This window comes from Oncorhynchus masou, chromosome 11, assembly GCF_036934945.1.
Source record: "Oncorhynchus masou masou isolate Uvic2021 chromosome 11, UVic_Omas_1.1, whole genome shotgun sequence".
In the NCBI taxonomy this organism is placed as follows: domain Eukaryota; kingdom Metazoa; phylum Chordata; class Actinopteri; order Salmoniformes; family Salmonidae; genus Oncorhynchus; species Oncorhynchus masou.
In genome coordinates this window covers 13,475,185-13,545,300 of record NC_088222.1, presented here as the reverse complement: position 1 = coordinate 13,545,300, position 70,116 = coordinate 13,475,185, and the positions used below count along the sequence as shown (strand labels likewise).

Here is a 70,116-nt window from a genome sequence, read left to right as displayed (position 1 = left end):
CTGGCATGTCATTAATGTTTCTGGCATGTCATTAATGTTTCTGGCATGTCATTAATGTTTCTGGCATGTCATTAATGTTTCTGGTATGTCATTAATGTTTCTGGCATGTCATTAATGTTTCTGGCATGTCATTAATGTTTCTGGCATGTCATTAATGTTTCTGGCATGTCATTAATGTTTCTGGCATGTCATTAATGTTTCTGGCATGTCATTAATGTTTCTGGCATGTCATTAATGGCATGTCATTAATGTTTCTGGCATGTCATTAATGTTTCTGGCATGTCATTAATATTTCCTGATGACTCCTGTCCCATTTACATCATATGAGCATGTTTTTTCTGCACTTGTCATACACACAATTAAAAATACCCATAATGCACTCTCACCTGTGTGTGTGAACTATTGTACTTCAGGCACATGTGTTATGATGTAAAACACTGACTGTGCTGTTCTCTTGATCGTTACATAGATGTTTTGAAAGGCGCGGCCATTCCAAATACTGACTGATCTTTTTTTTTCTCCTTCCTGACAAACGTTGTTGTCATGGTAACATATTTGACAGACTTTGTTGACATGGTAACGTAACATGCTTGAGCCTCTGCTGTTCCCATAGGATTCAGGTTTAACCAGTGTGAATGAATGTGCTTTGGTCTGAAAGCGATCCAGAACGTTCTCAGGGCAGAATGGAGGCCCCCCAGACCTAGCCTGGTCCCAGATCTGTCTGTGCCTTCTTCTTGCCAACGCCTTTGGTCATTACCAGCCAAACAATGCCCATAGGATTTGACACGACAGCACAAATAGATGTGGGACCAGGCTACCTCAGACCCCCCCAGTGACTGTATGATGGACTGTGTGTTGTTCTGTATGTCAGATGTGTGATCGATTTGGACAGAGTTTTGAAAAGTCATTGAGAACATTCTACTCCAAAACCATGAAGAAAGTTTATTCACATAGTCATTGTAGGCTCCTCCTTACGATTTCACTCACTTTAATTCATCTTCATAGAATGTCCTCTAAAAATGTATTGTTTCTGAAATGCTTTAGTGAAATAAATGTCCTGCTTAGAGGAATCTGGCAACTTCCTTTGAACTAAATACATTGTGATCAAATAATTCCTGGAAACCTTTAATCTGCCGGCTCCTAAGCAGTGGTCACGTTGCTGTCACAGTGGTCACGTTGCTGTCACAGTGGTCACGTTACTGTCACAGTGGTCACGTTACTGTCACAGTGGTCACGTTGCTGTCACAGTGGTCACGTTACTGTCACAGTGGTCACGTTGCTGTCACAGTGGTCACGTTACTGTCACAGTGGTCACGTTGCTGTCACAGTGGTCACGTTGCTGTCACAGTGGTCACGTTGCTGTCACAGTGGTCACGTTACTGTCACAGTGGTCACGTTACTGTCACAGTGGTCACGTTGCTGTCACAGCGGTCACGTTACTGTCACAGCGGTCACGTTACTGTCACAGTGGTCACGTTACTGTCACAGTGGTCACGTTACTGTCACAGTGGTCACGTTACTGTCACAGTGGTCACGTTACTGTCACAGTGGTCATGTCACTGTCACAGTGGTCACAGTGGTCACGTTGTTGTCTCAGTGGTCACAGTGGTCACGTCACTGTCACAGTGGTCACGTTGTCTCAGTGGTCACAGTGGTCACGTCACTGTCACAGTGGTCACGTTACTGTCACAGTGGTCACGTTACTGTCACAGTGGTCACGTTGCTGTCACAATGGTCACAGTGGTCACGTTACTGTCACAGTGGTCACGTTACTGTCACAGTGGTCACGTTGCTGTCACAGTGGTCACGTTGCTGTCACAGTGGTCACGTTACTGTCACAGTGGTCATGTTACTGTCACAGTGGTCATGTTACTGTCACAGTGGTCACGTTACTGTCACAGTGGTCACGTTACTGTCACAGTGGTCACGTTACTGTCACAGTGGTCACGTTGCTGTCACAGTGGTCACGTTGCTGTCACAGTGGTCACGTTACTGTCACAGTGGTCACGTTACTGTCACAGTGGTCACGTTACTGTCACAGTGGTCACAGTGGTCACTGTCACAGTACTGTCACAGTGGTCACGTTGGTCACTGTCACAGTGGTCACTGTCACAGTGGTCACGTTACTGTCACAGTGGTCACGTTACTGTCACAGTGGTCACAGTGGTCACGTTGTTGTCTCAGTGGTCACAGTGGTCACGTCACTGTCACAGTGGTCACAGTGGTCACGTTGTCTCAGTGGTCACAGTGGTCACGTCACTGTCACAGTGGTCACGTTACTGTCACAGTGGTCACGTTACTGTCACAGTGGTCACGTTACTGTCACAGTGGTCACGTTACTGTCACAGTGGTCACGTTACTGTCACAGTGGTCACGTTGCTGTCAAAGTGGTCACGTTACTGTCACAGTGGTCATGTTACTGTCACAGTGGTCATGTTACTGTCACAGTGGTCACGTTACTGTCACAGTGGTCACGTTACTGTCACAGTGGTCACGTTACTGTCACAGTGGTCACGTTGCTGTCACAGTGGTCACGTTGCTGTCAGTGGTCACGTTACTGTCACAGTGGTCACGTTACTGTCACAGTGGTCACAGTGGTCACGTTACTGTCACAGTGGTCACGTTACTGTCACAGTGGTCACGTTACTGTCACAGTGGTCACGTTACTGTCACAGTGGTCACGTTACTGTCACAGTGGTCACGTTACTGTCACAGTGGTCACGTTACTGTCACAGTGGTCACGTTACTGTCACAGTGGTCACGTTACCGTCACAGTGGTCACGTTGCTGTCACAGTGGTCAAGTTAATGTCACAGTGGTCACGTTGTTGTCACAGTGGTCACGTTACTGTCACAGTGATCACAGTGGTCACGTTGCTGTCACAGTGGTCACGCTGCTCTCACATTGGTCACGTTACTGTCACAGTGGTCATGTTACTGTCACAGTGGTCACGTTACTCCTCACAGTGGTCACGTTACTGTCACAGTGGTCACGTTGCTGTCACAGTGGTCACATCACTGTCACAGTGGTCACGTTGTTGTCACAGTGGTCACGTTGCTGTCACAGTGGTCACGTCACTGTCACAGTGGTCACAGTGGCCACGTTGTTGTCTCAGTGGTCACGTTGTTGTCACAGTGGTCACGTTACTGTCACAGTGGTCACAGTGGTCACGTTACTGTCACAGTGGTCACGTTGTTGTCACAGTGGTCACGTTGTTGTCACAGTGGTCACGTTACTGTCACAGTGGTCACAGTGGTCACGTTACTGTCACAGTGGTCACGTTACTGTCACAGTGGTCAAGTTGTTGTCACAGTGGTCACGTTACTGTCACAGTGGTCACGTTGTTGTCACAGTGGTCACGTTACTGTCACAGTGGTCACAGTGGTCACGTTGCTGTCACAGTGGTCACGTTACTGTCACAGTGGTCACGTTGTTGTCACAGTGGTCACGTTACTGTCACAGTGGTCACAGTGGTCACGTTGCTGTCACAGTGGTCACGTTGTTGTCACAGTGGTCACGTTACTGTCACAGTGGTCACAGTGGTCACGTTGCTGTCACAGTGGTCACGTTGCTGTCACAGTGGTCACGTTACTGTCACAGTGGTCACGTTACTGTCACGGTGGTCACGTTACTGTCACGGTGGTCACGTTGCTGTCACAGTGGTCACGTTACTGTCACGGTGGTCACAGTGGTCACGTTGTTGTCTCAGTGGTCATGTTACTGTCACAGTGGTCACGTTACTGTCACAGTGGTCACAGTGGTCACGTTGTTGTCTCAGTGGTCATGTTACTGTCACAGTGGTCACGTTACTGTCACAGTGGTCACAGTGGTCACGTTGCTGTCACAGTGGTCACGTTACTGTCACAGTGGTCACGTTACTGTCACAGTGGTCACGTTACTGTCACAGTGGTCACGTTACTGTCACAGTGGTCACAGTGGTCACGTTGCTGTCACAGTGGTCACGTTGCTGTCACAGTGGTCACGTTACTGTCACAGTGGTCACGTTGCTGTCACAGTGGTCACGTTACTGTCACAGTGGTCACGTTGCTGTCACATTGGTCACGTTACTGTTACAGTGGTCACGTTACTGTCACAGTGGTCACGTTACTGTCACAGTGGTCACGTTGTTGTCACAGTGGTCACGTTACTGTCACAGTGGTCACGTTGTTGTCACAGTGGTCACGTTACTGTCGACACAAAAGCTCTATGGCTGATGATCATGATGATTAGTTATTTTCAGTTATTTTATCATCAATGTCTCCTGATTGGTTTCTAATCAAATATGTATTAGGCTGACTCTCAGATCTATGCAATCACATTAATTAATGAATTATTGAACTAATTAATGGTTTAGTCCCATAGGAAACAAACACCCTGAGGATGTGAGCTGTGTGTGAGTGCCAGCCAGACGGTGCATCCCAGGTTATATTAATTAAGCGCCAAACAAAGGAAAACAGGCTGAAACAGGGAGGGATTATCTGAACTTGTTCAATTGTTTTTGTCTTCTGTTGCAAAATGTTTTGCTACTGTGTGCTCCAGTCAGCCAGTGAGTATAAATGATGAGTCCAATGACCAATTGCCCCTTCTGTCCAGAAGAGGGCACTGTTGCTCAGTCAGCAAAACAATCCAGATTAACTATTGAATTGAATTTTGTGATTTTGTGTGGTTTTTTTGCGATTTTGAATAAAGCCTACTGGTTTAGGAACAATGATGATGTGCTATATGTAATGATGTTTGTCTCACCTTATGTTGTACAGATTACACGTCTGGGTTTTCCCTGTTGTAAATAGTCAATCTGATATGATGAACCTGTAAAGAAACAGGACAAAATACTCCCATGTTTGTGACACCCACATTTTTTAAATGTACTGTACATAATGGTTCACTTGTTTTTCAAATAAATAAAGCTTTTGTCCGTGCTTTGTAGACCTATGGCTTGATTCTATTGACTCTATTCGCTACTCTATGTTCAAGGTAGAAATCGCTAGATGGCAGTACTGTCTCACTAATAATGTTGAACGAGAGTTGCATCATGAGCTTTAAACATCACCCCTGTCTTCATCCTTGTCTAGCTACTCGCGTACACAGTGTTTCAGCTAGCTTCATGGGTACCTTTCAGCACAGTTCAAAGGTGTTGCATACTAGTAGGATAGAACTACTGGACATCAAAGAAGATGCGATGAGTTGCCATTTTGAAATCAAAGCCTTTCGACCTGTGAAATGTCTGTCAATACTGCCGTCCCTGTGTGTCTGTCTGCACGTACGTCCGTGTGTGTGTTGGCCTGTCATTGAGCTACCGAGCATGTGCACTGAAGCTCGGGCTGGGCATTAGATAACAAGGGTCTCACGTGACTCTATATGGTCAGTGCGGGGCGGAGACGAGATGGTGGTGGAGACAAGGGGAAAAGAACAGGCAGAGCAGTGTGCGTTTGTGTTAAGAGTCAGGACTCAGTCCATGTTAACAGTCAGGACTCAGTCCATGTTCATAGTCAGGACTCAGCCCATGTTAACAGTCAGGACTCAGCCCATGTTAAGGACTCAGTCCATGTTAACAGTCAGGACTCAGCCCATGTTAAGAGTCAGGACTCAGGCCATGTTAAGAGTCAGGACTCAGCCCATGTTAAGGACTCAGTCCATGTTAACAGTCAGGACTCAGCCCATGTTAACTGTCAGGACTCAGTCCATGTTAACAGTCAGGACTCAGCCCATGATAACAGTCAGGACTCAACCCATGCTGTCTCACCCCCCTCCCCCTCCCTACGCCAAGAAGACAATGGTACGGCCAGGCTGTCTCACCCCCCTCCCCCTCCCTACGCCAAGAAGACAATGGTACGGCCAGGCTGTCTCACCCCCTCCCCTCCCTACGCCAAGAAGACAATGGTACGGCCAGGCTGTCTCACCCCTCCTCCCCTCCCTACGCCTAGAAGACAATGGTACGGCTAGGCTGTCTCACCCCCTCCCCTCCCTACGCCAAGAAGACAATGGTACGGCCAGGCTGTCTCCCCCCCGTGTCACTACGCCTAGAAGACAATGGTACGGCCAGGCTGTCTCACCCCCAGTCCCCCATCCCTACGCCAAGAAGACAATGGTACGGCCAGGCTGTCTCACCCCCCCCTCCCCTCCCTACGCCAAGAAGACAATGGTACGGCCAGGCTGTCTCACCCCCTCCCCCTCCCTACGCCAAGAAGACAATGGTACGGCCAGGCTGTCTCACCCCCTCCCCTCCCCCTACGCCTAGAAGACAATGGTACGGCTGTCTCACCCCCCTCCTCCCCTCCCTACGCCAGGCTGTCTCACCCCCTCCTCCCCTCCCTACGCCAAGAAGACAATGGTACGGCCAGGATGTCTCACCCCCTCCCCTCCCTACGCCAAGAAGACAATGGTACGGCCAGGCTGTCTCACCCCCTCCCCTCCCTACGCCAAGAAGACAATGGTACGGCCAGGCTGTCTCACCCCCTCCCCTCCCTACGCCAAGAAGACAATGGTACAGCCAGGCTGTCTCACCCCCTCCCCTCCCTACACCAAGAAGACAATGGTACGGCCAGGCTGTCTCACCCCCCTCCCCCTCCCTACGCCAAGAAGACAATGGTACGGCCAGGCTGTCTCACCCCCCTCCCCCTCCCTACGCCAAGAAGACAATGGTACAGCCAGGCTGTCTCACCCTCCCCCTTCCCCTCCCTACGCCTAGAAGACAATGGTACGGCCCGGCTGTCTCACCCCCCTACCCCTCCCTACGCCAAGAAGACAATGGTACGGCCCGGCTGTCTCTCACCCCATTACTCAGAGTCATAGGCGTGGGATGTAGAGAAACAACGTCAAACAAAAGATTTATTGTGATGAAATGATCTCCAATTGAAAAAGGCCACGATGAGGACATCCCAGTGTGTGTTGATGCTGAGGAAGAGAGGAAAGGAGTTGATGTACTTTCATATTAGTTTCATAACTTACGCAGCAGTAACTATGGGGTGTGTGAATGACAATAAGCCACACAGAGGGCTTTCTCTCTGCTATCCCCGTCTGTCTCCATGATCCATGTAACAGGCTCATTCTTCTATTTCTTTATATGCTGCTCACTGAAACAGACCATGGCTCTCTCATCCTCACCAATTCACTACTAATCTAATCCTCTCTGCCTCTTTTCACTGGAAATCTATTGTGTTCTCCGTTGTTGGTTATCCATGTGTGACATAGCTGCATGTTCATGGCAGTATATCACAGGATTTATCACATCTGATTGATCACATAGCAGCACCAATTGTATTGTGTTGTGTGGGGTTCAATGCAGCACCAATTGTATTGTGTTGGTATGGGGTTCAACGCAGCAACTATTCTATTGTGTTGGTTCAATGCAGCACCAATTGTATTGTGTTGGTGTGGGGTTCAATGCAGCACCAATTGTATTGTGTTGGTGTGAGGTTCAATGCAGCACCAATTGTATTGTGTTGGTGTGGGGTTCAATGCAGCACCAATTGTGTTGTGTTGGTGTGGGTTCAATGCAGCACCAATTGTATTGTGTTGGTGTGGGGTTCAATGCAGCACCAATTGTATTGTGTTGGTGTGGGGTTCAATGCAGCACCAATTGTATTGTGTTGGTGTGAGGTTCAATGCAGCACCAATTAGAGGTCGACCGATTATGATTTGTCAACACCGATACCGATTATTGGAGGACCAAAAAAAGCAGATACTGATTAATCGGCCGATTTTTATATATATATATATTTGTAATAATGACAATTACAATAATACTGAATGAACAATGAACTTTTATTTTAACTTAATATAATACATAAATAAAATACATTTAGTCTCAAATAAATAATGAAACATTTTCAATTTGGTTTAAATAATGCAAGAGACAGTGTTGGAGATAGGCTTGAAGTCATAAACAGCGCTGTGCTTCAAGCATTGCTAAGAGCTGCTGGCAAACGTAGTAAAGTGCTGTTTGAATGAATGCTTACGAGCCTGCTGCTGCGTACCACCGCTCAGTCAGACTGCTCTATCAAATATCAAATATATACTTAATTATAATAAACTAAATACACAGAAATACGAGCCTTTGGTCATTAATATGGTCAAATACGGAAACTATCATTTTGAAAACAAAACGCTTAATCTGTAATCTTAATGTAATCTAATTTGACGTGGAGGTGAAAGCAGCCCCCCCCCCCCCCCCGCACCTCTGGTTCAGAGAGGTTGTGTTAAATACGGTTGAATGCATTCAGTACTAAAACTGACTAGGTATCCCCCTTTCCTTTCCCCTTCGCTTCCCTAATCCATTATGACCCCAGATCAGCTCTATGAATATAGACCCCGGTTGGTTATGCGCTGGTCTGGGATCAGAGAGAGCGTGTTATGGTGGCCCGACAGCAGAGGAAGAACTCAGACAAGCTTAGCGTTAATGTGAAGTGACATCACACTGATGGGTTAATACTAATATGTTAATATTTGGCTATCTGAATTTTTAAGGGGTTCCTTGTAGCCACCCCTCTTCTCACAGCCACGCCACACACACATGGTCTGAAGCATCGCTTTCCGGTAGAAAATGACTGTGCCACACGGAAGGCTGCTGAGGGTAGAATGGCTCATAATAATGGCTGGAACAGAGCCAATGGAACGGCATCAAACACCTGCAAACCAGGCGTTTGATGTGTTTGATACCATTCCACTGATTCCACTCCAGTCATTACCATGAGTCCGTCCTCCACATTCGAGGTGCCACCAACCTCCTGTGCTGTGCCACTGTCATATTGTTGAAACTGTGGAATGAAAGACTACTGGCTATTACTGCTGTAAATCAAGTGTATTACATAAGGAGTTCCACCATTTTAGAATTGGAAGCAATGAGTTGTGCGGAGGGTTGCGGACAGTTTTGCCTCCTACAAAAACCCAATTTAACCCCTGCCCTGCCTGTGTAATGAAAAGTCCCTAGGGGATTCTGCTGCTTGTCTAGCACTAGAGGATTTCTTGTCCACTCCCCTGGACATCAGTCTGTCTGTGGTCTCCTTTCCCCTGGACATCAGTCTGTCTGTGGTCTCCTTTCCCCTGGACATCAGTCTGTCTGTGGTCTCCACTCCCCTGGACATCAGTCTGTCTGTGGTCTCCACTCCCCTGGACATCAGTCTGTCTGTGGTCTCCTTTCCCCTGGACATCAGTCTGTCTGTGGTCTCCACTCCCCTGGACATCAGTCTGTCTGTGGTCTCCACTCCCCTGGACATCAGTCTGTCTGTGGTCTCCTTTCCCCTGGACATCAGTCTGTCTGTGGTCTCCTTTCCCCTGGACATCAGTCTGTCTGTGGTCTCCTTTCCCCTGGACATCAGTCTGTCTGTGGTCTCCTTTCCCCTGGACATCAGTCTGTCTGTGGTCTCCTTTTCCCTAGACATCAGTCTGTCTGTGGTCTCCTTTCCCCTGGACATCAGTCTGTCTGTGGTCTCCTTTCCCCTCATTTTCTGACCCCTTCAGCATCCACCTCACCATCCTCTACTCCTGTATTTCCTCATTACCACATGAATGGCGTCTAGAAATGGCTACTGAAGCCTTGTACACCAACAGAAGGCAGGAGATTTGCAATTCAATCTCCACCCAAATCGAGACAGGCCTGTCACCAATATGACAGAGGACAGGGGAGGGGGGAGGCTGTGCCTGCATCACAGCATCACCACACACACAAACACACACATACTCATGCATGCATACACACACACTACTGCAACCACCAATCTCACTTTTACAAAACATCATGTATGAGTTTTCCTATTTTGTTGCATATGGTGTTATGAGACTGTTATAGTCAAACCTTTTTGAAATAGTAGGCAGTTAGAAACACCCTCAAACTTTCAGTGACTTTTCTAAAATTAAATATTTTGTTATGTTACAGCTTTATTATAAAATTGATTGAACAAAAATGTTCCTCATCAATCTACACACAATAGCCCAGAATCACAAAGTGAAAACAGGTTTTTTGAAATTTCTGCAAATTAAAAACAGAAATACCTTATTTACATAAGTATTCAGACCCTTCGCTATGCGACTTGAAATTGAGCTCAGGTGCATCGTGTTTCCATTGATCATCCTTGAGATGTTTCTACACCTTATTTGGAGTCCACCTGTGGTAAATTCAATTGATTGGACATGATTTGGAAAAGCACACACCTGTCTATATAAGGTCCCAGAGTTGACAGTGCATGTCAGAGCAAAATCCCAGCCATGAGGTTGAAGGAATTGTCTGTAGAGCTCCGAGATAGGATTGTGTCGAGGCAGAGATCTGGGGAAGGCTACCAAAAATGTTTCTGCAACATTGAAGATCCTCAAGAATACAGTGGCCTCCATCAAATATAAATGGAAGAAGTTTGGAACCACCAAGACTCTTCCTAGATCTGGCCATCCAGCCAAACTGAGAAATGGGGGAGAAGGGCCTTGGACAGCGATTTGTCAAAGAACACGATGGTCTCTCTGACAGAGCTCCAGAGTTCCTCTGTGGAGATGGGAGAACCTTCCAGAAGGTGACCTTAACTGGGACATGCTTAACACCCCGGCCATGCTACAATCTAAGCTTGATGCCCTCAATCTCACACAAATTATCAAAGAACCTACCAGGTACAACCCTAAATCCGTAAACACGGGCACCCTCATAGATATCATCCTGACCAACCTGCCCTCTAAATACACCTCTGCTGTCTTCAACCAGGATCTCAGCGATCACTGCCTCATTGCTTGCGTCCATAATCAAACGATCACCCCTCATCACTGTTAAACGCTCCCTAAAATGTGCATCCTGTGGCAGAAATTTGTATCCTGTAGCAGTCATTCCCAACACTTTTGGACACTGTAAAGTCCATGGAGAGTAAGAGCACCTCCTCCCAGCTGCCCACTGCACTGAGGCAAAGAAACACTGTCACCACCGATAAATATGTGATAATCGAGAATTTCAATAAGCATTTTACTATGGCTGGTCATGCTTTCCACCTGGCTACCCCGGCCAACAGCTCTGCACAACTCAATGGAGGGAAGTGGGGGTATATTCGATCTCCTGTGAATTCTCAGAATGCCGCCGAACCTTCGACCCCTCTTTCTCCGCCTCCTCTTCACGCAGATCACAGGGATTGGGCCTGTTGCCGAGGAAGCAGCGTATCCTTCGCGTAGGGCTCGTCAGAGTCATGAAAGGAAAAAGAGGACTCTGCCAGTCCGTGGTGAGTAATCGCAGTCCTAATGTCTAGAAGTTATTTTCGGTCATAAGAGACAGTAGGGCAAAACATTATGTACAAAATAAGTAAAAAAATAAGTTACAAACAACGCAAATAAGCGAAAAAATAAACACAATCGGCTGGGGGCACATAAAACGTCTGCTATATTCTCCGGTGCCCTCTGCAGACAAAAGCCACTGTATTGGAATGGAATAGGCTTTACTAGTTATATTTCTATCTTCAACATGCAGTTCCTGACATTTGTTGAAGGCAGCCAATCCAATAGTTTCAGGAAAAAATGTCACTTCCTGAGATCTGTATTGACATTTTTTTTGTAGTTGCTTTCTCAGATCTGTATTTAAATAGTTTTAGAAAGTAGTCACTTTCTGAGATCTGTTTTCAAATAGTTTTAAGTCTGTTTTCAAATACACTACATGTCCAAAAGTATGTGGACACCACTTCAAATTACTGGATTCAGCTATGTCAGCCAGAAGATATTTGGAACCACCAAGACTCTTCTTAGAGCTGGCTGCCTGACCAAACTGAGCAATCACTTGGAGTATGCCAAAAGGAACCCAATGGACTCTGAAACCAAGGTTGAACTCTTTGTCCTGAATGCCAAGCGTCACATCTGGAAGAGGCCTGGCACCATCCCTACAGTGAAGTGGTGGCAGCATCATGGTGTGGGGATGTTCATCAGGGCAGGGACTGGGATAATAGGTAGGATAGAGGGAAAGATGAATGGAGAAAAGTACAGAGAGAGATCCTTGATAAAAACCTGCTCCAGAGCACTCAGGACCTCAGACTGGGGCATAGATTCAGCTTCCAAACGGACAACAATCCTAAGCACACAGCCAAGACAAAGCATGAGTGGCTTCGGGACAAGTCTCTGAATGTCCTTGAGTGACCCAGCCAGAGCCCGGACTTGTCATTGTGGGTTATTGTGTGTAGATTGATGAGAGGGGAAAAATGATTTAATAAATTTTAGAAGAAGGCTGTCATGTAACAAAATGTCTGAGTACTTTCCAAAGTCACTGTACTTTTGGCCATGTAGTTTAGTCACCTCCAAAGTAAGCTATTTAAAAAAAATCTCACTTGAGTTATGAGGATGTCCCTGATGAACTTGCAATCACAAAAGGGCTCCCAGAAAGTTTGAAAACCCCTCATGGGACAGGGATGAATGCTTTGAGAGAGAGACACACTCAGACAGATAGACTGGGCTCTTAGCCAGCTCAGCACCAGAGCATCATTCTCCAGGCAATGTGAGCTCTCTTTGTATGGACCCGTTCTGCACCTGCAGTAGACACACTCTATCTTTGCCTCCATCCCCATCTGATCTGTCCTCTTTTACTCTCCACCCTCTTTCTCCCAGTCATCTTTGTACTTTGGAATGAGATGTTTGACTCTTGGCCAGGTCATGTAGTTGTCTTCACCTCCAAAGTAATATATATATATATATATATATATATATATATATATATATATATATATATATATATATATGGGAGTTGGTCACCCCTTTGCTGCTATAACAAATCAAATCAAATGTTATTGGTCACATACACATGGTTAGCAGATGTTAATGCGAGTGTTGCTAAATGCTTGTGCTTCTAGTTCCAACCTTGCAGTAATATCTAACAAGTAGTCTAACAATTTCACAACAACTACCTTATACACACAAGTGTAAAAGAAGGAATAAGAATATGTACATATAGATATATGGATGAGAGATGGCCGGACGGCATAGACAAGGTGCAGTAGATGGTATAGAGTACAGCATATGAGATGAGTAATATAGGGTATGTAAACATTATATAAAGTGGCATTGCTTAAAGTGACTCGTGATACATTTATTACATCCAATTTTTTATTATTAAAGCGGCTAGAGTTGAGTCAGTATGTTGGCAGCAGCCACTCAATGTTAGTGGTGGCTGTTTAACAGTCTGATGGCCTTGAGATAGAAGCTGTTTTTCAGTCTCTCGGTCCCAGCTTTGATGCATCTGTACTGACCTCACCTTCTGGATGATAGCGGGGTGAACAGGCAGTGGCTCGGCTGGTTGTTGTCCTTGATGATCTTTTCGGGCTTCCTGTGACATCGGGTGGTGTAGGTGTCCTGGAGGCAGGTAGTTTGCCCCAGTTGATGCGTTATGCAGACCTCACCACCCTCTGGAGAGCCTTACGGTTGTGGGTGGAGCTGTTGCCATACCAGGCTGTGATGCAGCCCGACAGGATTCTCTCGATTGTGCATCTGTAAAAGTTTGTGAGTGTTTTTCATGACAAGCCAAATTTCTTCAGCCTCCTGAGGTTGAAGAAGCGCTGATGCGCCTTCTTCACCATGCTGTCTGTGTGGGTGGACCGTTTCAGTTTGTCCGTGTTGTGTACGCCAAGGAACTTAAAAATTTCCACCTTCTCCACTACTGTCCCGTCGATGTGGATAGGGGGGTGCTCCCTCTGCTGTTTCCTGAAGTCCATGATCATCTCCTTTTTTTGTTGACATTGAGTGTGAGATTATTTTCCTGACACCACACTCCGAGGGCCCTCACCTCCTCCCTGTAGGTCGTCTCATCGTTGTTGGTAATCAAGCCTGCCACTGTTGTGTCGTCTGCAAACTTGATGATTGAGTTGGAGGCGTGCATGACCACGTAGTCGTGGGTAAACAGGGAGTACAGGAGAGGGCTGAGAACGCACCCTTGTGGGGTCCCAAGTGTTGAGGATCAGTAGTGTGGAGATGTTGTTTCCTATCAGAAAGTCCAGGACCCAGTTGCACAGGGTGGGGTCGAGACCCAGGGTTAATGACGAGTTTGGAGGGTACTATGGTGTTAAATGCTGAGCTGTAATCGATGAACAGCATTCTTACATAGGTATTCTTGTTCTGATGGGTAAGGGCAGTGTGCAGTGTGATTATGATTGCGTCGTCTGTGGACCTATTCGGTCGGTAAGCAAATTGGAGTGGTCTAGAGTGTCAGATAGGGTGGAGGTGATATGATCCTTGACTAGTCTCTCAAAGCACTTCATGATGATTGAATTGAGTGCTACGGGGTGATAGTCGTTTAGCTCAGTTACTATAGCTTTCTTGGGAACAGGAACAATGGTGGCCCTCTTGAAGCATGTGGGAACAGCAGACTGGGATAGGGATTGATTGAATATGTCCATAAACACACCAGCCAGCTGGTCTGCGCATGCTCTGAGGACGCGGCTGGGGATGCCATCTGGTCCAGCAGCCTTGCGATGGTTAACACGTCTAAATGTTTTACTCACGTTGGCGAAAGAGAGCCCGCGGGTTTTGGTAGCGGGTTGTGTCAGTGGCACTGTCTTGACCTCAAAGCGAGCAAAGAAGTTGTTAAGTTTGTCTGGAAGCAAGACATCAGTGTCCACGACGGGGCTGGATTTCTTTTTCTAATCTGTGATTGACTGTAGACCCTGCCACATACCTCTCGTGTCTGAGCCGTTGAATTGCGACTCTACTTTGTCTCTATACTGACACTTGTTTGAGGGAATAGCTACACTGTTTGTATTCGGTCAAATTTCCGGTCGCCATGCCATGATTAAAAGCAATGGTTCGTACTTTCAGTTTTGCGTGAATGCTGCCATCAATCCACGGGTTTCTGATTGTGGAAGTTTTTAATTGTCACCGTGGGTACAACATCACCAATGCACTTGCTAATAAACTCCCTCACCGAATCAGTGTATACAGTGGGGAGAACAAGTATTTGATACACTGCCAATTTTGCAAGTTTTCCTACTTTTCCTACTCCGGTACCGCTTGCCATGCGGTAGTAGAGAGAACAGTGTATGACTGGGGTGGCTGGGGTCTTGACCATTTTTAGGGCCGTCCTCTGACACCGCCTGGTGTAGAGGTCCTGGATGGCAGGCAGTTTAGCCCCAGTGATGTACTGGGCCGTAAGCACTACCCTCTGTAGTGCCTTGAGGTCGGAGGCCGAGCAATTGCCATACCAGGCAGTGATGCAACCAGTCAGGATGCTCTCGATGTTGCAGCTGTAGAACCTTTTAAGGATCTCAGGACCCATGCCAAATCGTTTTAGTTTCCTGAGGGGGAGTAGGCTTTGTTGTGCCCTCTTCACGACTGTCTTGGTGTGTTTGGACCATAATAGTTTGTTGTTGACGTGGACACCAAGGAACTTGAAGCTCTCAACCTGCTCCACTACAGCCCCGTCTACGAGAATGGAGGCGTGCTCGGTCCTCCTTTTCCTGTAGTCCACAATCATCTCCTTGGTTACGTTGAGGGATAGGTTGTTATTCTGGCACCACCCAGCCAAGTCTCTGACCTCCTCCCGATAGGCTGTCTCGTTGTTGTCGGTGATCAGGCCTACCACTGCAAACTTAATGATGGTGTTGGAGTCGTGGGTGAATAGGGAGTACAGGAAGGGACTGAGCACGCACACCTGGGGAGCTCCAGTGTTGAGGATCAGCGTGGCAGATGTGTTGCTACCTACCCTCACCACCTGGGGGCAACCCACCAGGAAGTCCAGGATCCACTCCCTATTCTCTAGTGTCTCCCCTCTCTCTCTATTCTCCAGTCTCCCCTCTCCCTCTCTCTATTCCCCAGTCTCCCCTCTCCCTCTCTCTATTCTCCAGAGTCTCCCCTCTCCCTCTCTCTATTCTCCAATGTCTCGCCTCTCTCTCTCTCTCTCTCTCCATATTCTCCAGTGTCTCCCCTCTCCCCCTCTCCATATTCTCCAGTGTCTCCTCTCTCCCCATCTCCATATTCTCCAGTGTCTCCCCTCTCCCCCTCTCCATATTCTCCAGTGTCTCCCCTCTCCCCATCTCCATATTCTCCAGTTTCTCCCCCTCTCCATATTCTCCAGTGTCTCCCCTCTCTCTCTATTCTCCAGTCTCCCTCTCTCTCTCTCTCTATTCTCCAGTGTCTCCCTCTCTCTCTCTCTCTCTATTCTCCAGTGTCTCCCTCTCTCTCTCTCTCTCTATTCTCCAGTGTCTCCCCTCTCCCCCTCTCCATATTCTCCAGTGTCTCCCCTCTCCATATTCTCCAGTGTCTCCCTGTGACGTAGAAGTCCGTCACTGGCCGCGGGCAGCATTTGGTTCTTTAACGCACACACATATTCATCACTCCTCCCTGCGCCATTATAAGATAAGTTAACAATGTGGGTCGACACACAAATTAACTTCTGTCTTGGTGCATGCATTTCACACTTGTCAATGTTCATATTTGAGAGATACAATAATTATTATACTTATCAATGTTGTGGATGAGCGCATTGTTTGTTTGTCCTGTTCCTCTCTCTCCATCTCTGTAGCTTCCGGGTATGCTGGAAAAGGACCCGAGCTAAGGGAATTGGGTTGGCTTTATAGTGCCTGTCCCAAATGGCTCATTAATGCATATGGGCATATTGAAAGATTTTGTCAGTAGTGATGTAATGTTGTAAATGTTATGTTGTGATATTGTTTAAAACCGTGTTGCAATGTATATCCTTTAGTATGTTTAGTTCATGGAAAATGTAGGTTTGTATTGTTAATTGATTAATTAATTAGGGTTAATTGTTCTGAGGGGAGGGGCTAGCCCTACAAAAGGAGCCTCTCCTCCAGTCTCTAAAGAGGCAGTTTGGATTGAGCTGTGGATGGGGCAGCATTGTTTTTTAAGCTGTCCCATAAGGTAGACGTTGATGGCAGTACTGTTGTTTTTTGTTCCGGAATCACTTGTAAATAAACACCTTTGCACAGAAGAACTTTTGCGGTTCCGCCATCTTTTTATTTTGATAGAGGTTAGGTTATCCAGTTTAGCCTTCTGGCCTACTCTACGTGACACTCCCCTCTCCCCCTCTCCACATTCTCCAGTGTCTCCCCTCTCTCCATCTCCATATTCTCCAGTGTCTCCCCTCTCCCCCTCTCCATATTCTCCAGTGTCTCCCCTCTCCCCATCTCCATATTCTCCAGTGTCTCCCCTCTCCCCATCTCCATATTCTCCAGTGTCTCCCCTCTCCCCATCTACATATTCTCCAGTGTCTCCCCATCTCCATATTCTCCAGTGTCTCCCCTCTCCCCATCTCCATATTCTCCAGAGTCTCCCCTCTCCCCATCTACATATTCTCCAGTGTCTCCCCTCTCCCCATCTCCATATTCTCCAGTGTCTCCCCTCTCCCCCTCTCCATATTCTCCAGTGTCTCCCCTCTCCCCCTCTCGCTATTCTCCAGTTTCTCCCCTCTCCCCATCTCCCTATTCTCTAGTTTCTCCCCTCTCCCCATCTCCCTATTCTCCAGTGTCTCCCCTCTCCCCATCTCCCTATTCTCCAGTGTCTCCCTCTCTCTCCATCTCCCCTATTCTCTCCAGTTTCTCCCCCCATCTCCCCATCTCCCTATTCTCCAGTGTCTCCCCTCTCCCCATCTCCCTATTCTCCAGTGTCTCCCCTCTCCCCATCTCCATATTCTCCAGTGTCTCCCCTCTCCCCATCTCCAGTGTCTCCCCTCTCCCCATCTCCATATTCTCCAGTGTCTCCCCTCTCCCCATCTCCAGTGTCTCCCCTCTCCCCATCTCCATATTCTCCAGTGTCTCCCCTCTCCCCATCTCTCTATTCTCCAGTGTCTCCCCTCTCCCCATCTCCCTATTCTCTAGTTTCTCCCCTCTCCCCATCTCAAATCAAATCAAATCAAATGTATTTATATAGCCCTTCGTACATCAGCTGATATCTCAAAGTGCTGTACAGAAACCCAGCCTAAAACCCCAAACAGCAAGCAATGCAGGTGTAGAAGCACGGTGGTTAGGAAAAACTCCCTAGAAAGGCCAAAACCTAGGAAGAAACCTAGAGAGGAACCAGGCTATGTGGGGTGGCCAGTCCTCTTCTGGCTGTGCCGGGTAGAGATTATAACAGAACATGGCCAAGATGTTCAAATGTTCATAAATGACCAGCATGGTCGAATAAAAATAAGGCAGAACAGTTGAAACTGGAGCAGCAGCACGGCCAGGTGGACTGGGGACAGCAAGGAGTCATCATGTCAGGTAGTCCTGGGGCATGGTCCTAGGGCTCAGGTCCTCCGAGAGAGAGAAAGAAAGAGAGATTAGAGAGAGAGATATTGGAGAACCAGTACACTTAGATTCACACAGGACACCGAACATGGACAAGATGTACTCCAGATATAACAAACTGACCCCAGCCCCCTGACACATAAACTACTGCAGCATAAATACTGGAGGCTGAGACAGGAGAGGAAAGGAGACACTGTGGCCCCATCCGAGGACATCCCCGGACAGGGCCAAACAGGAAGGATATAACCCCACCCACTTTGCCAAAGCACAGCCCCACACCACTAGAGGGATAATTTCAACCACCAACTTACAATCCTGAGACAAGGCTGAGTTTTGCCCACAAAGATCTCCGCCATGGCACAACCCAAGGTGGGGCGCCAACCCAGACAGGATGACCACATCAGTGAATCAACCCACATCAGTGAATCAACCCACTCAGGTGACGCACCCCTTCCAGGGACGGCATGAGAGAGCCCCAGTAAGCCAGTGACTCAGCCCCTGTAATAGGGTTAGAGGCAGAGAATCCCAGTGGATATCTCCATATTCTCCAGTGTCTCCCCTCTCCCCATCTTCATATTCTCCAGTGTCTCCCCTCTCCCCCTCTCTCTCTTCTTCCCCTGTTCTTCACCATGTCTCCTATTCTTCATTATTCTTCAGCGTGTCTAGTCTTCACAACCTATTCTGTTGCTCTGGGTTTAACTCACCACCAGGCGCTCTAATGCCAGATTAAGTTAATCTGATACCATCCTAGTTGCACATTTTATTTATCAATTCAATATAACACTGCAGTGACTCTGTGCCTACATATGTAATTACTATTGAACAACTATGTGATTGAATGTCCTTTACTTCCTGGGGGAGAGGCGGTGCTACTGTTTGATGGTGTGAAGGAGCATCGTGTCACCCTTCAAGACCAATCAGAGCCCTGTAAGTGCATCCTGTTTATCAACAATATTTTTCAAAACAGATCTAGTGTCAATGAATATTTATTCTCATTTACTCTTTAATAAATAAAAAGAGACACTATTGAAGGCCAAGGGTAGGCCCTGAGTATGCTGTACTGACTGATTCTGTTCGGTTCTGTTGAAAACAGACCACCAACTGAACTCAGTTTAAATTCAGTTCGTGATGGTTTAGAACAGGCTACATCCAGTGAGGGATGGGAGATGTAGTAGTTCTGCCAACCTCTGATCTCTTTTCTCTTCATCTTCCATGTCATGAAACAAAACCAAACTGTCACGTGCATAGAGGACTTTGTTAGTTTAATATATCTCCTCCCTTTCTTCCAAATGCCAGTGATAAGGGAGAAGGGGGTGTGTGTTACCGCTCTTATGACCCCTACCCAGAGGCAGCCAGTATCCAGACCTACCCAGAGGCAGCCAGTATCCAGACCTACCCAGCCAGTATCCAGACCTACCCAGAGGCAGCCAGTATCCAGACCAACCCAGAGGCAGCCAGTATCCAGACCAACCCAGAGGCAGCCAGTATCCAGACCTACCCAACCAGTATCCAGACCTACCCAGAGGCAGCCAGTATCCAGACCTACCCAGAGGCAGCCAGAATCCAGACCTACCCAGAGGCAGCCAGAATCCAGACCTACCCGGAGGCAGCCAGTATCCAGACTCACCTAGTTAACAATCTGATGTTGCACATTAAATGAGGCAGCCAGTATCCATACCTACCCAGAGGCAGCCAGTATCCAGACCAACCCAGAGGCATCCAGTATCCAGACCTACCCAGAGGCAGCCAGTATCCATACCTACCCAGAGACAGCCAGTTTCCAGACCTACCCAGAGGCAGCCAGTATCCAGACCTACCCAGAGGCATCCAGTATCCAGCTCTACCCAGAGGCAGCCAGTACCCAGACCTACCCAGAGGCAGCCAGTATCCAGACCTATCCAACCAGTATCCAGACCTACCCAGAGGCAGCCAGTATCCAGATCTACCCAGAGGCAGCCAGAATCCAGACCTACCCAGAGGCAGCCAGAATCCAGACCTACCCGGAGGCAGCCAGTATCCAGACTCACCTAGAGGCAGCCAGTATCCAGATCTACCCAGAGGCAGCCAGTATCCAGACCAACCCAGAGGCAGCCAGTATCCAGACCAACCCAGAGGCAGCCAGTATCCAGACCTACCCAGAGGCAGCCAGTATCCATACCTACCCAGAGACAGCCAGTTTCCAGACCTACCCAGAGGCAGCCAGTATCCAGACCTACCCAGAGGCATCCAGTATCCAGCTCTACCCAGAGGCAGCCAGTACCCAGACCTACCCAGAGGCAGCCAGTATCCAGACCTACCCAGCCAGTATCCAGACTCACCTAGAGGCAGCCAGTATCCAGACCTACCCAGAGGCAGCCAGTATCCAGACCTACCCAGAGGCAGCCAGTATCCAGACCTACCCAGAGGCAGCCAGTATCCATACCTACCCAGAGACAGCCAGTTTCCAGACCTACCCAGAGGCAGCCAGTATCCAGACCTACCCAGAGGCATCTGGTATCCAGACCTACCCAGAGGCATCTGGTATCCAGACCTACCCAGAGGCATCCAGTATCCAGCTCTACCCAGAGGAATCCAGTATCCAGCTCTACCCAGAGGCATCCAGTATCCAGCTCTACCCAGAGGCAGACTGTATCCAGACCTACCCAGCCAGTATCCAGCTCTACCCAGAGGCATCCAGTATCCAGCTCTACCCAGAGGCAGACTGTATCCAGACCTACCCAGCCAGTATCCAGACCTACCCAGAGGCAGCCAGTATCCAGACCTACCCAGAGGCAGCCAGTATCCAGACCTACCCAGAGGCATCTGGTATCCAGACCAACCCAGAGTCATCCAGTATCCAGCTCTACCCAGAGACAGCCAGTATCCAGACCTACCCAGCCAGTATCCAGACCTACCCAGAGGCAGCCAGTATCCAGACCTACCCAGAGGCATCCAGTATTCAGACCTACCCAGAGGCAGTCTCACTCCCTACGTCCCTCCTTCCCCTACTCCCTACAGCCCTCCTTGCCTCACTCCCTACAGCCATCCTTGCCTGTCTGGTTGCCTTGGCCCCTCAACTTGGCCCACACCTCCCCATGTCCTTCTCCGATGCAAATCGGGCATAAAACAGCCCGCTCACCCACCCTCCTCTCCCCTCTCTCCTTCCAGTCTTTCCTCAGTAACAATGGCATTGGAGCCCAGTCTTTCCTTTATTCCCTCTCTCCTTCTGTCCCTCCCTCCTTCCCTCTCCAGCAACACCAACATCTGTGAGTCTTCCCGGGCCTCGGCCCATTCTCCCCCTAACTGCTCCATTATTAGGCTTCATTCACTTGTAAATGCAGCCAGTGATACTTTTGATGGGCCTTTCATCCACAATGCAGAGTCAGAGGAGAGGAGAGGTAGGGGCAGCTGTGGAGGAGAAGGAAGGGGGCTGGGGTAGGAGGAGGGAAAGGGGCGAGGAGGGGGACAATGTAGGGACAATTGTGAAAAGGGGTTACAAGTCTTTTTTGTGAAATCATTTTGGGCTGTAGGTGGGACAGACCAGTCGTCCTATTTCCTCTCCTCAATCCTTCTTTCCTCTCCTCTATCCTCCTTTCCTCTCCTCTATCTTTCTTTCCTCGCCTCTATCCCTCTATCCGTTCCTCTATTCCTCTTTCCTCTGTTCCTGGGCTCTGTACCTGAGCTCTGTTACAGGGCTCTGTTCCTGGTCTCTCTACCTGGGCTGTGTTCCTGGGCTCTGTACCTGGGCTCGGAACCGGGGCTCTGAACCTGAGCTCTGTTCCGGGGCTCTGTTCCTGGGCTCTGATCCTGGGATCTGTACCTGGGCTCTGTTCCTGGGCTCTGTTCTTGGGCTCTAAACCTAGGCTCTGAACCTGGGCTCTGAACCTGGGCTCTGTTCCTGGGCTCTGTTCCTGGGATCTGTACCTGGGCTCTGTTCCTGGGCTCTGTTCCTGGGCTCTGTTCTTGGGCTCTGAACCTGCGCTCTGTTCCTGGGCTCTGTTCCTGGGCTCTGTTCTTGGGCTCTGAACCTGCGCTCTGTACCTGGGCTCTGTTCTGGGGATCTGTTCCGGGGATCTGTTCCGGGGTTCCTCTGTTGGGCTCTCTTCCTGGGCTCTGTTCCTGGGCTCTGAACCTGTCTGAACCTTGGGGCTCTCTGTTCCGAATCTGTTCCCGGGCTCTGTTCCTTGGCTCTGAACCTGTTCCTGGGCTCTGTTCCTGGGCTCTCTTCCTGGGCTCTGTTCCTGGGCTCTGTTCTTGGGCTCTGAACCTGGGCTCTGTTCCTGGGCTCTGTTCTTGGGATCTGAACCTGGGCTCTGTTCCTGGGCTCTGTTCCTGGGATCTGTTCCCGGGGCTCTGAACCTTGGCTCTGAACCTGTTCCTGGGCTCTGTTCCTTGGCTCTGTCCCGGGGCTCTCTTCCAGGGCTCTGTACCTGAGCTCTGTTATAGGGCTCTGTTCTTGGGCTCTGTTCCTGGGCTCTGTTACAGGGCTCTGTTCTTGGGCTCTGTTCCTGGGCTCTGTTCCTGGGCTCTGTTCCTGGGGCTCTGTTCCTGGGCTCTGTACCTGGGCTCTGAACCTGGGCTCTGAACCTGGGCTCTGTTCCTGGGCTCTGTTCTTGGGCTCTGTTCTTGGGCTCTGAACCTGGGCTCTGAACTTGGGCTCTGAACCTGGGCTCTGAACCTGGGCTCTGTTCCTGGGCTCTGTTCCTGGGATCTGTTCCTGGGCTCTGTTCCTGGGCTCTGTTCTTGGGCTTTGTACCTGGGCTCTGAACCTGGGCTCTGAACCTGGGCTCTGAACCTGGGCTCTGTTCCTGGGCTCTGTTCCTGGGCTCTGTTCCTGGGCTCTGTTCCGGGGCTCTGTTCCTGGGCTCTGTTCCGGGGCTCTGTAACTGAGCTCTGTTACAGGGCTCTGTTCCTGGGCTCTCTACCTGGGCTGTGTTCCTGGGCTCTGTACCTGGGCTCGGAACCGGGGCTCTGAACCTGAGCTCTGTTCCGGGGCTCTGTTCCTGGGCTCTGATCCTGGGATCTGTACCTGGGCTCTGTTCCTGGGCTCTGTTCTTGGGCTCTGTACCTGGGCTCTGAACCTGGGCTCTGTTCCTGGGCTCTGTTCCTGGGATCTGTTCCTGGGCTCTGTTCCTGGGCTCTGTTCTTGGCTTTGTACTGAACCTGGGCTCTGAACCTGGGCTCTGTTCTGTTCCTGGGCTCTGTTCCTGGGCTCTGTTCCTGGGCTCTGTTCCGGGGCTCTGTTCCTGGGCTCTGTTCCGGGGCTCTGTACCTGAGCTATGTTACAGGGCTGGGCTCTGTTAACCTGTTCCTGGGCTCTGTAAATGGGCTCTGTTCCTGGGCTCTGTTCCTGGGCTCTGTTCCGGCTCTGTTCTGGGGCTCTGTACTGGTGCTCTGTTCCTGGGCTCTGAACCTGGTCTCTGTTCCTGGGCTATGTACCTGGGCTCGGAACCGGGCTCTGAACCTGGGCTCTGTTCCTGGGCTCTGTAAATGGGCCTGTTCCTGGGCTCTGTTCCTGGGCTCTGTACCTGGGCTCTGTAACTGAACTCTGGGGGCTCTGTTCCTCTGTTCCTGGGCTCTGTTCCTGGGCTCTGTAACTGAACTGGGCTCTTGGGCTCTGTTCCTGGGCTCTGTTCCTGGGCTCTGAACCTGGGCTCTGAACCTGGGCTCTGAACCTGGGCTCTGAACCTGGGCTCTGAACCTGGGCTCTGTTCCTGGGCTCTGTTCCGGGGCTCTGTACCTGGGCTCGGAACCGGGGCTCTGAACCTGAGCTCTGTTCCGGGGCTCTGTTCCTGGGCTCTAAACCTAGGCTCTGAACCTGGGCTCTGTTCCTGGGCTCTGTTCCTGGGATCTGTACCTGGGCTCTGTTCCTGGGCTCTGTTCTTGGGCTCTGAACCTGCGCTTTGTTCCTGGGCTCTGTTCCTGGGCTCTGTTCTTGGGCTCTGTTCTTGGGCTCTGAACCTGCGCTCTGTTCCTGGGCTCTGTTCCTGGGCTCTGTTCTTGGGCTCTGAACCTGCGCTCTGTTCCTGGGCTCTGTTCCTGGGCTCTGTTCTTGGGCTCTGAACCTGCGCTCTGTACCTGGGCTCTGTTCTGGGGATCTGTTCCGGGGATCTGTTCCCGGGGCTCTGTTCCTTGGCTCTGAACCTGGGCTCTCTTCCTGGGCTCTGTTCCTGGGCTCTGAACCTGGGCTCTGAACCTGCGCTCTGTACCTGGGCTCTGTTCTGGGGATCTGTTCCGGGGATCTGTTCCCGGGGCTCTGTTCCTTGGCTCTGAACCTGTTCCTGGGCTCTGTTCCTTGGCTCTGAACCTGGGCTCTCTTCCTGGGCTCTGTTCCTGGGCTCTGATCCTGGGATCTGTACCTGGGCTCGGTTCCTGGGCTCTGTTCTTGGGATCTGAACCTGAGCTCTGTTCCTGGGCTCTGTTCCTGGGATCTGTTCCCGGGGCTCTGAACCTTGGCTCTGAACCTGTTCCTGGGCTCTGTTCCTTGGCTCTGTCCCGGGGCTCTCTTCCAGGGCTCTGTACCTGAGCTCTGTTATAGGGCTCTGTTCTTGGGCTCGGTTCCTGGGCTCTTTTCCGGGGATCTGTTCTGGGGCTCTGTTCCTGGGCTCTGAACCTGGGCTCTGAACCTGGGCTCTGAACCTGGGCTCTGTTCCTGGGCTCTGTTCTGGGCTCTGTTCTTGGGCTTTGAACCTGGGCTCTGAACCTGGGCTCTGAACCTGGGCTCTGAACCTGGGCTCTGTTCCGGGGCTCTGTTCCGGGGATCTGTTCCTGGGCTCTGTTCCTGGGCTCTGTTCTTGGGCTTTGTACCTGGGCTCTGAACCTGGGCTCTGAACCTGGGCTCTGAACCTGGGCTCTGTTCCTGGGCTCTGTTCCTGGGCTCTGTTCCTGGGCTCTGTTCCGGGGCTCTGTTCCTGGGCTCTGTTCCGGGGCTCTGTACCTGAGCTCTGTTACAGGGCTCTGTTCCTGGGCTCTCTACCTGGGCTGTGTTCCTGGGCTCTGTACCTGGGCTCGGAACCGGGGCTCTGAACCTGAGCTCTGTTCCGGGGCTCTGTTCCTGGGCTCTGATCCTGGGATCTGTACCTGGGCTCTGTTCCTGGGCTCTGTTCTTGGGCTCTGTACCTGGGCTCTGAACCTGGGCTCTGTTCCTGGGCTCTGTTCCTGGGATCTGTTCCTGGGCTCTGTTCCTGGGCTCTGTTCTTGGGCTTTGTACCTGGGTTTCTGAACCTGGGCTCTGAACCTGGGCTCTGAACCTGGGCTCTGTTCCTGGGCTCTGTTCCGGGGCTCTGTTCCTGGGCTCTGTTCCGGGGCTCTGTACCTGAGCTATGTTACAGGGCTCTGTACCTGAGCTCTGTTACAGGGCTCTGTTCCTGGGCTCTGTAAATGGGCTCTGTTCCTGGGCTCTGTTCCTGGGCTCTGTTCCGGGGCTCTGTTCTGGGGCTCTGTACTGGTGCTCTGTTCCTGGGCTCTGAACCTGGTCTCTGTTCCTGGGCTATGTACCTGGGCTCGGAACCGGGGCTCTGAACCTGAGCTCTGTTCCGGGGCTCTGTTCCTGGGCTCTGTAAATGGGCTCTGTTCCTGGGCTCTGTTCCTGGGCTATGTACCTGGGCTCTGTAACTGAACTCTGTTCCGGGGCTCTGTTCCTGGTCTCTCTGCCTGGGCTCTCTGCCTGGACTCTGTTCCTGGGCACTGTTCCTGCGCTCTGTACCTGGGGTCTGTTCCTGGGCTCTGAACCTGGGCTCTGTTCCGGGGCTCTGTTCCTGGGCTCTGAACCTGGGCTCCGAACCTGGGCTCTGAACCTGGGCTCTGAACCTGGGCTCTGAACCTGGGCTCTGTTCCTGGGCTCTGTTCCGGGGCTCTGTACCTGGGCTCGGAACCGGGGCTCTGAACCTGAGCTCTGTTCCGGGGCTCTGTTCCTGGGCTCTAAACCTAGGCTCTGAACCTGGGCTCTGAACCTGGGCTCTGTTCCTGGGCTCTGTTCCTGGGATCTGTACCTGGGCTCTGTTCCTGGGCTCTGTTCTTGGGCTCTGAACCTGCGCTCTGTTCCTGGGCTCTGTTCCTGGGCTCTGTTTTTGGGCTCTGTTCTTGGGCTCTGAACCTGCGCTCTGTTCCTGGGCTCTGTTCCTGGGCTCTGTTCTTGGGCTCTGAACCTGCGCTCTGTACCTGGGCTCTGTTCTGGGGATCTGTTCAAGGGATCTGTTCCCGGGGCTCTGTTCCTTGGCTCTGAACCTGGGCTCTCTTCCTGGGCTCTGTTCCTGGGCTCTGAACCTGGGCTCTGAACCTGCGCTCTGTACCTGGGCTCTGTTCTGGGGATCTGTTCCGGGGATCTGTTCCCGGGGCTCTGTTCCTTGGCTCTGAACCTGTTCCTGGGCTCTGTTCCTTGGCTCTGAACCTGGGCTCTCTTCCTGGGCTCTGTTCCTGGGCTCTGATCCTGGGATCTGTACCTGGGCTCAGTTCCTGCGCTCTGTTCTTGGGATCTGAACCTGGGCTCTGTTCCTGGGCTCTGTTCCTGGGATCTGTTCCCGGGGCTCTGAACCTTGGCTCTGAACCTGTTCCTGGGCTCTGTTCCTTGGCTCTGTCCCGGGGCTCTCTTCCAGGGCTCTGTACCTGAGCTCTGTTACAGGGCTCTGTTCTTGGGCTCTGTTCCTGGGCTCTGTTACAGGGCTCTGTTCTTGGGCTCGGTTCCTGGGCTCTTTTCCGGGGATCTGTTCTGGGGCTCTGTTCCTGGGCTCTGAACCTGGGCTCTGAACCTGGGCTCTGAACCTGGGCTCTGTTCCTGGGCTCTGTTCTTGGGCTCTGTTCTTGGGCTCTGAACCTGGGCTCTGAACTTGGGCTCTGAACCTGGGCTCTGAACCTGGGCTCTGTTCCCGGGCTCTGTTCCTGGGATCTGTTCCTGGGCTCTGTTCCTGGGCTCTGTTCTTGGGCTTTGTAGCTGGGCTCTGAACCTGGGCTCTGAACCTGGGCTCTGTTCCTGGGCTCTGTTCCTGGGCTCTGTTCCTGGGCTCTGTTCCGGGGCTCTGTTCCTGGGCTCTGTTCCGGGGCTCTGTACCTGAGCTCTGTTACAGGGCTCTGTTCCTGGGCTCTGTAAATGGGCTCTGTTCCTGGGCTCTGTTCCTGGGCTCTGTTCCGGGGCTCTGTTCTGGGGCTCTGTACTGGTGCTCTGTTCCTGGGCTCTGAACCTGGTCTCTGTTCCTGGGCTATGTACCTGGGCTCGGAACCGGGGCTCTGAACCTGAGCTCTGTTCCGGGGCTCTGTTCCTGGGCTCTGTAAATGGGCTCTGTTCCTGGGCTCTGTTCCTGGGCTATGTACCTGGGCTCTGTAACTGAACTCTGTTCAGGGGCTCTGTTCCTGGTCTCTCTGCCTGGGCTCTCTGCCTGGACTCTGTTCCTGGGCACTGTTCCTGGGCTCTGTACCTGGGGTCTGTTCCTGGGCTCTGAACCTGGGCTCTGTTCCGGGGTTCTGTTCCTGGGCTCTGAACCTGGGCTCTGAACCTCGGCTCCGAACCTGGGCTCTGAACCTGGGCTCTGTTCCTGGGCTCTGTTCCGGGGCTCTGTTCTGGGGCTCTGTACCGGTGCTCTGTTCCTGGGCTCTGAACCTGGTCTCTGTTCCTGGGCTCTGTTCCAGGGCTCTGTTCAGGGGCTCTGTTCCTGGGCTCTGAACCTGGGCTATGAACCTGGGCTCTGAACCTGGGCTCTGAACATGGACTCTGTTCCTGGGTTCTGTTCCGTGGATCTGTTCCGGGGCTCTGTACCTGAGCTCTGTTCCTGGTCTCTCTATCTGGGCTCTGTTCCTTTGCTCTGTTCCTGGGCTCTGATCCTGGGATCTGTACCTGGGCTCTGTTCCTGGGCTCTGAACCTGGGCTCTGTTCCTGGGCTCTGTTCCTGGGCTCTGTTCCTGGGCTCTGTTCTTGGGCTCTAAACCTAGGCTCTGAACCTGGGCTCTGAACCTGGGCTCTGTTCAGGGGCTCTGTTCCTGGGCTCTGAACCTGGGCTTTGAACCTGGGCTCTTAAACCTGGGCTCTGAACATGGGCTCTGTTCCTGGGCTCTGTTCCTGGGCTCTGTTCCGGGGCTCTGTTCCGGGGCTCTGTACCTGAGCTCTGTTCCTGGTCTCTCTATCTGGGCTCTGTTCCTTTGCTCTGTTCCTGGGCTCTGATCCTGGGATCTGTACCTGGGCTCTGTTCCTGGGCTCTGAACCTGGGCTCTGTTCCTGGGCTCTGTTCCTGGGATCTGTTCCTGGGCTCTGTTCCTGGGCTCTGTTCTTGGGCTCTAAACCTAGGCTCTGAACCTGGGCTCTGAACCTGGGCTCTGTTCAGGGGCTCTGTTCCTGGGCTCCGAACCTGGGCTCCGAACCTGGGCTCCGAACCTGGGCTCTGTTCCTGGGCTCTGTTCCTGGGCTCTGTTCCGGGGCTCTGTTCCGGGGCTCTGTACCTGAGCTCTGTTCCTGGTCTCTCTATCTGGGCTCTGTTCCTTTGCTCTGTTCCTGGGCTCTGTTCCTGGACTCTGAACCTGGGCTCTCTTCCTGGGCTGTGTTCCGGGGCTCTGATCCTGGGATCTGTACCTTGGCTCTGTTCCTGGGCTCTGTTCTTGGGCTCTAAACCTAGGCTCTGAACCTGGGCTCTGAACCTGGGCTCTGTTCCTGGGCTCTGTTCCTGGGATCTGTACCTGGGCTCTGTTCCTGGGCTCTGTTCTTGGGCTCTGAACCTGGGCTCTGTTCCGGGGCTCTGTTCCAGGGCTCTGTTTCTGGGTTTTGTTCCTGGGATCTGTACCTGGGCTCTGAACCTGGGCTCTCTTTCTTGCTTGGCTCTGTTCCTGGGCTCTGTTCCTGGGCTCTGTTCCTGGGATCTGTTCCGGGGATCTGTTCCCGGGGCTCTGAACCTTGCCTCTGAACCTGGGCTCTGAACCTGGGCTCTGAACCTGGGCTCGGTTCCTGGGCTCGGTTCCTGGGCTCTGAACCTTGCCTCTGAAACTGGGCTCTGAACCTGGGCTCTGAACCCGGGCTCTGAACCTGGGCTCTGTTCCGGGGCTCTGTTTCTGGGTTCTGTTCCTTGGATCTGAACCTGGGCTCTGAACCTGGGCTCTCTTCCTTGGCTCTGTTCCAGGGCTCTGAACCTGGGCTCTGTTCCGGGGGTCTGTTCCTAGGCTCTGAACCTGGGCTCTGAACCTGGGCTCTGTTCAGGGGCTCTGTTCCTGGGCTCTGAACCTGGGCTCTGAACCTGGGCTCTGTTCTTGGGCTCTGTTCCTGGGCTCTGTTCCTGGGCTCTTTTCCGGGGCTCTGTTCGGGCCTCTGTTCCTGGGCTCTGAACTTGGGCTCTGAACCTGGGCTCTGAACCTGGGCTCTGTTCCTGGGCTCTGTTCCTGGGCTCTGTTCCTGGGCTCTGTTCCTGGGCTTTGAACCTGGGCTTTGAACCTGGGCTCTGAACCTGGGCTCTGTTCCCGGGCTCTGTTCCCGGGATCTGTTCCTGGGCTCTGTTCCTGGGCTCTGTTCTTGGGCTTTGTAGCTGGGCTCTGAACCTGGGCTCTGAACCTGGGCTCTGTTCCTGGGCTCTGTTCCTGGGCTCTGTTCCTGGGCTCTGTTCCGGGGCTCTGTTCCTGGGCTCTGTTCCGGGGCTCTGTACCTGAGCTCTGTTACAGGGCTCTGTTCCTGGGCTCTGTAAATGGGCTCTGTTCCTGGGCTCTGTTCCTGGGCTCTGTTCCGGGGCTCTGTTCTGGGGCTCTGTACTGGTGCTCTGTTCCTGGGCTCTGTTCCTGGTCTCTGTTCCTGGGCTATGTTCTTGGGCTCTACCTGGGCTCTGAACCTGGGCTCTGAACCTGAGCTCTGTTCCTGGGCTCTGTTCCTGGGCTCTGTCTGTTCCAGGGCTCTGTTCCTGGGCTCTGTTCCTGGGCTATGTACCTGGGCTCTGTTCCTGAACTCTGTTCTGGGCTCTGTTCTCTGTTCCTGGTCTCTGATCTGCCCTGGGCTCTCTGCCTGGACTCTGTTCCTGGGCTCTGTTCCTGGGCTCTGTTCCTGTTCGGGCTCTGTTCCTGGGCTCTGAACCTGGGCTCTGTTCCGGGGCTCTGTTCCTGGGCTCTGAACCTGGGCTCTGAACCTGGGCTCTGAACCTGGGCTCTGAACCTGGGCTCTGTTCCTGGGCTCTGTTCCGGGGCTCCTGGGCTCTGGGGCTCTGTTCCTGGCTCTGTTCCTGGGCTCTGAACCTGGGCTCTGTTCCTGGGCTCTGTTCCAGGGCTCTGTTCTGGGGCTCTGTTCCTGGGCTCTGAACCTGGGCTCTGAACCTGGGCTCTGAACCTGGGCTCTGTTCATGGGCTCTGTTCCTGGGTTCTGGGCTCCTGGGCTCTGTTCCTGGGCTCTGTACCTGAGCTCTGTTCCTGGTCTCTCTGAACTCTGGGCTCTGTTCCTTTGCTCTGTTCCTGGGCTCTGATCCTGGGATCTGTACCTGGGCTCTGAACCTGGGCTCTGAACCTGGGCTCTGTTCCTGGGCTCTGTTCCTGGGCTCTGTTCCTGGGCTCTGTTCTTGGGCTCTAAACCTAGGCTCTGAACCTGGGCTCTGAACCTGGGCTCTGTTCAGGGGCTCTGTTCCTGGGCTCTGAACCTGGGCTTTGAACCTGGGCTCTAAACCTGGGCTCTGAACATGGGCTCTGTTCCTGGGCTCTGTTCCGGGGCTCTGTTCTGTTCCTGGGCCTGTTCCTGGGGATCCTGGCGGGCTCTGTTCCTGAGCCTGTTCCTGGGCTCTGTACCTGGGCTCTGTTCCTGGGTCTCTCTATCTGGGCTCTGTTCCTTTGCTCTGTTCCTGGGCTCTGTTCCTGGGATCTGTTTCTGGGCTCTGTTCCTGGGCTCTGAACCTGGGCTCTGTTCCTGGGCTCTGTTCCTGGGATCTGTTCCTGGGCTCTGTTCCTGGGCTCTGTTCTTGGGCTCTAAACCTAGGCTCTGAACCTGGGCTCTGAACCTGGGCCTGAACCTGGGCTCTGGGCTCTGTTCCTGGGGTTCTGTTCCTTGGCTCTGGGGCTCTGTTCCTGGGCTCTGAACCTGGGCTCTGAACCTGGGCTCTGAACCTGGGCTCTGTTCCTGGGCTCTGTTCCTGGGCTCTGTTCCTGGGGCTCTGTTCCGGGGCTCTGTACCTGGCTCTGTTCCTGGGCTCTGTTCCTGGGGCTCTGGGCTCTGTTCCTTTGCTCTGTTCCTGGGCTCTGTTCCTGGACTCTGAACTCTGGGGCTCTGTTCCTGGGCTCTGTTCCTGGGCTCTGATCCTGGGCTCTGAACCTGGGCTCTGTTCCTGGGCTCTGTTCCTGGGCTCTGAACCTGGGCTCTGAACCTGGGCTCTGAACCTGGGCTCTGTTCCTGGGCTCTGTTCCTGGGATCTGTACCTGGGCTCTGTTCCTGGGCTCTGTTCTTGGGCTCTGAACCTGGGCTCTGTTCCGGGGCTCTGTTCCAGGGCTCTGTTTCTGGGTTTTGTTCCTGGGATCTGTACCTGGGCTCTGAACCTGGGCTCTCTTTCTTGCTTGGCTCTGTTCCTGGGCTCTGTTCCTGGGCTCTGTTCCTGGGCTCTGTTCCTGGGCTCTGTTCCTGGGCTCTGAACCTCTCTGTTGTTCCCTGGGCTCTGTTCCTGCCTGAACCTGCCTCTGAACCTGGGCTCTGAACCTGGGCTCTGAACCTGGGCTCGGTTCCTGGGCTCGGTTCCTGGGCTCTGAACCTTGCCTCTGAAACTGGGCTCTGAACCTGGGCTCTGAACCTGGGCTCTGAACCTGGGCTCTGTTCCGGGGCTCTGTTTCCTGGGCTCTGTTTCTGTTCCCTGGGATCTGAACCTGGGCTCTGAACCTGGGGGCCTGCTCTCTTCCTTGGCTCTGTTCCAGGGCTCTGAACCTGGGCTCTGTTCCTGGGCTCTGTTCCTAGGCTCTGAACCTGGGCTCTGAACCTGGGCTCTGTTCCTGGGCTCTGTTCCTGGGCTCTGAACCTGGGCTCTGAACCTGGGCTCTGTTCTTGGGCTCTGTTCCTGGGCTCTGTTCCTGGGCTCTGTTCTCTTTCCTGGGCTCTGTTCGGGCCTCTGTTCCTGGGCTCTGAACCTGGGCTCTGAACCTGGCTCCTGGGCTCTGAACCTGGGCTCTGAACCTGGGCTCTGTTCCTGGGCTCTGTTCCTGGGCTCTGTTCCTGGGCTCTGTTCCTGGGCTCTGTTCCTGGGCTTGTTCCTGGGCTCTGTTTCTGGGTTCTGTTCCTGGGAACCTGGGCTCTGAACCTGGGCTCTGAACCTGGGCTCTGTTCTGTTCCGGGGGCTCTGTTCCAACCTGGGCTCTGTTTCTGGGTTTGTTCCTGGGATCTGTTCTTGGGCTCTGTTCCTGGGCTCCTGGGCTCTGAACCTGGGCTCTCTTCCTTGGGCTTGGCTCTGTTCCAGGGCTCTGTTCCTGGGCTCTGTTCCTGGGCTCTGTTCCCTGGGGCTCTGTTCCCGGGGCTCTGTTCTGGGCTTTGAACCTGGGCTCTGAACCTGGGCTCTGAACCTGGGCTCTGTTCCTGGGCTCTGTTCCTGGGCTCTGTTCCGGGGCTCTGTTCCTGGCTCTGTTGAACCGGGGCTCTGTTCCGGGCTCTGAACCTGTTCCAGGCTCTGTTTCTGGGTTCTGTTCCTGGGATCTGAACCTGGGCTCTGAACCTGGGCTCTCTTCCTTGGCTCTGTTCCAGGGCTCTGAACCTGGGCTCTGTTCCTGGGCTCTGTTCCAGGCTCTGAACCTGGGCTCTGAACCTGGGCTCTGTTCAGGGGCTCTGTTCCTGGGCTCTGAACCTGGGCTCTGAACCTGGGCTCTGAACCTGGGCTCTGTCCTGGATCTGGGGCTCTGTTCTTGGGCTCTGTTCCTGGGCTCTGTTCCTGGGGGCTCTGTTCGGGGCTCTGCTCTGTTCCTGGGCTCTGTTCCTGGGCTTCCTGGGCTCTGAACCTGGGCTCTGAACCTGGGCTCTGAACCTGGCTCTGTTCCTGGGCTCTGTTCCTGGGCTCTGTTCTCTCTGTTCCTGGGCTCTGTTCCTGGGCTCTGAACCTGGGCTCTGAACCTGGGCTCTGAACCTGGGCTCTGAACCTGGGCTCTGTTCCGGGCTCTGTTCCTGGCTCTGTTTCTGGGTTTGTTCCTGGGATCTCTGAACCTGGGCTCTGAACCTGGGCTCTCTTTCCTGGGCTTGGCTCTGTTCCTGGGCTCTGTTCCTGGGCTCTGTTCCTGGGCTCTGTTCCTGGATCTGTTCCTGGGCTCTGAACCTGGGCTCTGAACCTGGGCTCTGAACCTGGGCTCTGAACCTGGGCTCTGTGGGCTCTGGGCTCTGTTCCTGGGCTCTGTTGCCTCTGTTTCTGGGCTCTGTTCCTGGGCTCTGTTCCTGGGCTCTGAACCTGGGCTCTCTTCCTGGGCTCTGTTCCGGGGCTCTGAACCTGGGCTCTGTTCCTGGGCTCTGATCAGGGGGATCTGTTCCTGGGCTCTGAACCTGGCTCTGAACCTGGGCTCTGAACCTGGGCTCTGTTCAGGGGCTCTGTTCCTGGGCTCTGTTCCTGGGCTCTGAACCTGGGCTCTGAACCTGGGCTCTGAACCTGGGCTCTGGCTCTGTTCTGTAGGGGCTCTGTTGTTCTTGGGGCTCTGTTCTCTTCCTGGGCTCTGTTCCTGGGCTCTTTTCCGGGGCTCTGTTCGGGCCTCTGTTCCTGGGCTCTGAACCTGGGCTCTGAACCTGGGCTCTGAACCTGGGCTCGGTTCCTGGGCTCTGAACCTTGCCTCTGAAACTGGGCTCTGAACCTGGGCTCTGAACCTGGGCTCTGAACTTGGGCTCTGTTCCGGGGCTCTGTTCCGGGGCGCTGTTCCTGGGCTCTGTTTCTGGGTTCTGTTCCTGGGATCTGAACCTGGGCTCTGAACCTGGGCTCTCTTCCTTGGCTCTGTTCCAGGGCTCTGAACCTGTGCTCTGTTCCTGGGCTCTGTTCCGGGGTCTGCTCCTAGGCTCTGAACCTGGGCTCTGAACCTGGGCTCTGTTCAGGGGCTCTGTTCCTGGGCTCTGAACCTGGGCTCTGAACCTGGGCTCTGTTCCTGGGCTCTGTTCCTGGGCTCTGTTCCTGGGCTCTGTTCCTGGGCTCTGTTCCTGGGCTCTTTTCCGGGGCTCTGTTCGGGGCTCTGTTCCTGGGCTCTGAACCTGGGCTCTGTACCTGGGCTCTGTTCCTGGGCTCTGTTCCTGGGCTCTGTTCCTGGGCTCTGTTCTTGGGCTCTGAACCTGGGCTCTGAACCTGGGCTCTGTTCCGGGGCTCTGTTTCTGGGTTCTGTTCCTGGGCTTTTCTTCCTTGGCTCTGTTCCTGGGGCTCTGTTCCTGGGCTCTGTTCCTGGGCTCTGAACCCTGGGATCTGAAACCTGGGCTCTGAACCTGGGCTCTGTTCCTGGGCTCTGTTCCGGGGCTCTGTTCCGGGGCTCTGAACCTGGGCTCTGTTCCTGGGCTCTGTTCCGGGCTATCTGTTCCAGGCTCTGTTCCTTTGCTCTGATCCTGGGATCTGTACCTGGGCTCTGTTCCTGGGCTCTGAACCTGGGCTCTGTTCCTGGGCTCTGTTCCTGGGCTCTGTTCCTGGGCTCTGTTCCTGGGCTCTGTTCCTGGGCTCTGAACCTGGGCTCTGAACCTGGGCTCTGAACCTGGGCTCTGTTCCTGGGCTCTGAACCTGGGCTCTGAACCTGGGCTCTGAACCTGGGCTCTGAACCTGGGCTCTGAACCTGGGCTCTGAACCTGGGCTCTGTTCCGGCGCTCTGTTCCGGGGATCTGTTCCAGGGCTCTGTTTCTGGGTTCTGTTCCTGGGATCTGAACCTGGGCTCTCTTCCTTGGCTCTGTTCCAGGGCTCTGAACCTGGGCTCTGTTCCTGGGCTCTGTTCCTGGGCTCTGTTCCTGGGCTCTGAACCTGGGCTCTGAACCTGGGCTCTGTTCCTTGGCTCTGTTCCTGGGCTCTGAACCTGGGCTCTGAACCTGGGCTCTGTTCCGGCGCTCTGTTCAGGGTTCCTGCTCTGTTCTTGGGCTCTGTTCCTGGGCTCTGTGGGCTCTGAACCTGGGCTCTGTTCTTTTCCGGGGCTCTGTTCTGGGCTCTGTTCCTGGGCTCTGAACCTGGGCTCTGAACCTGGGCTCTGTTCCTGGGGGCTCTGTTCCTGAACCTGGGCTCTGTTCCTGGGCTCTGTTCCTGGGCTCTGTTCCTGGGCTCTGAACCTGGCTCTGAACCTGGGCTCTGTTCAGGGCTCTGTTCCTGGGCTCTGTTCCTGGGCTTTGTTCCTGGGCTCTAAACCTGGGCTCTGAACATGGGCTCTGTTCCTGGGCTCTGAACCTGGGCTCGGTTCCTGGGCTCTGAACCTTGCCTCTGAAACTGGGCTCTGAACCTGGGCTCTGAACCTGGGCTCTGAACTTGGGCTCTGTTCCGGGGCTCTGTTCCGGGGCGCTGTTCCTGGGCTCTGTTTCTGGGTTCTGTTCCTGGGATCTGAACCTGGGCTCTGAACCTGGGCTCTCTTCCTTGGCTCTGTTCCAGGGCTCTGAACCTGTGCTCTGTTCCTGGGCTCTGTTCCGGGGGTCTGATCCTAGGCTCTGAACCTGGGCTCTGAACCTGGGCTCTGTTCAGGGGCTCTGTTCCTGGGCTCTGAACCTGGGCTCTGAACCTGGGCTCTGAACCTGGGCTCTGTTCAGGGGCTCTGTTCTTGGGCTCTGTTCCTGGGCTCTGTTCCTGGGCTCTTTTCCGGGGCTCTGTTCGGGGCTCTGTTCCTGGGCTCTGAACCTGGGCTCTGGACCTGGGCTCTGTTCCTGGGCTCTGTTCCTGGGCTCTGTTCCTGGGCTCTGTTCTTGGGCTCTAAACCTAGGCTCTGAACCTGGGCTCTGAACCTGGGCTCTGTTCCTGGGCTCTGAACCTGGGCTCTGAACCTGGGCTCTGAACCTGGGCTCTGAACCTGGGCTCTGTTCCTGGGCTCTGTTCCGGGGCTCTGTTCCGGGGCTCTGTACCTGAGCTCTGTTCCTGGTCTCTCTATCTGGGCTCTGTTCCTGTGCTCTGATCCTGGGCTCTGATCCTGGGCTCTGTACCTGGGCTCTGTTCCTGGGCTCTGAACCTGGGCTCTGTTCCTGGGCTCTGTTCCTGGGCTCTTTTCCGGGGCTCTGTTCGGGTCTCTGTTCCTGGGCTCTGAACCTGGGCTCTGAACCTGGGCTCTGAACCTGGGCTCGGTTCCTGGGCTCTGAACTTGGGCTCTGAACCTGGGCTCTGAACCTGGGCTCTGTTCCTGGGCTCTGTTCCTGGGATCTGTTCCTGGGCTCTGTTCCGGGGCTCTGTTCCTGGGCTCTGAACCTGGGCTCTGAACCTGGGCTCTGAACCTGGGCTCTCTTCCTTGGCTCTGTTCCAGGGCTCTGAACCTGGGCTCTGCTCTGTTCCTGGGCTCTGTTCCGGGGGTCTGTTCCTAGGCTTGAACCTGGGCTCTGTTCTGTTCTGGGCTCTGTTCCTGGGCTCTGAACCTGGGCTCTGAACCTGGGCTCTGAACCTGGGCTCTGTTCAGGGGCTTGTTCCTGGGCTCTGTTCCCTGGGCTCTGTTCCTGGGCTCTGGGCTTCCTGGGCTCTGTTCCTCTGGGCTCTGTTCCTGGGCTCTGAACCTGGGCTCTGAACCTGGGCTCTGAACCTTCTGTCTGTCTGTTCCTGGGCTCTGTTCCTGGGCTCTGAACCTGGGCTCTGAAACCTGGGCTCTGAACCTCTCTGAACCTGGGCTCTGTTCAGGGCTCTGTTCCTGGGCTCTGAACCTGGGCTCTGAACCTGGGCTCTGAACCTGGGCTCTGTTCCTGGGCTCTGTTCACTGGGCTCTGTTCAGGGGCTCTGTTCCTGGGCTCTGAACCTGGGCTCTGAACCTGGGCTCTGAACCTGGGCTCTGGGATCTGAACCTGGGCTCTGTTCCTCTGGCTCTGTTCCTCTCTGTTCCGGGGCTCTGTTCCAGGCTCTGTTTCTGGGTTCTGTTCCTGGGATCTGTTTGGGCTCTCTATCCTGGGCTCTGTTCTGTTCCTGGGCTCTGTTCCTGGGCTCTGAACCTGGGCTCTCTTCCTGGGCTCTGTTCCTGGGGCTCTGAACCTGGGCTCTGTTCCTGGGCTCTGTTCCTGGGCTCTAAACCTGGCTCTGAACCTGGGCTCTGAACCTGGGCTCTGTTCCTGGGCTCTGTTCCTGGGATCTGTTCCTGGGCTCTGTTCCTGGGCTCTGTTCCTGGGCTCTGAACCTGGGCTCTGTTCCTGGGCTCTGTTCCTGGGCTCTGAACCTGGGCTCTGTTCCTGGGCTCTGTTCCTGGGGCTCTGTTCCAGGGCTCTGGGGCTCTGTTCTGTTCCTGGGCTCTGAACCTGGGCTCTGGCTCTGTTCCCGGGCTCTGAACCTGGGCTCTGAACCTGGGCTCTGTTCAGGGCTCTGTTCTTGGGCTTTGAACCTGCTCTGTGGGCTCTGAACCTGGGCTCTGTCCTGGGGCTCTGTTCCGGGCTCTGTTCCTCTCTGTTCCAGGGCTCTGTTTCTGGGTTCTGTTCCTGGGATCTGTTCCTGGGCTCTCTTCCCTTGGGGGGCTCTGAACCTTCTGCTCTGTTCCTGGGGAGAACCTGGGCTCTGAACCTGGGCTCTGGCTCTGTTCCAGGGCTCTGAACCTTCTGTTCCTGGGCTCTGTTCCTGGGCTCTGTTCAGGGCTCTGTTCCTGGGCTCTGTTCCTGGGCTCTGAACCTGGGCTCTGAACCTGGGCTCTGTTCCGGGGCTCTGTTCCTCTGTTTCTGGGTTCTGTTCTGGGAACCTGGGCTCTGAACCTGGGCTCTGTTCCTGGCTCTGCTCTGTTCCGGGGATCTGTTCTGTTCCTGGGCTCTGTTCTGTTCCTGGGCTCTGTTCCTGGGCTCTGTTCCTGGGCTCTGTTCCTGGGATCTGTTCCTGGGCTCTGTTCCTGGGCTCTGTTCCTGGGCTCTGAACCTGGGCTCTGAACCTGGGCTCTGTTCCTGGGCTCTGTTCCTGGGATCTGTTCCAGGGCTCTGAACCCTGGGATCTGAACCTCTGAACCCTCTGAAACTGGGCTCTGGGCTTTGAACCTGGGCTCTGAACCTGGGCTCTGTTCCGGGGCTATCTTCCGGGGCTCTGTTCCAGGGCTCTGTTTCTGGGTTCTGTTCCTGGGATCTGAACCTGGGCTCTGAACCTGGGCTCTCTTCCTTGGCTCTGTTCCAGGGCTCTGAACCTGGGCTCTGTTCCTGGGCTCTGTTCCGGGGCTCTGTTCCTGGGCTCTGAACCTGGGCTCTGAACCTGGGCTCTGTTCCTGGGAACCTGGGCTGGGGGCTCTGTTCCTGGGCTCTGAACCTGGGCTCTGAACCTGGGCTCTGTTCCTTGGCTCTGTTCTTGGGCTCTGTTCCTGGGCTCTGTTCCTGGGCTCTGTTCCCTGGGCTCTGTTCCTGGGCCCTGTTCCTGAGGGCTCTGTTCTTGGCTTTGACTGTTCCTGGGCTCTGAACCTGGGCTCTGAACCTGGGCTCTGAATCTGGGCTCTGAACCTGGGCTCTGAACCTGGGCTCTGTTTCTGGTCTGTTCTGTTGAACCTGGCTCTGAACCTGGGCTCTGTTCCGGGGGAACCTGGGCTCTGTTCCAGGGCTCTGTTTCTGGGTTCTGTTCCTGGGATCTGAACCTGGGCTCTGAACCTGGGCTCTCTTCCTTGGCTCTGTTCCAGGGCTCTGAACCTGGGCTCTGAACCTGGGCTCTGTTCAGGGGCTCTGTTCAGGGGCTCTGTTCCTGGGCTCTGAACCTGGGCTCTGAACCTGGGCTCTGAACCTGGGCTCTGAACCTGGGCTCTGACCCTGGGCTCTGTTCCTGGGCTCTGTTCCGGGGCTCTGTTCCGGGGCTCTGTTCCGGGGCTCTGTACCTGAGCTCTGTTCCTGGTCTCTCTACCTGGGCTCTGTTCCTGGGCTCTGTAATTGGGCTCTCTATCTGGGCTCTGTTCCTGGGCTCTGTTCCTGGGCTCTGAACCTGGGCTCTCTTCCTGGGCTCTGTTCCGGGGCTCTGTTCCTGGGCTCTGATCCTGGGCTCTGATCCTGGGCTCTGTTCCTGGGCTCTGTTCCTGGGATGTGTTCTTTGGCTCTAAACCTGGGCTCTGAACCTGGGCTCTGTTCCTGGGCTCTGTTCCTGGGATCTGTACCTGGGCTCTGTTCCTGGGCTCTGTTCTTGGGCTCTGTACCTGGGCTCTGTTCCTGGGATCTGTTCCGGGGATCTGTTCCTTGGCTCTGTCCCGGGGCTCTCTTCCGGGGCTCTGTACCTGAGCTCTGTTACAGGGCTCTATTCTTGGGCTCTGAACCTGGTCTCTGTTCCTGGGCTCTGTTCCTGGGCTCTGAACCTGGGCTCTGTTCCTGGGCTCTGTTCCTGGGCTCTGTTCCTGGGCTATTTTCCGGGGCTCTGTTCCAGGGCTCTCTTCCTGAGCTCTGAACCTGGGCTCTGAACCTGGTCTCTGAACTTGGGCTCTGAACCTGGGCTCTGAACCCGGGCTCTGTTCCTGGGCTCTGTTCCTGGGATCTGTTCCTGGGCTCTGAACCTGGGCTCTGTTCCTGGGCCCTGTTCCTGGGATCTGTTCCTGGGTTCTGTTCCGGGGATCTGTTCCGGTGCTCTGAACCTGGGCTCTGAACCTGGGCTCTGTTCCGGGGCTCTGTTCCGGGGCTCTCCTGGTGGGGATAGGGAAGTGAAGGTGGGTAAAAGGGAGGGGGAGGTGTCCTAAAACTGCTAGGTTATCCCCAGAGGAAGAGTCTATCTGAGGCCTACAACAGTAGAACTGACTGCAACTCAGCGGTCTTTTGTACAACACCTTAGAGACACATCAGTAAAGATACATTTGAACTTGGAAGTTTACATACACTTAGGTTGGAGTCATTAAAACTTGTTTTTCAACCACACCACAAATTTCTTGTAAACAAACTATTGTTGTGGCAAGTCGGTTAGAACATCTACTTTGTGCATGACACAAGTCATTGTTCCAACAATTGTTTACAGAAAGATTATTTCACTTATAATTCACTGTATCACAATTCCAGTAGGTCAGAAGTTTACTTACACTAAGTTGACTGTGCCTTAAACAGCTTGGAATTCCATATAATTATGTCATGGCTTCAGAAGCATCTGATAGGCTAATTGACATCATTTGAATCAATTGGAGGTGTACCTGCGGATGTATTTCAAGGCCTACCTTCAAACTCAGTGCCTCTTTGCTTGACATCACAAGAAAATCAAAAGAAATCAGCCAAGATCTCAGAAAAAATTCTGTGGTTCATCCTTGGTGAGCAATTTCCAAATGCCTGAAGGTACCACGTTCATCTGTGCAAACAATAGTACGTAAGTATGAACACCATGGGACCACGCAGCCACTCAGGAAGGAGATGCGTTCTGTCTTTGTTTCATTTTACCTTTATTTAACTAGGCAAGTCGGTTAAGAACAAATTATTATTTTCAATGACAGCCTAGGAACAGTGGGTTAACTGCCTGTTCAGGGGCAGAACAATAGATTTGTACCTTGTCAGCTCGGGGGTTTGAACTTGCAACCTTCCGGTTACTAGTCCAATGCCTCAACCACTAGGCTACTCTGCCTCCCCTGTCTCCTAGAGATGCACGTACTTTGGTGTGAAAAAGTGCAAATCAATCCCAGAACAGCAGCAAAGGACGTTATGAAGATGCTGGAGGAAACAGGTCCAAAAGTATCTATATCCACAGTAAAACGAGTCCAATATTGGCATAACTTGAAAGGCTGATCAGCAAGGAGGAAGCCACTGTTCCAAAACCATCATAAAAAATCCAGACTACGGTTTGCAACTGCACATGGGGACAAAGATCGTATTTTTTAGAAAAATATCCTCTGGTCTGATGAAACGAAAATAGAACTGTTTGGGCATAATGACCATCGTTATGTTTGGAGGAAAAAGGGGGAGGCTTGCCAGCCGAAGAACACCATCCCAACCTTGAAGCACGGTGGTGGCAGCATCATGTTGTGGGGGATCTCTGCTGCAGGAGGGACTGGTGCACTTTACAAAATAGATGGTATCACGAGGAAAGAAAATTATGTGGATATATTAAAGCAACATCTCAAGACAACAGTAAAGCTTGGTCGCAAATGGGTCTTCCAAATGGACAATGACCCCAAGCATACTTAGTAGTTGAGGCAAAATGGCTTAAGGACAACAAAGTCAAGGTATTGGAGTGGCCATCACAAATCCCTGACCTCAATCCCATAGAAAATGTGTGTGCAGAACTGAAAAAAGTGTTTGCGAGCAAAGAGGCCTACAAACCTGATTCAGTTACACCAGCTCTGTCAGGAGGAATGGAACAAAATTCACCCAACGTATTGTGGGAAGCTTGTGGAAGGCTACCCGAAACATTTGACCCAAGTTAAATAATTTAAAGGCAATGCTACCAAATACTAATTGAGTGTATGTAAACTTCTGACCCACTGGGAATGTGATGAAAGAAGTTAAAGCTGAAATAAACCCTTCTCTCTACTATTATTCTGACATTTCACATTCTTAAAATAAAGTGGTGATCCTAACTGACCTAAGACAGGGGATCTTTACGAGGATTAAACGTCAGGAATTGTGGAAAACTGAGTTTATATGTATTTGGCTAAGGTGTATATAAACGTCCCACTTCAACTTGTCACGCCCTGACCTTAGAGAGACTTTTTTATTCTCTATTTGGTTAGGTCAGGGTGTGACTTCGGTGGGCAAATCTATGTTTCTATTTCTTTGTTGGCCTAGTATGTTTCCCAATCAGAGGCAGCTGTTTATCGTTGTCTCTCATTGGGGATCATACTTAGGCAGCCCTTTTTCCCACCTTCTGTTGTGGGATCTTGTTTTTGTACAGTTACTGTGTAGCCTGCAGAACATTACGTTCTTTAATCTTTTGTTGTTTTTTTGGTGTTCATCGAAATAAAGAAAGATGTACGTTCACAACGCTGCGCCTTGGTCTCATTCCAACAACGGACGTAACACAACTGTATAGTCTGGGACTTTGAAATAGTGGTCATTCTATTCTCTTGAAGTAAACAACTACGTAGTCAGGTGTTTTATAAAAATAGTTTTACAAGTGAAGAATTTGTGTATGAATTTTTAGGAATGATTAGATATCAGAGTGTAGACTGTAGTGTAGGGTTTTCTGATGAGGCACATCCTCGTTCTCTCCACTCTATTTAATAGGCTTTCTGGTGTAGGTCAGAACCTATTGTGGGTTTTGGGGTTTTGTTTGTGTGAGGGAACGTTTTAGTCATATGTGCTTCTGTTAACGACTGTGTGTGAGTCTATGTGTGAATGTCCACTCCCCTGTTTGACTCCATAGTAGAGAATGTCCACTCCCCTGTTTGACTCCATAGTAGAGAATGTCCACTCCCCTGTTTGACTCCATAGTAGAGAATGTCCACTCCCCTGATCGACTCCATAGTAGAGGGGACTGTTAGAATGTCTACTCCCCTGACTGACCCCGTAGTAGAGGGGACTGTGTGAATGTCCACTCCCCTGTTTGACTCCATAGTAGAGGGGACTGTGTGAATGTCCACTCCCCTGTTTGACTCCATAGTAGAGGGGACTGTTAGAATGTCCACTCCCCTGTTTGACTCCATAGTAGAGGGGACTGTTAGAATGTCCACTCCCCTGTTTGACTCCATAGTAGAGGGGACTGTGTGAATGTCCACTCCCCTGTTTGACTCCATAGTAGAGGGGACTGTGTGAATGTCCACTCCCCTGATTGACTCCATAGTAGAGGGGACTATGAGAATGTCCACTCCCCTGACTGACCCCGTAGAAGAGGGGACTGTGTGAATGTCCACTCCCCTGTTTGACTCCATAGTAGAGGGGACTGTTAGAATGTCCACTCCCCTGTTTGACTCCATAGTAGAGGGGACTGTGTGAATGTCCACTCCCCTGATTGACTCCATAGTAGAGGGGACTGTTAGAATGTCCACTCCCCTGTTTGACTCCATAGTAGAGGGGACTGTTAGAATGTCCACTCACCTGTTTGACTCCATAGTAGAGGGGACTGTGTGAATGTCCACTCCCCTGACTGACCCCATAGTAGAGGGGACTGTGAGAATGTCCACTCCCCTGTTTGACTCCATAGTAGAGGGGACTGTTAGAATGTCCACTCCCTGACTGACCCCGTAGCAGAGGGGACTGTGTGAATGTCCACTCCCCTGACTGACCCCATAGTAGAGGGGACTGTGAGAATGTCCACTCCCCTGTTTGACTCCATAGTAGAGGGGACTGTGAGAATGTCCACTCCCCTGTTTGACTCCATAGTAGAGGGGACTGTGAGAATGTCCACTCCCCTGTTTGACTCCATAGTAGAGGGGACTGTGAGAATGTCCACTCCCCTGATTGACTCAATAGTAGAGGGGACTGTTAGAATGTCGACTCCCCTGACTGACCCCATAGTAGAGGGGACTGTGTGAATGTCCACTCCCCTGACTGACCCCATAGTAGAGGGGACTGTGAGAATGTCCACTCCCCAGTTTGACTCCATAGTAGAGGGGACTGTGAGAATGTCCACTCCCCTGTTTGACTCCATAGTAGAGGGGACTGTGAGAATGTCCACTCCCCTGATTGACTCCATAGTAGAGGGGACTGTTAGAATGTCCACTCCCCTGTTTGACTCCATAGTAGAGGGGACTGTTAGAATGTCCACTCACCTGTTTGACTCCATAGTAGAGGGGACTGTGTGAATGTCCACTCCCCTGACTGACCCCATAGTAGAGGGGACTGTGAGAATGTCCACTCCCCTGTTTGACTCCATAGTAGAGGGGACTGTTAGAATGTCCACTCCCCTGTTTGACTCCATAGTAGAGGGGACTGTTAGAATGTCCACTCCCCTGTTTGACTCCATGGTAGAGGGGACTGTTAGAATGTCCACTTCCCTGTTTGACTCCATAGTAGAGGGGACTGTTAGAATGTCCACTCCCTGATTGACTCAATAGTAGAGGGGACTGTTAGAATGTCCACTCCCCTGTTTGACTCCATAGTAGAGGGGACTGTTAGAATGTCCACTCCCTGTTTGACTCCATAGTAGAGGGGACTGTTAGAATGTCCACTCCCTGACTGACCCCATAGTAGAGGGGACTGTTAGAATGTCCACTCCCCTGTTTGACTCCATAGTAGAGGGGACTGTGAGAATGTCCACTCCCCTGACTGACCCCATAGTAGAGGGGACTGTTAGAATGTCCACTCCCCTGATTGACTCCATAGTAGAGGGGACTGTTAGAATGTCCACTCCCCTGTTTGACTCCATAGTAGAGGGGACTGTTAGAATGTCCACTCCCCTGACTGACCCCATAGTAGAGGGGACTGATAGAATGTCCACTCCCCTGTTTGACTCCATGGTAGAGGGGACTGTTAGAATGTCCACTTCCCTGTTTGACTCCATAGTAGAGGGGACTGTTAGAATGTCCACTCCCCTGATTGACTCAATAGTAGAGGGGACTGTTAGAATGTCCACTCCCCTGTTTGACTCCATAGTAGAGGGGACTGTTAGAATATCCACTCTCCTGTTTGACTCCATAGTAGAGGGGACTGTTAGAATGTCCACTCCCCTGTTTGACTCCATAGTAGAGGGGACTGTGTGAATGTCCACTCCCCTGATTGACTCCATAGTAGAGGGGACTGTTAGAATGTCCACTCCCCTGTTTGACTCCATAGTAGAGGGGACTGTTAGAATGTCCACTCACCTGTTTGACTCCATAGTAGAGGGGACTGTGTGAATGTCCACTCCCCTGACTGACCCCATAGTAGAGGGGACTGTGAGAATGTCCACTCCCCTGTTTGACTCCATAGTAGAGGGGACTGTTAGAATGTCCACTCCCCTGTTTGACTCCATAGTAGAGGGGACTGTTAGAATGTCCACTCCCCTGACTGACCCCATAGTAGAGGGGACTGATAGAATGTCCACTCCCCTGTTTGACTCCATGGTAGAGGGGACTGTTAGAATGTCCACTTCCCTGTTTGACTCCATAGTAGAGGGGACTGTTAGAATGTCCACTCCCCTGATTGACTCAATAGTAGAGGGGACTGTTAGAATGTCCACTCCCCTGTTTGACTCCATAGTAGAGGGGACTGTTAGAATATCCACTCCCCTGTTTGACTCCATAGTAGAGGGGACTGTTAGAATGTCCACTCCCCTGTTTGACTCCATAGTAGAGGGGACTGTGTGAATGTCCACTCCCCTGATTGACTCCATAGTAGAGGGGACTGTTAGAATGTCCACTCCCCTGTTTGACTCCATAGTAGAGGGGACTGTTAGAATGTCCACTCACCTGTTTGACTCCATAGTAGAGGGGACTGTGTGAATGTCCACTCCCCTGACTGACCCCATAGTAGAGGGGACTGTGAGAATGTCCACTCCCCTGTTTGACTCCATAGTAGAGGGGACTGTGAGAATGTCCACTCCCCTGTTTGACTCCATAGTAGAGGGGACTGTGAGAATGTCCACTCCCCTGATTGACTCCATAGTAGAGGGGACTGTTAGAATGTCCACTCCCCTGTTTGACTCCATAGTAGAGGGGACTGTTAGAATGTCCACTCACCTGTTTGACTCCATAGTAGAGGGGACTGTGTGAATGTCCACTCCCCTGACTGACCCCATAGTAGAGGGGACTGTGAGAATGTCCACTCCCCTGTTTGACTCCATAGTAGAGGGGACTGTTAGAATGTCCACTCCCCTGACTGACCCCGTAGTAGAGGGGACTGTGTGAATGTCCACTCCCCTGACTGACCCCATAGTAGAGGGGACTGTGAGAATGTCCACTCCCCTGTTTGACTCCATAGTAGAGGGGACTGTGAGAATGTCCACTCCCCTGTTTGACTCCATAGTAGAGGGGACTGTGAGAATGTCCACTCCCCTGTTTGACTCCATAGTAGAGGGGACTGTGAGAATGTCCACTCCCCTGATTGACTCAATAGTAGAGGGGACTGTTAGAATGTCCACTCCCCTGACTGACCCCATAGTAGAGGGGACTGTGTGAATGTCCACTCCCCTGACTGACCCCATAGTAGAGGGGACTGTGAGAATGTCCACTCCCCTGTTTGACTCCATAGTAGAGGGGACTGTGAGAATGTCCACTCCCCTGTTTGACTCCATAGTAGAGGGGACTGTGAGAATGTCCACTCCCCTGATTGACTCCATAGTAGAGGGGACTGTTAGAATGTCCACTCCCCTGTTTGACTCCATAGTAGAGGGGACTGTTAGAATGTCCACTCACCTGTTTGACTCCATAGTAGAGGGGACTGTGTGAATGTCCACTCCCCTGACTGACCCCATAGTAGAGGGGACTGTGAGAATGTCCACTCCCCTGTTTGACTCCATAGTAGAGGGGACTGTTAGAATGTCCACTCCCCTGACTGACCCCGTAGTAGAGGGGACTGTGTGAATGTCCACTCCCCTGACTGACCCCATAGTAGAGGGGACTGTGAGAATGTCCACTCCCTGTTTGACTCCATAGTAGAGGGGACTGTGAGAATGTCCACTCCCCTGTTTGACTCCATAGTAGAGGGGACTGTGAGAATGTCGACTCCCCTGTTTGACTCCATAGTAGAGGGGACTGTGAGAATGTCCACTCCCCTGATTGACTCAATAGTAGAGGGGACTGTTAGAATGTCCACTCCCCTGACTGACCCCATAGTAGAGGGGACTGTGAGAATGTCCACTCCCCTGTTTGACTCCATAGTAGAGGGGACTGTTAGAATGTCCACTCCCCTGTTTGACTCCATGGTAGAGGGGACTGTTAGAATGTCCACTTCCCTGTTTGACTCCATAGTAGAGGGGACTGTTAGAATGTCCACTCCCTGATTGACTCAATAGTAGAGGGGACTGTTAGAATGTCCACTCCCTGTTTGACTCCATAGTAGAGGGGACTGTTAGAATGTCCACTCCCTGTTTGACTCCATAGTAGAGGGGACTGTTAGAATGTCCACTCCCCTGTTTGACTCCATAGTAGAGGGGACTGTGAGAATGTCCACTCCCTGTTTGACTCCATAGTAGAGGGGACTGTGAGAATGTCCACTCCCTGACTGACCCCATAGTAGAGGGGACTGTGAGAATGTCCACTCCCTGACTGACCCCATAGTAGAGGGGACTGTTAGAATGTCCACTCCCCTGACTGACCCCATAGTAGAGGGGACTGTGAGAATGTCCACTCCCCTGTCTGACCACGTAGTAGAGGGGACTGTGAGAATGTCCACTCCCCTGTTTGACTCCATAGTAGAGGGGACTGTTAGAATGTCCACTCCCCTGACTGACCCCGTAGTAGAGGGGACTGTGTGAATGTCCACTCCCCTGACTGACCCCATAGTAGAGGGGACTGTGAGAATGTCCACTCCCATGTTTGACTCCATAGTAGAGGGGACTGTTAGAATGTCCACTCCCCTGTTTGACTCCATAGTAGAGGGGACTGTGAGAATGTCCACTCCCCTGATTGACTCCATAGTAGAGGGGACTTTTAGAATGTCCACTCCCCTGTTTGACTCCATAGTAGAGGGGACTGTTAGAATGTCCACTCCCCTGATTGACTCCATAGTAGAGGGGACTGTTAGAATGTCCACTCCCCTGATTGACTCCATAGTAGAGGGGACTGTTAGAATGTCCACTCCCCTGTTTGACTCCATAGTAGAGGGGACTGTTAGAATGTCCACTCCCTGATTGACTCCATAGTAGAGGGGACTGTTAGAATGTCCACTCCCCTGATTGACTCCATAGTAGAGGGGACTGTTAGAATGTCCACTCCCTGTTTGACTCCATAGTAGAGGGGACTGTTAGAATGTCCACTCCCTGTTTGACTCCATAGTAGAGGGGACTGTGAGAATGTCCACTCCCTGTTTGACTCCATAGTAGAGGGGACTGTGAGAATGTCCACTCCCTGTTTGACTCCATAGTAGAGGGGAATGTGAGAATGTCCACTCCCCTGTTTGACTCCATAGTAGAGGGGACTGTTAGAATGTCCACTCCCTGATTGACTCCATAGTAGAGGGGACTGTGAGAATGTCCACTCCCTGACTGACCCCATAGTAGAGGGGACTGTTAGAATGTCCACTCCCCTGTTTGACTCCATAGTAGAGGGACTGTGAGAATGTCCACTCCCTGACTGACCCCATAGTAGAGGGGACTGTTAGAATGTCCACTCCCCTGTTTGACTCCATAGTAGAGGGGACTGTGTGAATGTCCACTCCCCTGATTGACTCCATAGTAGAGGGGACTGTTAGAATGTCCACTCACCTGTTTGACTCCATAGTAGAGGGGACTGTGTGAATGTCCACTCCCCTGACTGACCCCATAGTAGAGGGGACTGTGAGAATGTCCACTCCCCTGTTTGACTCCATAGTAGAGGGACTGTGACAATGTCCACTCCCTGTTTGACTCCATAGTAGAGGGGACTGTGAGAATGTCCACTCCCCTGATTGACTCCATAGTAGAGGGGACTGTTAGAATGTCCACTCCCTGTTTGACTCCATAGTAGAGGGGACTGTTAGAATGTCCACTCACCTGTTTGACTCCATAGTAGAGGGGACTGTGTGAATGTCCACTCCCCTGACTGACCCCATAGTAGAGGGGACTGTGAGAATGTCCACTCCCCTGTTTGACTCCATAGTAGAGGGGACTGTTAGAATGTCCACTCCCCTGTTTGACTCCATGGTAGAGGGGACTGTTAGAATGTCCACTTCCCTGTTTGACTCCATAGTAGAGGGGACTGTTAGAATGTCCACTCCCCTGATTGACTCAATAGTAGAGGGGACTGTTAGAATGTCCACTCCCCTGTTTGACTCCATAGTAGAGGGGACTGTTAGAATGTCCACTCCCTGTTTGACTCCATAGTAGAGGGGACTGTTAGAATGTCCACTCCCTGTTTGACTCCATAGTAGAGGGGACTGTGAGAATGTCCACTACCCTGACTGACTCCATAGTAGAGGGGACTGTTAGAATGTCCACTCCCTGTTTGACTCCATAGTAGAGGGGACTGTGAGAATGTCCACTCCCCTGTTTGACTCCATAGTAGAGGGGACTGTGAGAATGTCCACTCCCCTGACTGACCCCATAGTAGAGGGGACTGTGAGAATGTCCACTCCCCTGACTGACCCCATAGTAGAGGGGACTGTTAGAATGTCCACTCCCCTGACTGACCCCATAGTAGAGGGTACTGTGAGAATGTCCACTCCCCTGTCTGACCACGTAGTAGAGGGGACTGTGAGAATGTCCACTCCCCTGTTTGACTCCATAGTAGAGGGGACTGTTAGAATGTCCACTCCCCTGTTTGACTCCATAGTAGAGGGGACTGTGAGAATGTCCACTCCCCTGTTTGACTCCATAGTAGAGGGGACTGTGAGAATGTCCACTCCCCTGTTTGACTCCATAGTAGAGGGGAATGTGAGAATGTCCACTCCCCTGTTTGACTCCATAGTAGAGGGGACTGTTAGACTGTCCACTCCCCTGATTGACTCCATAGTAGAGGGGACTGTGAGAATGTCCACTCCCCTGACTGACCCCATAGTAGAGGGGACTGTTAGAATGTCCACTCCCCTGTTTGACTCCATAGTAGAGGGGACTGTGAGAATGTCCACTCCCCTGACTGACCCCATAGTAGAGGGGACTGTTAGAATGTCCACTCCCCTGTTTGACTCCATAGTAGAGGGGACTGTGTGAATGTCCACTCCCCTGATTGACTCCATAGTAGAGGGGACTGTTAGAATGTCCACTCACCTGTTTGACTCCATAGTAGAGGGGACTGTGTGAATGTCCACTCCCCTGACTGACCCCATAGTAGAGGGGACTGTGAGAATGTCCACTCCCCTGTTTGACTCCATAGTAGAGGGGACTGTGAGAATGTCCACTCCCCTGTTTGACTCCATAGTAGAGGGGACTGTGAGAATGTCCACTCCCTGATTGACTCCATAGTAGAGGGGACTGTTAGAATGTCCACTCCCTGTTTGACTCCATAGTAGAGGGGACTGTTAGAATGTCCACTCACCTGTTTGACTCCATAGTAGAGGGGACTGTGTGAATGTCCACTCCCTGACTGACCCCATAGTAGAGGGGACTGTGAGAATGTCCACTCCCTGTTTGACTCCATAGTAGAGGGGACTGTTAGAATGTCCACTCCCCTGACTGACCCCGTAGTAGAGGGGACTGTGTGAATGTCCACTCCCCTGACTGACCCCATAGTAGAGGGGACTGTGAGAATGTCCACTCCCCTGTTTGACTCCATAGTAGAGGGGACTGTGAGAATGTCCACTCCCCTGTTTGACTCCATAGTAGAGGGGACTGTGAGAATGTCCACTCCCCTGTTTGACTCCATAGTAGAGGGGACTGTGAGAATGTCCACTCCCCTGATTGACTCAATAGTAGAGGGGACTGTTAGAATGTCCACTCCCCTGACTGACCCCATAGTAGAGGGGACTGTGAGAATGTCCACTCCCCTGACTGACCCCGTAGTAGAGGGGACTGTTAGAATGTCCACTCCCCTGTTTGACTCCATGGTAGAGGGGACTGTTAGAATGTCCACTCCCCTGTTTGACTCCATAGTAGAGGGGACTGTGAGAATGTCCACTCCCCTGATTGACTCCATAGTAGAGGGGACTGTGAGAATGTCCACTCCCCTGACTGAGTCCATAGTAGAGGGGACTGTTAGAATGTCCACTCCCCTGTTTGACTCCATGGTAGAGGGGACTGTTAGAATGTCCACTTCCCTGTTTGACTCCATAGTAGAGGGGACTGTTAGAATGTCCACTCCCCTGATTGACTCAATAGTAGAGGGGACTGTTAGAATGTCCACTCCCCTGTTTGACTCCATAGTAGAGGGGACTGTTAGAATGTCCACTCCCCTGTTTGACTCCATAGTAGAGGGGACTGTTAGAATGTCCACTCCCCTGTTTGACTCCATAGTAGAGGGGACTGTGAGAATGTCCACTACCCTGACTGACTCCATAGTAGAGGGGACTGTTAGAATGTCCACTCCCCTGTTTGACTCCATAGTAGAGGGGACTGTGAGAATGTCCACTCCCTGTTTGACTCCATAGTAGAGGGGACTGTGAGAATGTCCACTCCCCTGTTTGACTGTAGAGGGGACTGTGAGAATGTCCCTCCCTAGTAGAGGGGACTGTGAGAATGTCCACTCCCCTGACTGACCCCATAGTAGAGGGGACTGTTAGAATGTCCACTCCCCTGACTGACCCCATAGTAGAGGGTACTGTGAGAATGTCCACTCCCCTGTCTGACCACGTAGTAGAGGGGACTGTGAGAATGTCCACTCCCCTGTTTGACTCCATAGTAGAGGGGACTGTTAGAATGTCCACTCCCCTGACTGACCCCGTAGTAGAGGGGACTGTTAGAATGTCCACTCCCCTGTTTGACTCCATAGTAGAGGGGACTGTTAGAATGTCCACTCCCCTGTTTGACTCCATAGTAGAGGGGACTGTGAGAATGTCCACTCCCCTGTTTGACTCCATAGTAGAGGGGACTGTGAGAATGTCCACTCCCCTGTTTGACTCCATAGTAGAGGGGACTGTTAGAATGTCCACTCACCTGTTTGACTCCATAGTAGAGGGGACTGTGTGAATGTCCACTCCCCTGACTGACCCCATAGTAGAGGGGACTGTGAGAATGTCCACTCCCCTGTTTGACTCCATAGTAGAGGGGACTGTGAGAATGTCCACTCCCTGTTTGACTCCATAGTAGAGGGGACTGTGAGAATGTCCACTCCCCTGATTGACTCCATAGTAGAGGGGACTGTTAGAATGTCCACTCCCCTGTTGACTCTATAGTAGAGGGGACTGTTAGAATGTCCACTCCCCTGTTTGACTCCATAGTAGAGGGGACTGTTAGAATGTCCACTCCCTGACTGACTCCATAGTAGAGGGGACTGTTAGAATGTCCACTCCCTGACTGACTCCATAGTAGAGGGGACTGTGAGAATGTCCACTCCCTGACTGAGTCCATAGTAGAGGGGACTGTTAGAATGTCCACTTCCCTGTTTGACTCCATAGTAGAGGGGACTGTGAGAATGTCCACTCCCCTGATTGACTCAATAGTAGAGGGGACTGTTAGAATGTCCACTCCCTGACTGACCCCATAGTAGAGGGGACTGTGAGAATGTCCACTCCCCTGACTGACCCCGTAGTAGAGGGGACTGTTAGAATGTCCACTCCCTTGTTTGACTCCATGGTAGAGGGGACTGTTAGAATGTCCACTCCCTGTTTGACTCCATAGTAGAGGGGACTGTGAGAATGTCCACTCCCTGATTGACTCCATAGTAGAGGGGACTGTGAGAATGTCCACTCCCCTGACTGAGTCCATAGTAGAGGGGACTGTTAGAATGTCCACTCCCCTGTTTGACTCCATGGTAGAGGGGACTGTTAGAATGTCCACTTCCCTGTTTGACTCCATAGTAGAGGGGACTGTTAGAATGTCCACTCCCCTGATTGACTCAATAGTAGAGGGGACTGTTAGAATGTCCACTCCCCTGTTTGACTCCATAGTAGAGGGGACTGTTAGAATGTCCACTCCCCTGTTTGACTCCAAAGAAGAGGGGACTGTTAGAATGTCCACTCCCCTGTTTGACTCCATAGTAGAGGGGACTGTGAGAATGTCCACTACCCTGACTGACTCCATAGTAGAGGGGACTGTTAGAATGTCCACTCCCCTGTTTGACTCCATAGTAGAGGGGACTGTGAGAATGTCCACTCCCCTGTTTGACTCCATAGTAGAGGGGACTGTGAGAATGTCCACTCCCCTGACTGACCCCATAGTAGAGGGGACTGTGAGAATGTCCACTCCCCTGACTGACCCCATAGTAGAGGGGACTGTTAGAATGTCCACTCCCCTGACTGACCCCATAGTAGAGGGGACTGTGAGAATGTCCACTCCCCTGTCTGACCACGTAGTAGAGGGGACTGTGAGAATGTCCACTCCCCTGTTTGACTCCATAGTAGAGGGGACTGTTAGAATGTCCACTCCCCTGACTGACCCCGTAGTAGAGGGGACTGTTAGAATGTCCACTCCCTGTTTGACTCCATAGTAGAGGGGACTGTTAGAATGTCCACTCCCTGTTTGACTCCATAGTAGAGGGGACTGTGAGAATGTCCACTCCCTGTTTGACTCCATAGTAGAGGGGACTGTGAGAATGTCCACTCCCCTGTTTGACTCCATAGTAGAGGGGACTGTTAGAATGTCCACTCACCTGTTTGACTCCATAGTAGAGGGGACTGTGTGAATGTCCACTCCCCTGACTGACCCCATAGTAGAGGGGACTGTGAGAATGTCCACTCCCCTGTTTGACTCCATAGTAGAGGGGACTGTGAGAATGTCCACTCCCCTGTTTGACTCCATAGTAGAGGGGACTGTGAGAATGTCCACTCCCCTGATTGACTCCATAGTAGAGGGGACTGTTAGAATGTCCACTCCCCTGTTTGACTCCATAGTAGAGGGGACTGTTAGAATGTCCACTCCCCTGTTTGACTCCATAGTAGAGGGGACTGTTAGAATGTCCACTCCCCTGACTGACTCCATAGTAGAGGGGACTGTGAGAATGTCCACTCCCCTGACTGAGTCCATAGTAGAGGGGACTGTTAGAATGTCCACTTCCCTGTTTGACTCCATAGTAGAGGGGACTGTTAGAATGTCCACTCCCCTGATTGACTCAATAGTAGAGGGGACTGTTAGAATGTCCACTCCCCTGTTTGACTCCATAGTAGAGGGGACTGTTAGAATGTCCACTCCCCTGTTTGACTCCATAGTAGAGGGGACTGTTAGAATGTCCACTCCCCTGTTTGACTCCATAGTAGAGGGGACTGTGAGAATGTCCACTACCCTGACTGACTCCATAGTAGAGGGGACTGTTAGAATGTCCACTCCCCTGTTTGACTCCATAGTAGAGGGGACTGTGAGAATGTCCACTCCCCTGTTTGACTCCATAGTAGAGGGGACTGTGAGAATGTCCACTCCCCTGACTGACCCCATAGTAGAGGGGACTGTGAGAATGTCCACTCCCCTGACTGACCCCATAGTAGAGGGGACTGTTAGAATGTCCACTCCCCTGAATAACCCCATAGTAGAGGGGACTGTGAGAATGTCCACTCCCCTGTCTGACCACGTAGTAGAGGGGACTGTGAGAATGTCCACTCCCCTGTTTGACTCCATAGTAGAGGGGACTGTTAGAATGTCCACTCCCTGACTGACCCCGTAGTAGAGGGGACTGTGTGAATGTCCACTCCCCTGACTGACCCCATAGTAGAGGGGACTGTGAGAATGTCCACTCCCCTGTTTGACTCCATAGTAGAGGGGACTGTGAGAATGTCCACTCCCCTGATTGACTCCATAGTAGAGGGGACTGTTAGAATGTCCACTCCCCTGTTGACTCTATAGTAGAGGGGACTGTTAGAATGTCCACTCCCCTGTTTGACTCCATAGTAGAGGGGACTGTTAGAATGTCCACTCCCCTGACTGACTCCATAGTAGAGGGGACTGTTAGAATGTCCACTCCCCTGACTGACTCCATAGTAGAGGGGACTGTGAGAATGTCCACTCCCCTGACTGAGTCCATAGTAGAGGGGACTGTTAGAATGTCCACTTCCCTGTTTGACTCCATAGTAGAGGGGACTGTGAGAATGTCCACTCCCCTGATTGACTCAATAGTAGAGGGGACTGTTAGAATGTCCACTCCCCTGACTGACCCCATAGTAGAGGGGACTGTGAGAATGTCCACTCCCCTGACTGACCCCGTAGTAGAGGGGACTGTTAGAATGTCCACTCCCCTGTTTGACTCCATGGTAGAGGGGACTGTTAGAATGTCCACTCCCCTGTTTGACTCCATAGTAGAGGGGACTGTGAGAATGTCCACTCCCCTGATTGACTCCATAGTAGAGGGGACTGTGAGAATGTCCACTCCCCTGACTGAGTCCATAGTAGAGGGGACTGTTAGAATGTCCACTCCCTGTTTGACTCCATGGTAGAGGGGACTGTTAGAATGTCCACTTCCCTGTTTGACTCCATAGTAGAGGGGACTGTTAGAATGTCCACTCCCCTGATTGACTCAATAGTAGAGGGGACTGTTAGAATGTCCACTCCCCTGTTTGACTCCATAGTAGAGGGGACTGTTAGAATGTCCACTCCCTGTTTGACTCCAAAGAAGAGGGGACTGTTAGAATGTCCACTCCCTGTTTGACTCCATAGTAGAGGGGACTGTGAGAATGTCCACTACCCTGACTGACTCCATAGTAGAGGGGACTGTTAGAATGTCCACTCCCCTGTTTGACTCCATAGTAGAGGGGACTGTGAGAATGTCCACTCCCTGTTTGACTCCATAGTAGAGGGGACTGTGAGAATGTCCACTCCCTGACTGACCCCATAGTAGAGGGGACTGTGAGAATGTCCACTCCCTGACTGACCCCATAGTAGAGGGGACTGTTAGAATGTCCACTCCCTGACTGACCCCATAGTAGAGGGGACTGTGAGAATGTCCACTCCCCTGTCTGACCACGTAGTAGAGGGGACTGTGAGAATGTCCACTCCCCTGTTTGACTCCATAGTAGAGGGGACTGTTAGAATGTCCACTCCCCTGACTGACCCCGTAGTAGAGGGGACTGTTAGAATGTCCACTCCCCCTGTTTGACTCCATAGTAGAGGGGACTGTTAGAATGTCCACTCCCCTGTTTGACTCCATAGTAGAGGGGACTGTGAGAATGTCCACTCCCCTGTTTGACTCCATAGTAGAGGGGACTGTGAGAATGTCCACTCCCCTGTTTGACTCCATAGTAGAGGGGACTGTTAGAATGTCCACTCACCTGTTTGACTCCATAGTAGAGGGGACTGTGTGAATGTCCACTCCCTGACTGACCCCATAGTAGAGGGGACTGTGAGAATGTCCACTCCCTGTTTGACTCCATAGTAGAGGGGACTGTGAGAATGTCCACTCCCCTGTTTGACTCCATAGTAGAGGGGACTGTGAGAATGTCCACTCCCCTGATTGACTCCATAGTAGAGGGGACTGTTAGAATGTCCACTCCCCTGTTTGACTCCATAGTAGAGGGGACTGTTAGAATGTCCACTCCCCTGGTTTGACTCCATAGTAGAGGGGACTGTTAGAATGTCCACTCCCCTGACTGACTCCATAGTAGAGGGGACTGTGAGAATGTCCACTCCCCTGACTGAGTCCATAGTAGAGGGGACTGTTAGAATGTCCACTTCCCTGTTTGACTCCATAGTAGAGGGGACTGTTAGAATGTCCACTCCCCTGATTGACTCAATAGTAGAGGGGACTGTTAGAATGTCCACTCCCCTGTTTGACTCCATAGTAGAGGGGACTGTTAGAATGTCCACTCCCCTGTTTGACTCCATAGTAGAGGGGACTGTTAGAATGTCCACTCCCCTGTTTGACTCCATAGTAGAGGGGACTGTGAGAATGTCCACTACCCTGACTGACTCCATAGTAGAGGGGACTGTTAGAATGTCCACTCCCTGTTTGACTCCATAGTAGAGGGGACTGTGAGAATGTCCACTCCCCTGTTTGACTCCATAGTAGAGGGGACTGTGAGAATGTCCACTCCCCTGACTGACCCCATAGTAGAGGGGACTGTGAGAATGTCCACTCCCCTGACTGACCCCATAGTAGAGGGGACTGTTAGAATGTCCACTCCCCTGAATAACCCCATAGTAGAGGGGACTGTGAGAATGTCCACTCCCCTGTCTGACCACGTAGTAGAGGGGACTGTGAGAATGTCCACTCCCCTGTTTGACTCCATAGTAGAGGGGACTGTTAGAATGTCCACTCCCCTGACTGACCCCGTAGTAGAGGGGACTGTGTGAATGTCCACTCCCCTGACTGACCCCATAGTAGAGGGGACTGTGAGAATGTCCACTCCCCTGTTTGACTCCATAGTAGAGGGGACTGTTAGAATGTCCACTCCCCTGTTTGACTCCATAGTAGAGGGGACTGTGAGAATGTCCACTCCCTGATTGACTCCATAGTAGAGGGGACTGTTAGAATGTCCACTCCCTGTTTGACTCCATAGTAGAGGGGACTGTTAGAATGTCCACTCCCCTGTTTGACTCCATAGTAGAGGGGACTGTTAGAATGTCCACTCCCCTGACTGACTCCATAGTAGAGGGGACTGTGAGAATGTCCACTCCCCTGACTGAGTCCATAGTAGAGGGGACTGTTAGAATGTCCACTTCCCTGTTTGACTCCATAGTAGAGGGGACTGTTAGAATGTCCACTCCCTGATTGACTCAATAGTAGAGGGGACTGTTAGAATGTCCACTCCCTGTTTGACTCCATAGTAGAGGGACTGTTAGAATGTCCACTCCCTGTTTGACTCCATAGTAGAGGGGACTGTTAGAATGTCCACTCCCCTGTTTGACTCCATAGTAGAGGGGACTGTGAGAATGTCCACTACCCTGACTGACTCCATAGTAGAGGGGACTGTTAGAATGTCCACTCCCTGTTTGACTCCATAGTAGAGGGGACTGTGAGAATGTCCACTCCCCTGTTTGACTCCATAGTAGAGGGGACTGTGAGAATGTCCACTCCCCTGACTGACCCCATAGTAGAGGGGACTGTGAGAATGTCCACTCCCTTGACTGACCCCATAGTAGAGGGGACTGTTAGAATGTCCACTCCCCTGACTGACCCCATAGTAGAGGGGACTGTGAGAATGTCCACTCCCCTGTCTGACCACGTAGTAGAGGGGACTGTGAGAATGTCCACTCCCCTGTTTGACTCCATAGTAGAGGGGACTGTTAGAATGTCCACTCCCCTGACTGACCCCGTAGTGGAGGGGACTGTGTGAATGTCCACTCCCCTGACTGACCCCATAGTAGAGGGGACTGTGAGAATGTCCACTCCCCTGTTTGACTCCATAGTAGAGGGGACTGTTAGAATGTCCACTCCCCTGTTTGACTCCATAGTAGAGGGGACTGTGAGAATGTCCACTCCCCTGTTTGACTCCATAGTAGAGGGGACTGTGAGAATGTCCACTCCCCTGATTGACTCCATAGTAGAGGGGACTGTTAGAATGTCCACTTCCCTGTTTGACTCCATAGTAGAGGGGACTGTTAGAATGTCCACTCCCCTGATTGACTCAATAGTAGAGGGGACTGTTAGAATGTCCACTCCCCTGTTTGACTCCATAGTAGAGGGGACTGTTAGAATGTCCACTCCCCTGTTTGACTCCATAGTAGAGGGGACTGTTAGAATGTCCACTCCCCTGTTTGACTCCATAGTAGAGGGGACTGTGAGAATGTCCACTCCCCTGTTTGACTCCATAGTAGAGGGGACTGTGAGAATGTCCACTCCCCTGTTTGACTCCATAGTAGAGGGGAATGTGAGAATGTCCACTCCCCTGTTTGACTCCATAGTAGAGGGGACTGTGAGAATGTCCACTCCCCTGATTGACTCCATAGTAGAGGGGACTGTGAGAATGTCCACTCCCCTGACTGAGTCCATAGTAGAGGGGACTGTTAGAATGTCCACTCCCTGTTTGACTCCATGGTAGAGGGGACTGTTAGAATGTCCACTTCCCTGTTTGACTCCATAGTAGAGGGGACTGTTAGAATGTCCACTCCCCTGATTGACTCAATAGTAGAGGGGACTGTTAGAATGTCCACTCCCCTGTTTGACTCCATAGTAGAGGGGACTGTTAGAATGTCCACTCCCCTGTTTGACTCCATAGTAGAGGGGACTGTTAGAATGTCCACTCCCCTGTTTGACTCCATAGTAGAGGGGACTGTTAGAATGTCCACTCCCCTGTTTGACTCCATAGTAGAGGGGACTGTGAGAATGTCCACTACCCTGACTGACTCCATAGTAGAGGGGACTGTTAGAATGTCCACTCCCTGTTTGACTCCATAGTAGAGGGGACTGTGAGAATGTCCACTCCCTGTTTGACTCCATAGTAGAGGGGACTGTGAGAATGTCCACTCCCCTGACTGACCCCATAGTAGAGGGGACTGTGAGAATGTCCACTCCCCTGACTGACCCCGTAGTAGAGGGGACTGTGAGAATGTCCACTCCCCTGACTGACCCCATAGTAGAGGGGACTGTGAGAATGTCCACTCCCCTGTCTGACCACGTAGTAGAGGGGACTGTGAGAATGTCCACTCCCCTGTTTGACTCCATAGTAGAGGGGACTGTTAGAATGTCCACTCCCCTGACTGACCCCGTCGTAGAGTGGACTGTTAGAATGTCCACTCCCCTGTTTGACTCCATAGTAGAGGGGACTGTTAGAATGTCCACTCCCCTGTTTGACTCCATAGTAGAGGGGACTGTGAGAATGTCCACTCCCCTGTTTGACTCCATAGTAGAGGGGACTGTGAGAATGTCCACTCCCCTGATTGACTCCATAGTAGAGGGGACTGTTAGAATGTCCACTCCCCTGTTTGACTCCATAGTAGAGGGGACTGTTAGAATGTCCACTCCCCTGACTGACTCCATAGTAGAGGGGACTGTGAGAATGTCCACTCCCCTGACTGAGTCCATAGTAGAGGGGACTGTTAGAATGTCCACTTCCCTGTTTGACTCCATAGTAGAGGGGACTGTTAGAATGTCCACTCCCCTGATTGACTCAATAGTAGAGGGGACTGTTAGAATGTCCACTCCCCTGTTTGACTCCATAGTAGAGGGGACTGTTAGAATGTCCACTCCCCTGTTTGACTCCATAGTAGAGGGGACTGTTAGAATGTCCACTCCCCTGTTTGACTCCATAGTAGAGGGGACTGTGAGAATGTCCACTACCCTGACTGACTCCATAGTAGAGGGGACTGTTAGAATGTCCACTCCCCTGTTTGACTCCATAGTAGAGGGGACTGTGAGAATGTCCACTCCCCTGTCTGACCCCATAGTAGAGGGGACTGTGAGAATGTCCACTCCCCTGACTGACCCCATAGTAGAGGGGACTGTTAGAATGTCCACTCCCCTGACTGACCCCATAGTAGAGGGGACTGTTAGAATGTCCACTCCCCTGATTGACTCAATAGTAGAGGGGACTGTTAGAATGTCCACTCCCCTGTTTGACTCCATAGTAGAGGGGACTGTTAGAATGTCCACTCCCCTGTTTGACTCCATAGTAGAGGGGACTGTTAGAATGTCCACTCCCCTGTTTGACTCCATAGTAGAGGGGACTGTGAGAATGTCCACTACCCTGACTGACTCCATAGTAGAGGGGACTGTTAGAATGTCCACTCCCCTGTTTGACTCCATAGTAGAGGGGACTGTGAGAATGTCCACTCCCCTGACTGACCCCATAGTAGAGGGGACTGTGAGAATGTCCACTCCCCTGACTGACCCCATAGTAGAGGGGACTGTTAGAATGTCCACTCCCCTGACTGACCCCATAGTAGAGGGGACTGTGAGAATGTCCACTCCCCTGTCTGACCACGTAGTAGAGGGGACTGTGAGAATGTCCACTCCCCTGTTTGACTCCATAGTAGAGGGGACTGTTAGAATGTCCACTCCCCTGACTGACCCCGTAGTAGAGGGGACTGTTAGAATGTCCACTCCCCTGTTTGACTCCATAGTAGAGGGGACTGTTAGAATGTCCACTCCCCTGTTTGACTCCATAGTAGAGGGGACTGTGAGAATGTCCACTCCCCTGTTTGACTCCATAGTAGAGGGGACTGTGAGAATGTCCACTCCCCTGATTGACTCCATAGTAGAGGGGACTGTTAGAATGTCCTCTCCCCTGTTTGACTCCATAGTAGAGGGGACTGTGAGAATGTCCACTCCCCTGATTGACTCCATAGTAGAGGGGACTGTGAGAATGTCCACTCCCCTGACTGACCCCGTAGTAGAGGGGACTGTGAGAATGTCCACTCCCCTGACTGACCACGTAGTAGAGGGGACTGTGAGAATGTCCACTCCCCTGACTGACCCCGTAGTAGAGGGGACTGTTAGAATGTCCACTCCCCTGATTGACTCCATAGTAGAGGGGACTGTTAGAATGTCCACTCTCCTGATTGACTCCATAGTAGAGGGGACTGTGAGAATGTCCACTCCCCTGACTGACCCCGTAGTAGAGGGGACTGTGAGAATGTCCACTCCCCTGACTGACCACGTAGTAGAGGGGACTGTGAGAATGTCCACTCCCCTGTTTGACTCCATAGTAGAGGGGACTGTTAGAATGTCCACTCCCCTGTTTGACTCCATAGTAGAGGGGACTGTGAGAATGTCCACTCCCCTGTCTGACCCCATAGTAGAGGGGACTGTGAGAATGTCCACTCCCCTGACTGACCCCATAGTAGAGGGGACTGTTAGAATGTCCACTCCCCTGACTGACCCCATAGTAGAGGGGACTGTTAGAATGTCCACTCCCCTGATTGACTCAATAGTAGAGGGGACTGTTAGAATGTCCACTCCCCTGTTTGACTCCATAGTAGAGGGGACTGTTAGAATGTCCACTCCCCTGTTTGACTCCATAGTAGAGGGGACTGTTAGAATGTCCACTCCCCTGTTTGACTCCATAGTAGAGGGGACTGTGAGAATGTCCACTACCCTGACTGACTCCATAGTAGAGGGGACTGTTAGAATGTCCACTCCCCTGTTTGACTCCATAGTAGAGGGGACTGTGAGAATGTCCACTCCCCTGACTGACCCCATAGTAGAGGGGACTGTGAGAATGTCCACTCCCTGACTGACCCATAGTAGAGGGGACTGTTAGAATGTCCACTCCCCTGACTGACCCCATAGTAGAGGGGACTGTGAGAATGTCCACTCCCCTGTCTGACCACGTAGTAGAGGGGACTGTGAGAATGTCCACTCCCCTGTTTGACTCCATAGTAGAGGGGACTGTTAGAATGTCCACTCCCTGACTGACCCCGTAGTAGAGGGGACTGTTAGAATGTCCACTCCCTGTTTGACTCCATAGTAGAGGGGACTGTTAGAATGTCCACTCCCTGTTTGACTCCATAGTAGAGGGGACTGTGAGAATGTCCACTCCCCTGTTTGACTCCATAGTAGAGGGGACTGTGAGAATGTCCACTCCCTGATTGACTCCATAGTAGAGGGGACTGTTAGAATGTCCTCTCCCTGTTTGACTCCATAGTAGATGGGACTGTGAGAATGTCCACTCCCCTGATTGACTCCATAGTAGACCTGGGACTGGAGAATGTCCACATCCCATACTGACCCCTGGGTTACAGGGGACTGTGAGAATGTCCACTCCCTGACTGACCACGTAGTAGAGGGGACTGTGAGAATGTCCACTCCCTGACTGACCCCGTAGTAGAGGGGACTGTTAGAATGTCCACTCCCCTGATTGACTCCATAGTTAGATGGGGACTGTTAGAATGTCCACTCTCCTGATTGACTCCATAGTAGAGGGGACTGTGAGAATGTCCACTCCCTGACTGACCCCGTAGTACATGGGACTGTGAGAATGTCCAGACCTGACTGACCACGTAGGTTAGATGGGACTGTGAGAATGTCCACTCCCTGTTTGACTCCATAGTAGAGGGGACTGTTAGAATGTCCACTCCCTGACTGACCACGTAGTAGACCTGGGACTGTTAGAATGTCCACTCCCCTGACTGACCACGTAGTAGAGGGGACTGTGAGAATGTCCACTCCCCTGACTGACCCCGTAGTAGAGGGGACTGTGAGAATGTCCACTCCCCTGTTTGACTCCATAGTAGAGGGGACTGTGAGAATGTCCACTCCCCTGATTGACTCCATAGTAGAGGGGACTGTGAGAATGTCCACTCCCCTGACTGAGTCCATACTAGAGTGAACTGTGAAAGGTGTGATTTGAGTTCTTCTGACCTCTGCAAACAAAGTGTTTGGTGTCCGTGGCGCAGGGGTCTCCATGACAACCTGAATACAAAAGTTGACCAGAGCACAGAATGTGAGCCAGGGATGACCTTGGTGTTCTCTCTCACTCTCTCTGTGTGTGTTGGGGGTAGTGGTATTCAGCCTGACATTCTCTTTTTCTCAGGACGGGGGTTATATTGGGACCTGGGTTACATGAGGAAATACATGAAGACCTGGGTTACATGGAGACCTGGGTTACATGGAGACCTGGGTTACATGAGGAAATACATGGAGACCTGGGTTACATGGAGACCTGGGTTACATGGAGACCTGGGTTACATGGAGACCTGGGTTACATGGAGACCTGGGTTACATGGAGACCTGGGTTACATGAGGAAATACATGAAGACCTGGGTTACATGGAGACCTGGGTTACATGGAGACCTGGGTTACATGAGGAAATACATGGAGACCTGGGTTACATGGAGACCTGGGTTACATGGAGACCTGGGTTACATGGAGACCTGGGTTACATGGAGACCTGGGTTACATGGAGACCTGGGTTACATGGAGACCTGGGTTACATGGAGACCTGGGTTACATGGAGACCTGGGTTACATGAGGAAATACATGAAGACCTGGGTTACATGGAGACCTGGGTTACATGGAGACCTGGGTTACATGGAGACCTGGGTTACATGGAGACCTGGGTTACATGGAGACCTGGGTTACATGAGGAAATACATGGAGACCTGGGTTACATGGAGACCTGGGTTACATGGAGACCTGGGTTACATGGTGACCTGGGTTACATGGAGACCTGGGTTACATGGAGACCTGGGTTACATGGAGACCTGGGTTACATGGAGACCTGGGTTACATGGAGACCTGGGTTACATGGTGACCTGGGTTACATGGTGACCTGGGTTACATGGAGACCTGGGTTACATGGAGACCTGGGTTACATGGAGACCTGGGTTACATGAGGAAATACATGGAGACCTGGGTTACATGGAGACCTGGGTTACATGGAGACCTGGGTTACATGGAGACCTGGGTTACATGGAGACCTGGGTTACATGGAGACCTGGGTTACATGAGGAAATACATGAAGACCTGGGTTACATGAAGACCTGGGTTACATGAAGACCTGGGTTACATGGAGACCTGGGTTACATGGAGACCTGGGTTACATGGAGACCTGGGTTACATGGTGACCTGGGTTACATGGTGACCTGGGTTACATGAGGAAATACATGAAGACCTGGGTTACATGAAGACCTGGGTTACATGAAGACCTGGGTTACATGGAGACCTGGGTTACATGGAGACCTGGGTTACATGGAGACCTGGGTTACATGGTGACCTGGGTTACATGGTGACCTGGGTTACATGGAGACCTGGGTTACATGGTGACCTGGGTTACATGGAGACCTGGGCTACATGAGGAAATACATGGAGACCTGGGTTACATGGAGACCTGGGTTACATGGAGACCTGGGTTACATGGTGACCTGGGTTACATGGAGACCTGGGTTACATGGTGACCTGGGTTACATGGAGACCTGGGTTACATGAGGAAATACATGAAGACCTGGGTTACATGAAGACCTGGGTTACATGAAGACCTGGGTTACATGGAGACCTGGGTTACATGGAGACCTGGGTTACATGGAGACCTGGGTTACATGGTGACCTGGGTTACATGGTGACCTGGGTTACATGAGGAAATACATGAAGACCTGGGTTACATGAAGACCTGGGTTACATGAAGACCTGGGTTACATGGAGACCTGGGTTACATGGAGACCTGGGTTACATGGATGACCTGGGTTACATGGTGACGCTGGGTGACCCTGGGTTACATGGTGACCTGGGAAATGGGTTACCCTGGTTATGGAGACCTGGGTTACATGGTGACCTGGGTTACATGGAGACCTGGGCTACATGAGGAAATACACGGAGACCTGGGTTACATGGAGACCTGGGTTACATGGAGACCTGGGTTACATGGTGACCTGGGTTACATGGAGACCTGGGTTACATGAGGAAATACATGGAGACCTGGGTTACATGGAGACCTGGGTTACATGGAGACCTGGGTTACATGGAGACCTGGGTTACATGGAGACCTGGGTTACATGAGGAAATACATGGAGACCTGGGTTACATGGAGACCTGGGTTACATGGAGACCTGGGTTACATGTCTCTGGAAATACATGGAGACCTGGGTTACATGGGACCTACATGGAGACCTGGGTTACATGGAGACCTGGGTTACATGGAGACCTGGGTTACATGGTGACCTGGGTTACATGGAGACCTGGGTTACATGGAGACCTGGGTTACATGGTGACCTGAGGAAATACATGGAGACCTGGGTTACATGAGGACCTGGGTTACAGGAGACCTGGGTTACATGGAGACCTGGGTTACATGGAGACCTGGGTTACATGGAGACCTGGGTTACATGGAGACCTGGGTTACATGGAGACCTGGGAAATACATGGGTTACATGACCTGGGTTACATGGAGACCTGGGTTACATGGAGACCTGGGTTACATGAGGAAATACATGGAGACCTGGGTTACATGGAGACCTGGGTTACATGGTGACCTGGGTTACATGGAGACCTGGGTTACATGAGGAAATACATGGAGACCTGGGTTACATGGTGACCTGGGTTACATGGATACCTGGGTTACATGAGGAAATACATGGAGACCTGGGTTACATGGTGACCTGGGTTACATGGATACCTGGGTTACATGAGGAAATACATGGAGACCTGGGTTACATGGAGACCTGGGTTACATGAGGAAATACATGGAGACCTGGGTTACATGGAGACCTGGGTTACATGAGGAAATACATGGAGACCTGGGTTACATGGAGACCTGGGTTACATGGAGACCTGGGTTACATGGAGACCTGGGTTACATGAGTGACCTGGGTTACATGAGAAAATACATGGTGACCTGGGTTACATGGAGACCTGGGTTACATGGAGACCTGGGTTACATGGAGATCTGGGTTCCATGGAGACCTGGGTTACATGAGGAAATACATGGAGACCTGGGTTACATGGGGAAATGGTCTTTCTGAATCCTCAGCATTTCTCTTTAACCTCTTTGATCAAATCAAATCAAATTGAATTTTTCACATGCACATCTAGACCTTACTGTGAAATGCTTCCAAGCCCTTAACCATGCAGGCTCTAAACCCACCCTGCCAGACACCACCCCCCCGTCACACACACACACACACACACACACACACACACACACACACACACACACACACACACACACACACACACACACACACACACACACACACACACACACACACACACACACACAGAGAAAATGTCTCTCTCACATCTCAGCAAGATGGATGAGTTTATTCCCACCCACAGATGACAACCATAATGACCATAAAAAGAATAAGAGAGGGGATGCTTTGAGTCCGCCGTTTAGACACCCTTTCCCCTCCCACCCACACAGAGCTATCCCAGAATGCACCTACACGGAGAATGTGGCGCACGTTCCTCTTTTCCCTCCTTCTCTCCATCCTCCTCCACCTGTCCGTTCACTCCACCTGCACTGTGCAGCTCCCAGTCTCTGCTACAGCCTCTGAAAAAGACCTACAGGGTCATATTGAAACGGACAGAAACAGGTTGAACTTGGGAGGGACTACCTGAACATGGGAGGGACTACCTGAACTTGGGATGGACTACCTGAACTTGGGAGGGACTACCTGAACTTGGGAGGGACTACCTTTTATTTTTTATTTATTTTTTATTTCACCTTTATTTAACCAGGTAGGCTAGTTGAGAACAAGTTCTCATTTGCAACTGCGACCTGGCCAAGATAAAGCTTAGCAGTGTGAACAGACAACACAGAGTTACACATGGAGTAAACAATTAACAAGTCAATAACACAGTACAAAAAAAGGCGAGTCTATATACATTGTGTGCAAAAGGCATGAGGAGGTAGGCGAATAATTACAATTTTGCAGATTAGCACTGGAGTGATAAATGATCAGATGGTCATGTACAGGTAGAGATACTGGTGTGCAAAAAAGCAGAAAAGTAAATAAATAAAAACAGTGTGGGGATGAGGTAGGTGAAAATGGGTGGGCTATTTACCAATAGACTATGTACAGCTGCAGCGATCGGTTAGCTGCTCGGATAGCACATGTTTGAAGTTGGTGAGGGAGATAAAAGTCTCCAACTTCAGGGATTTTTGCAATTCGTTCCAGTCACAGGCAGCAGAGTACTGGAACGAAAGGCGGCCAAATGAGGTGTTAGCTTTAGGGATGATCAGTGAGATACACCTGCTGGAGCGCGTGCTACGGATGGGTGTTACCATCGTGACCAGTGAACTGAGATAAGGCGGAGCTTTACCTAGCATGGACTTGTAGATGACCTGGAGCCAGTGGGTCTGGCGACGAATATGTAGCGAGGGCCAGCCGACTAGAGCATACAAGTCGCAGTGGTGGGTGGTATAAGGTGATTTAGTGACAAAACGGATGGCACTGGGATAAACTGCATCCAGTTTGCTGAGTAGAGTGTTGGAAGCAATTTTGTAGATGACATCGCCGAAGTCGAGGATCGGTAGGATAGTCAGTTTTACTAGGGTAAGTTTGGCGGCGTGAGTGAAGGAGGCTTTGTTGCGGAATAGAAAGCCGACTCTTGATTTGATTTTCGATTGGAGATGTTTGATATGAGTCTGGAAGGAGAATTTACAGTCTAGCCAGACACCTAGGTACTTATAGGTGTCCACATATTCAAGGTCGGAACCATCCAGGGTGGTGATGCTCGTCGGGCATGCGGGTGCAGGCAGCGATCGGTTGAAAAGCATGCATTTGGTTTTACTAGTGTTTAAGAGCAGTTGGAGGCCACGGAAGGAGTGTTGTATGGCATTGAAGCTTGTTTGGAGGTTAGATAGCACAGTGTCCAAGGACGGGCCGGAAGTATATAGAATGGTGTCGTCTGCTTAGAGGTGGATCAGGGAATCGCCCGCAGCAAGAGCAACCTCATTGATATATACAGAGAAAAGAGTCGGCCCAAGAATTGAACCCTGTGGCACCCCCATAGAGACTGCCAGAGGACCGGACAGCATGCCCTCCAATTTGACACACTGAACTCTGTCTGCAAAGTAATTGGTGAAGGTCCAGGTTTTGCAGCTCTTTCAGAACATCTACTATCTGGATTTGGGTAAAGGAGAACCTGGAAGGGCTTGGGCGAGAAGCTGCGGTGGGGGCGGAGCTGTTGGCCGAGGTTGGAGTAGCCAGGTGGAAGGCATGGCCAGCTGTTGAGAAATGCTTGTTGAAGTTTTCGATAATCATGGATTTATCGGTGGTGACCGTGTTACCTAGCCTCAGTGCAGTGGGCAGCTGGGAGGAGGTGCTCTTGTTCTCCATGGACTTCACAGTGTCCCAGAACTTTTTGGAGTTGGAGCTACAGGATGCAAACTTCTGCCTGAAGAAGCTGGCCTTAGCTTTCCTGACTGACTGCGTGTATTGGTTCCTGACTTCCCTGAACAGTTGCATATCGCGGGGACTTTTCGATGCTATTGCAGTCCGCCACAGGATGTTTTTGTGCTGGTCGAGGGCAGTCAGGTCTGGAGTGAACCAAGGGTTGTATCTGTTCTTGGTTCTGCATTTTTTGAACGGAGCATGCTTATCTAAAATGGTGAGGAAGTTACTTTTAAAGAATGACCAGGCATCCTCAACTGACGGGATGAGGTCAATGTCCTTCCAGGATACCCGGGCCAGGTCAATTAGGAAGGCCTGCTCACAGAAGTGTTTTAGGGAGCGTTTGACAGTGATGAGGGGTGGTCGTTTGACTGCGGCTCCGTAGCGGATACAGGCAATGAGGCAGTGATCGCTGAGATCCTGGTTGAAGACAGCGGAGGTGTATCTGGAGGGCCAGTTGGTCAGGATGACATCTATGAGGGTGCCCTTGTTTACAGAGTTAGGGTTGTACCTGGTGGGTTCCTTGATGATTTGTGTGAGATTGAGGGCATCTAACTTAGATTGTAGGACTGCTGTGGTGTTAAGCATATCCCAGTTTAGGTCACCTAAAAGAACAAACTCTGAAGCTAGATGGGGGCGATCAATTCACAAATGGTGTCCAGGGCACAGCTGGGAGCTGAGGGGGTCGTTAGCAGGCGGCAACAGTGAGAGACTTATTTCTGGAGAGAGTAATTTTCAAAATTAGTAGTTCGAACTGTTTGGGTATGGACCTGGAAAGTATGACATTACTTTGCAGGCTATCTCTGCAGTAGACTGCAACTCCTCCCCCTTTGGCAGTTCTATCTTGACGGAAGATGTTATAGTTGGGTATGGAAATCTCAGAATTTTTGGTGGCCTTCCTGAGCCAGGACTCAGACACGGCAAGGACATCATGGTTAGCAGAGTGCGCTAAAGCGGTGAGTAAAACAAACTTAGGGAGGAGGCTTCTGATGTTGACATGCATGAAACCAAGGCTTTTTCGATCACAGAAGTCAACAAATGAGGGTGCCTGGGGGCATGCAGGGCCTGGGTTTACCTCCACATCACCCGCGGAACAGAGAAGGAGTAGTATGAGGGTGTGGCTAAAGGCTATCAAAACTGGTCGCCTAGAGCATTGGGGACAGAGAATAAGAGGAGCAGGTTTCTGGGCATGGTAGAATATATTCAGGGCATGATGTGCAGACAGGGGTATGGTGGGGTGCGGGTACAGCGGAGGTAAGCCCAGGCACTGGGTGATGATGAGAGAGGTTGTATCTCTGGACATGCTAGTTGTAATGGGTGAGGTCACCGCATGTGTGGGAGGTGGGACAAAGGAGGTATCAGGGGTATGAAGAGTGGAACTAGGCGCTCCATTGTGAACTAAAACAATGATAACTAACCTGAACAACAGTATACAAGGCATATTGACATTTGAGAGAGACATACAGCGAGGCATACAGTAATCACAGGTGTTGAATTGGGAAAGCTAGCTAAAACAGTAGGTGAAACAACAACAGCTAATCAGCTAGCACAACAACAGCAGGTAAAATGGCGTTGACTAGGCAACGGAGCCGACAGATAAAACATAAACAAGCAGAATGAGGTACCGTGATTAATGGACAGTCCAGCGTGCATCAGCTATGTAGCCAAGTGATCAGTGTCCAGGGAAGCTGGATTAGTGAGTGTTATCCAGGTTAAATAAAAACTAACAATGACTAAATAGCTTGTAGCTAGTTAGCTAGTTAG

The 70,116-nt window shown here is 51.7% G+C and overlaps 2 protein-coding genes across 2 annotated transcripts; both read right to left on the bottom strand.

The window, feature by feature from the left end:
* Positions 1-21,777: 21,777 nt before the first annotated feature.
* On the bottom strand, positions 21,778-30,449 carry LOC135548951 (trichohyalin-like). Its single transcript, XM_064979044.1, has 6 exons — positions 30,238-30,449; positions 28,814-30,192; positions 26,688-27,200; positions 25,496-26,576; positions 23,594-25,072; positions 21,778-23,407 (listed from the first exon to the last, which is right to left on the bottom strand). Exons 1-6 carry the CDS (start codon positions 30,447-30,449, stop codon positions 21,778-21,780), a joined length of 6,294 nt encoding a protein of 2,097 aa, XP_064835116.1.
* Positions 30,450-30,758: 309 nt separating this feature from the next.
* Positions 30,759-50,118, bottom strand: LOC135548950 (trichohyalin-like). Its single transcript, XM_064979042.1, has 10 exons — positions 50,105-50,118; positions 38,895-39,788; positions 38,081-38,607; positions 37,388-37,934; positions 35,781-36,531; positions 35,173-35,663; positions 33,386-34,115; positions 32,361-33,048; positions 31,508-31,925; positions 30,759-31,317 (listed from the first exon to the last, which is right to left on the bottom strand). Exons 1-10 carry the CDS (start codon positions 50,116-50,118, stop codon positions 30,759-30,761), a joined length of 5,619 nt encoding a protein of 1,872 aa, XP_064835114.1.
* Between the last annotated feature and the right edge of the window lie 19,998 nt (positions 50,119-70,116).

What these genes read in the sequence shown, in the direction of transcription:
- LOC135548951 (XM_064979044.1), bottom strand. Translation starts at nt 30,449, where the DNA reads ATGAACAGAGCCCAGGTTCAGAGCCCAGGTTCAGAGCCCAGGTTCAGA. An exon ending in AGCCCAGGTTCAGAGCCCAG is followed by an intron (nt 30,193 to 30,237) that starts GTTCAGAGCCCA and finishes GCCCCGGAACAG; the next exon opens with AGCCCAGGTTCAGAGCCCAG. An exon ending in AGCCCAGGAACAGAGCCCAG is followed by an intron (nt 27,201 to 28,813) that starts GTACAGATCCCA and finishes AACAGAGCTCAG; the next exon opens with GTACAGAGCCCCGGAACAGA.
- LOC135548950 (XM_064979042.1), bottom strand. An exon ending in CGGAAAAGAACAGAGCCCAG is followed by an intron (nt 34,116 to 35,172) that starts GTTCAGAGCCCA and finishes AACAGAGCCCAG; the next exon opens with GTTCAGAGCCCAGGTTCAGA. An exon ending in AGCCCAGGTTCAGAGCCCAG is followed by an intron (nt 33,049 to 33,385) that starts GTTCAGAGCCCA and finishes TTCAGAGCCCAG; the next exon opens with GAAGCCCAGGAACAGAGCCC.